This window comes from Varroa destructor, unplaced genomic scaffold (assembly GCF_002443255.2).
Source record: "Varroa destructor unplaced genomic scaffold, Vdes_3.0 BEIS01000005.1, whole genome shotgun sequence".
NCBI lineage: Eukaryota > Metazoa > Arthropoda > Arachnida > Mesostigmata > Varroidae > Varroa > Varroa destructor.
In genome coordinates, this window is record NW_019211458.1 from 19,278,586 (window position 1) to 19,350,674 (window position 72,089).

At 44.6% G+C, this 72,089-nt stretch overlaps 1 long non-coding RNA gene across 1 annotated transcript; it reads right to left on the minus strand.

The window, feature by feature from the left end:
• Positions 1–1,808: 1,808 nt before the first annotated feature.
• LOC111251839 (uncharacterized) lies at positions 1,809–52,253 on the minus strand. Its single transcript, XR_002673987.2, has 2 exons — positions 52,081–52,253; positions 1,809–3,848 (listed from the first exon to the last, which is right to left on the minus strand). It is a non-coding gene; the product is annotated as an uncharacterized LOC111251839 (long non-coding RNA).
• Between the last annotated feature and the right edge of the window lie 19,836 nt (positions 52,254–72,089).

Below are 72,089 nucleotides of genomic sequence, written 5' to 3' on the forward strand. Positions count from 1 at the left end.
CACAAATCTCTACTCGGTTACAGTCCGACAATAGCTTAAGCCACAAGACTTATGCAGTTTGGTGTCCAATGTAGAGGGCGCAGAGCGGCAAGGTTGGAATGAAGGGGTTTTGGACGAGGATCGTGAAATACGGGAGAAGCGACGACGGCGGAAGGGTAGGGTTATCATTGTTGGGGAACCCACACACGTTGTGCCGCGCCTCTGGATCACCTTTCAACAAATTCACCACGCTCGGCGGCACTTATTACAACTAAGCGTCTAGACTAACGGGTGCCGTTTAATCCCCCATATCAGATAGCAGTAGTGAGTGGCTGAGCGATGTGCGTGCTAGCTGGGTGATCCATGCAGGTGCCCAGGCGACGCCCGCTGGCTGCCTGCAGGATACGTTACGTAGACGAATCCTTGCAGACGCAGACGAAGGGGAAATACCCTTATGAAGCTATACAGCGATATATAGTAGAGTTACACGCGAACGTACAGACACATATACCTATACACACATATATATGTAAACGGCCACCAAGCACATGGGGGTGCTGCTGCTGGTGTCAGAGGCCACTGGTATCGCTGACTGGTTGAAATGGGTTATGGTCAAGGGGTGCGAGAGAGTGCTCTCTGCGGCGATCTTTAGGCAGCTAATTCTACTGCGCCCGGCACGAAACACTAATTACACTGAGGTATCGTCGCCGTTTCCCGTAGGCGTGCTCTGACAGGATAGCGGGACATCGACCAACGGACGAAGCAAGTAGTCGGACCTAGCCGCTAGTGATTACGTGAGTATGGGCCTATATAGCTGTGGACCACTGCAGCTAAAGTGGGTACAACAATGGTCATGAGCTAGGTATGTGCCGTCATACAGACCTGAGTCGACTATCCGCAGCATTGTTGTTGTTATATGAAGATTATCACGTCGGATTGGCCACCAGACGACCGCTTACCAATGTATGCGTGTGTTGACATATGCGCCTAGTATATAACTTTTACGAAATGGTCTTACGCGGTTATACTCAGCTATACTGATGTTCCGATGAACGAACAAGAGGAATTCCGATCCTACAATTGTATGTATGCTCGTACTATAGACTGTCCACGTCTGAATTAGAAATTAGCGTAGGTACTGCCTAGTTTTTGATTAACATTCAGCTAGTTCCATCTATAATATCTGCCATAATTTCATATCTTCGTTGATTCGATAAAACAAACTTGAATCATATATCTGAGTCAAGAGACGCCTGTAAAACTTCACTATCGTTTTGTTAAATCACAGACACTCCATTTCCCGATCCATTTTTGCAGAACCAAAGTGGCGAACTACCTAAGGTGGCTTTGTGCCGTAACTTGGGTGTGGTTATTATCATAAACTCCGCCTTGCTGTATGTCACAGCCGTTATTATGAATATTATGTCAGTACGTGTATATGGAAAATACAACACTGGTAGAGATCAGAAAATGCCCAACGCAAATACCGCCAATAACACAAACCATGTTTCCAAAGGCCACTTGTTTAAAGGGTGTTTGGGCAGAGAATGATAATACCATTGTTTCAAGCTACGGACATATTGGCCTTTTGAAGGCACTTCTTGTTGCACATTGTCTTTTAATACGTTTCTATTATTGTTCACAAATCTTATGGTAAAGTCGAGAACGTCTATCAAGTGTAACAAAGGTATTATAATTCCATTCATATACCGTCATTTCTATACTATTGAATATTTGTAGAAGGTGGGTCAGGATTATCTAGAGCGCCGCGCTGTCGAGACACACCCTGAGAAAGCCCAGTGCCAGCTTGTTTTATTGAAGACATAATGAACGTTTGTCTGACATTTATTATACTAGACTTTTTTGAAAGTTCAAATAATCTTCAAACCAAGAATTACACTCGATGTAACACTAGTGCAGCCATGCATAAACCAGCCATATATCGGGCTTTTGCATTGCCGCATCGGCAATCAATGTCAAATAACGTTAACCCTTCCTTTTTCCGCTGGTGTTCCTTGGCTCGGTCTGAAGCGCGGTTTGTCCTACAGTTTTCGCCTCAACGCCACCATCGTCCGGACCTCCTTCCTCTGGCCTTATATCGGAGCCCTCACACAACAGGCATCGATCTTGCCATTAGAGTTGGCTTTCTCTACGGCAAAAGAGGCGAATTCGATAGTGGTTGCTGTTATATCTATCGTTGCTGCTTTCCAGACGTCGTCATCTCGTTGTTGTGTTTTTCGAAACAACACGCCAAGTAAGAGGCCATAGACGGCTGCTAGAATCTTGCTGAAAGCCTTTTCGGCATTTCGTCGTAATACGCAGGACTTCGTAGTCCTGTTCAGGAAAGCTGATTTTATCGCTGCCGTTAGCTACATACGCTTGGCGCTTATTTTGAGTGGTTCTACATACATAATCGCCAATAGCAGCACAAACGGTTGCAGTTGCTAGCGGCAACACGAATGCTGCTTCCCCTGACCCAGCTGCCTCGTTCTCCAGTTATTTATTAACATTAATGGAGGTACAAACAAGTTTTGTAATATGTAATGAATCAGTGCGGCGGCGGCGTGTCCTTTTCGCATACATGTGTCTTCGAGCGCTGAAGCTGGGGCGTGAACTGCGGACGGATAGTGACCCAGCGATCCACGTGGAGCCAACGGACCGGCCAAACATCCGATGCTGGCTAGAACTCACGAAGCCAGAGCGGTTTGGCATCTACGCTACCTTAGCGAAGCTATGCCACTGATGACGAAGCTGCTCGAATATTGAAGTACTTGCCGAAAGAGCCTTGTGAGCATACCCTTCGGGCGCACGGGGGTAAGGGAAACTGGATCAGAACGAGTCCACGACCCTAAAATGCCTGTATTTGATCACTAAGTGACACGCACACGGAGCTTATGGGTAACAACCGAGTTTCAGGTCTAGGGCTGGCTAGCAAGCTGGTGCTCAGTTACTTGACAGCACACTTAGCGTGGGATGAGAGGCAAGTAGGTGCCATACAGGTCCGTTAGCGCAGGCCTGGGTCACTAGGTACGCCGAAACTGAGTAGAATAGCGTAGCGAGGTGAACCCACTGATAAGCTGAAATTTCACTCGAAGCGCCTTTTGCGGATGAGAGAAAGCCTGAGACCAAAACCACTCCGCCCTGATATTGTCGCTCACAATGAAAGCTAGCACACAGACGTGTACTAGATGAATGCGTGAAGCATCATAGACTGTCTGCGGGTGGTACTGTTATGCTAGTCATGTTTAAGGCAACAGCGAGTTATACAAGAGAGATACTACTATTCGTTTTCTTTGTCATATTAACTAAGGTTTGAAAGAGAAACAAAAATAGAGGGAAACATCGTACGGAGATATTTCGAAACACAGACAACAAGGCGACGCAACAACGACAGCAGCGCACTGGCCACCACAGTGGTGGGGAGCAAAGCTTGAAGCTCTGCCGCCGAGGAGTCAGACAACGGTCAAACATACAGACTAGCTGAAGCTAAGCTATCCAGTCGTAATGGTTCGTCTACAACGGGCCCAATCCACCTATCAAAGTGTACCTCAGAGAAGCGTCAACAGATACAAAGCTACTTACAGATAATAAGAGCCCTCAAAACCTGTTCTCTGTATTACGTGGGCCATTCTACGACATGTGTATATACACAAACCACAACCTTTGCCGCTCAGGGGGCACGAGTTAGGTATCGTCTGCCACAATGTACAAAGTGTAGCTCGTGCATTCAGAAAAAGAGCAGTCTAGGGAAGCGCCTCATCTCGAACAGCCTGTGGCCGGGTGACGCCGCTTAAGTGATTACGGGTTTCAGGGGTCCGACAAAACACAGTAGTAACGTGGCCATCCAAAGATGGCACCACCAGCGTTACCTATGGCAAAACACAACAAAGTAAGGTTAGATTTATGTACCAAAAGGACCGATCATAAGCTCGAAAAGTTATCAAAGTGAAGAGTCTTCTTGACCATCTTCCACGTAATTGCTTCAATAAGTATTTGTTAAATGTGCTTGTAAAATTTAATTCCAGACGAATTCAGCATGTTCAGAGCTTGTATGCATAATGCTTGAAAAAGCATTAAAATAGTAGTTTTTTTTTGTTTCCAAATATTCTAGGCCTATTATTGCCAATTGTGCTGAAAAATGTCTATAGTAAACCCATTGGTTCAGACGAGTCACCAGGCGTTTATAAGTAGTACTCAGGTAGAGTACTATTTAGAGTACAAAAATACTGCACAGTATTTTGCATGCTCGTTACTCGAATTCGAGCGGTGAATGTTAGACTTGGCATGTGGAACGCGCAGTACCAGCTGAAGCCAGCAGAGCCAAATCCTGTCTGTCTTATATATCGCCCTATTCTGAACCATCTGCATGGGGTCATACCGATCGATCAATGGACTGAACGACATATCGATCTCATCATCATACATTGGTGAAACTAACTTTGCCTAATAGAATCCGGTCCTACCAAAGCTTCAAGTCCTCGAAATGTCTGTCGGCTGATTTGCTAACACGTATTTGTCTCCGATTTGTGACCATTCCTTTAATAACAGTATTTAAATCTTTTTGTCACGTGTTCTACAGTGGTTATCTAAGAGACTGCTGCCGCCGCCGAAATCGCCATCGACTCGTTTGAAGAGCCAATAAAAGCGACGACTCAGTCTGGCAGCATAAAGGCTTTACAGACGATTCATATATGCAATAGCCAACAGGGTGCTGACTAATTTAATTAAAGAAATTATCTATATACATCCAAGCGCATGTAGATCTGCGTATGTAGATCTATGTGTTCAACTGAGGAAGACAATCAGCTACTATCGTTAAGCAAACCGTCCGTCCGGCTACGGATTCTTAGCGGAACACGTTTTACACACACGCTACAATAGAGCATGAAAGAAGAGAGACGGCCGTGATTATTCGTGGTCACTTTAATTCCGCTGCCCTTATTTTTAGTAGTTCATTGGCTGGGTAGCAAATAAGTGAGACACTTTTGCAAACAAAGTTGACAAAGCCCTTATCAACGAACGTATTCAATTTGCTAAAGATGTATATATAGCTTCATATAAACTGTCAATTTTCAATTACGAGTCAACTTACAATAAAGGTAAGACAAAGTTGGAAAAAATATGACGATAATGAGCAGAAAAAAATGTACGCAGTTACTTGCGAAGACAATATCAACGAAGAGCACGAAAATACATTATGAAAATCACAAGTAATAGGTCGATAGAATTTGATTATTTGATCGCTTTTAAGTCCGTTATGGATATCTAAAGATATACCTCTGTACGCGTGCTAAAATGGCGTGTGCTCACATTAGATCCTTTCTTTCCCAGTATATGTCTGTGGTGCACTGTCCCGCATTCAAACGCGACTTTTCTCTCTCCTGCACTCTTTCAATTGACATTTCCTGCCTCACTGTCACCTAGACGACCGGCCGGCGAGCAGCAGGGCGACTTATATTCTCATTCGTCTACAACGCAACGGGATGCCCCGTAATTATTAGCCAATGAAGCCTTGTTAAGTCAGAGACGAGAAGATTATTTCTAGTCGTCCTGCTACCAGCTGTTCTACTGTACCTCTATGTCTTTCTACTATATATGTGGTTACTAGTTAGGCAGGCAGGACAGCAAAGCCTTCAATCCTTTGTCGGTCCGTCTTTGGTTCTTAGCAGTCCTGTCATTACGTGCTTACGTTCTCCTATTGCTGCTTGCTTGCTTATAGTCTTTTCTCGTGCTGACCTCTGGGTGGGCATGTGCGTGCGAGTATCCTTGCATTTAGCAGTGTCATCTCTCCCCAAGCCTATCGGTTTTCTCAGCCGTCCTAGAGCACCTCGCTGCTGCTGTAGCTGATCCTGTTCGAGCTTGCTGCATTATAGGCTTCCTGGCATCGCCTTTGTACCTGTTTACTTACTTGCTTAGGTGATAGCTTCCTGCGTACCTCCTAACTTGAACCTAGTTGGATTCTTTCCTAGTCCGCTAATTTTCTCTCACATTTTTTCATCCAATCCCTTGTCTTTCGTTCGCACCCTACTTTGTCCAGCTTTGAGCGATTCTGCTGCTCTTAATATGTGGCCAGGTGTGTCCACCGGCCGTTCCACTGGTTTTCTTCCAGCTCCAGCTTTCAACTCGGAAGCGGTCTTTCCGCCAGCTGCCGTCGCCATGCTGTATTTCTGACGCAAGGAAATCTAGAGCGGAGTCAGATCCAAATAAGATAGCAATGGGAACGAAATGCCAGCGAACGGCCGGAAGCGGGACTGAGCCAGCTTCTGGAAGAGCGAACAACAGCCAGACAGGCAGACCATAAAGGTTCGCTGCCTATGTGAGTTCGTGTTCGTAAGCGTATGTGTCGGCTTTCAGGGCGGCTTGACAGGGAAGGAGCGGAGCCATGGGGGAAACGCAGCGGCCCAGCCAAAGGCCTCGTTAGATAAGGAACCAAGCGAAGGCTGGTAGTGATGGTAGTAGTGCTGCTACTGCCTACGCTGCCACTTAGCACGAACGGCCCTCGTGGGGCTCGTCAAGTCAGACCGGCGTAGGTAGCCAGTCACTCCTTGGTTATTTACAATTGCACATATTATTGGTATTAACAACACCGGGCTAACAGGAACCTAAAGCAGCAAAAGCAATCGCGGTAGCGGCCAGCAAAAGCAACGCTGAACAAAACGTAGTGTAGCATGAAAGACACATGGAGAAAAAGCGAGAGGGAAAGAGGAGGGGCTAGCAGGAAACTGGCAGGCTGCTGCCGTTGCCGCTGGCGTCTAATCGGCAGTCCTGCCTGGGAGCAAGAGACGATCGACGTGAACGGATGGCTGTCCAGCCAGTCGCTTCGAATGGCACTAAGTAAAGACAATGTGAGATATAAGCGTAAAGTACTACCGTGGGCCTGCTTGGTTCCTCGGGGAACCAAAGACGTACAACCAGAGAGACACCGTGCAAAGGAAGAATGGGCGTCGTATAAGGAATAGGCAGCTAGCAGCGGACGCACTGGCGCGCTCATGGGTTTCGCGCGAATACAAGATTTCCTCACAGGACACAGATCGGGCGTGAACGCAGTTACTTCTTACAGCGGCGGCTGCCTGCTGCCACCGCAGGCACCGAAGGGCCATAACGTAGCTCCCCGTCACTACGATTTGGGTCGAGTTTGGGCGTTTCGTTTGATGCTTCGTATCTTCCTAACCCAGAGATGGTGAAAACAAAAATAAAGGACCTGTGCGACAGTGGGGTCACTGACAAAACTAAAGGCCGAGTCTTTTTCCTCACATTTCGGTTTTGCCTTCACTTTTGCTTTGCTAAAAGGCAACAGGAGCTGAAATGCTCTCCAGATCGCTCCTGAGCTCATCAAAGCCTCACGTTGATGTAAAACTTGTTCCGAATCGCTATGTGGTGCAATTCTATAATGTTTCGTTTCGGAAATGTACTAAGCATGTCGCTCGCTAGAAATCTAACATCCCAAATCGAAGCTGAAGTGCTCTAGGATGACTGTCCAAAACTGTTCAAGCGTCTGAATGTGACAGATATCCGCCTGATGTTTATTTTTGTTCCAATTTCGACTCAGCTCCTGTAACAGCCGTTGCCTTCTGTTTAATTCCGTTTAGGCTATTATAAGCGGTGTTTCCCATTCCAGGCGTGTCTTCAGCTCCCACAAGTGTGTCCGTTTTTCTAGTAAGACCCCATTATCACACCCGTTACCTACGCACGCTCCGCCCAGTAGCAGTTTAGATGTTGAGTCGAGCTGCATCGTTCGTGGAAATTTGCTATGGTTCACCACACCTTTTCGGTTCAATTTCGTTCCTTGCCGGAGTAGGCACTGCCGAGAGGTGATTGGCCGACAGTGTTAGCATATATGCACAAGCGCTTTGATTCGACGGCAAGGACAAAAAATATACGAAAGCCGATAACGATGCAGGCGAATAGTGAAGCGGGATGATTTTGTCACTTACACTCTGTCCTGCCATACGTTATTCCCCTCCCGCCGTGCCTTGTTATTTACGCAAGAAAACCGTTTAGCTGAATGATTTATTGCACGCATAGGGCCTACCGTAATCAAAACAATGGCGGCCAAACGCCAAGTCGTAGTGAAGACGTCTCGTTTTATCACTAAAGCGCATGAAATCGTCATGCACAGGCAAGTTGTTTTAGGAAAGGAAATACGTTACTTGATCTAGCTGACTTGTTTTTATTGTAGCTGACTTGTTGTTCTTCTGTATACTTCAAAGCTAACACCGGGGTGGTTGGTATAGGCCGCAAGCTCGTTGTGCCGGTGGAATCATGCGTAGATGTCTATTTAGTTCTGCTTGGAAGCCTTTCCTAGTTAAGCCTCATCGTAATCCTCGTGCGTCGCCAGTTTTTGAAGGCTACTTTTCGAGCTCAAATTGCTATCGTATATTTTTGTCCCCTATCTGTCCAAGTTGTCAATCACACGGCTAGCTTCTCTAGTGGTTGGCTCAGTGGTGGTCAAACACCCACTGAATATGCCAGCCTCAAGAAGGCTTACACACAGATGATACACAGCAATAAACAGTACCCCAGGACATGACGCAAGGGATGTTAATTCGGACGTGACAGAGCTAATCATATCCTGCCTAACCAATAGAGCTAGCATACTTTCAGCTTTCTCAACGTTAGTAACTTCATCTGTTTTATGATGCCACTTCAGCTTAGATCGATGCCTTGATAGTCAATTTCTGAGATTCGTTACTTAGCAAAGATGTCACTTAAGTTAGCAGCCGTTTCTTGCGTGAACAGGTCATAGTCGACCAATAACTCTTAGCATAAAAAAAAACCACGAACTTATAGAAATTTTTATTACAGTCAAAGTGCACTCTATGTACTTTATATAGCTTACTATCTCACCATTTTATAGTATAAGATAGCACTATTAAATTGTGCAACAACATGAATATACTATTTTTCGGGTCATATGTGCTTAATTACTTTTTGGTCGTATGCACTCATTAGACAGTCGTCAGAGAGTAATATATACCGATCCGAAACACCTGGGAGCTTTGCCATTTAAGGGCAGACGAGCACAATGATCTAGCTATATTGTAGCGATTATGATAATTATGATCTTATCAGGTAATGTTATTATTGTTATTCGTTTATAATTAGCTGGCTGCTGTTCCGCTGTGCTAGAGGGGATTATCTTATCGAAGTCGGTGGCTATCAGTTGGTGCAGGCCCACCTGATCTTCGCAAAGGGGGGTCACGCACAGCCTGCTATATCCGCACGAGTACTTCAAGCTTATATTCCTAATGTTGCGCCTTTCGATTTCCTCGAAACGGTCGACGTAGCGTTTCTGCTTACACAGCTGCACCAATAGCTATAATGATCTCATCATTGTAATGAGCGCAATAACGGTGTCATTAAACGCACCCAGCGTTCAGAAATGTCCATGTATTACGTATTGACAACTCTGCGATAACATACGTCGTAGTTTTGATTGGAACCAATTAAATTGGACGTATAGTCTCTCTTTAAAGTGAACCACCAGCCCTATGTTCAAGGTAAATCTTTCAGACTAATTCTACACATTTGGTCAACTTTCGTTCATATTTGAATGAAAATGTATAGGTATAATAAATCACTGTTCTAACTATTCCCAGTAAAAGGGAAGCGTTGTGGGAGATACGGAAAGGTTACAAGCACACGTTCGTGTGTACTTATTGAAATAGTTCGTAGGCGTCATGACAAAGGCAGGCTATTCGTAGCTCGCGGTTAATGCTATAAACTAACGATTTGCGACTATGACCATATCAGTTGTATTCACTAGAGACACGTAACCCGTTATTTGCTTGGTGTCCTTTCTTCCAAGCTTTTCATCATCGACAAGCTACTGACGAAACTTTCCTACAAGTTGAAGCTACGGGCAGCTGCGTACTGGCAGCAGGTATCATTGATCCGATTATGACTGACCCGATTTTCGTATTAGTCGATCAGAGAGTTTATCAAATTTCTCAGTGCACACGAAGTTCGACGAAGGCCAAGCGAAGTGATTGCCTCTACAATTGCTGTGACTGGAGCTTGAACTTTCTTTATCGGGATTTTTTTCTCTCTATTTGCAATCCTCAGCACCGCGCCCCACTTCTGTCAGTTTCGTTCTACCCCCGATGAGTCTATCCACCTGTATTAGCTAACTTTTGCTTTCGCGGACCCTGTCCCTTAACACGCAGGTGTCCCTCACACGGCAAATCGAGAGACCGCCATCAGCAACTGGGTCCGGGTGGCTTTGCTGTGTGCTATTAATGCTTCCAAACTAGCTCATAAAGGTGCAATCTGTCCACCTTTTTCTAAGTTCTCAATATATCCCTTTCAAAACCTTGAAGGTACTTCTTTGGTCTTGCTCCATCTTTCCTACATCTGTCTCAATCCTAAACCTATTTCCTGGTCGACGGATCACTCCAGCTACTGTTTCATAGTTTACTATAGACGTCCTTTTCATGTCTTCTGAACTCACTCTTTCCAGATAGGTGCTTTGATTGACGCAGAAAGAAGCTTCTATTTTGAGCGTCTACGGATCTAAGGGTTCCCTGGAGCCTTCAAAGAGGCTTTACTTAGGGGTCTCCGCGACGTAAAGCGGCAGATTCGCGTATGTTTCTGCCGGGAAGCGAATAAATGGTAAAAATTACAGGTGGACCTCGACATGATCATCGTCTGACTGTGCTCCTTACCGGCATAGAGGATAAACAGAGAGGCAATTTAGTTTTACCACTGATTTACTATTTCTCTCTCTCTCTCTCTCTCTCCTTTTTCCCTTTTTTTAGAGCTGAGGTCCCATAGAGTAACAAGGAGAAACCGAGATGAGGCACGAAAGAAAATTAAATTAAATTTTGCGCAGTCCAGTTTACCGTGACCGACGCTTCTGGCTAGACGCGTTTAGCCTGCGTGGGTCTTCAGCTATGAAACTTGCTCTTCCGCCTACTTCGTTGCCAGGTACGCAGGGAGCCGAGCGTCTCGATTTCGACTTCGTGGAAGTCCATTTGAACGGGGTTTGAAAGGGGTAACGATTGAAGAATCTAGCTTAAACGCTTCCTGATCAGATATTTTGAGCACGGTGAACCTAGCCCCAAATATATCCCGCCTCACCTTCGTATCATTCAGTATACCCTTCGATGACGAGGACGAAATGGGGTTCATTGATAAAGGTCTCATGTGTTCTTTTGCCGAACGGATATGAAGACGCCAACGGTGCGGCTACTTGAATTGCTTAGTTCGCCCTCTCATTGAAGTCTCAGCACGATTAAAGGACTTCGGTATTCTCGAGAGCGGTCATCGTTTTCGTTAGCCTCGAAATTGAATTTACCATTGAATCGTTAGTATAGGGTATTGGTATAAATTCGTTATCTATCCAAAGATGCAGCTTTTGAAGAGCCTGAAACCTTATCAGCTATATTCGTTACCATCTATTGCGAAGTAGAGCACGTTTTAGGTAAATATCATTTGATCGGTACATGAGAAAAACTATACAATCTAGAAAAGATCCCACAAAGAACAGCCTATTAGGTTAAACAACGGCGACCTATTAATTATTTAATAAGGAAAGCTAAATACGTTCGAAGCTTGTATTCGTTTCCCTTAAATTCAAACGTTTAAAACGCATCAAATCTTATTCATCAGCGTGAGTTACTCCACTGGAACAGCATGCAGTGGACAGTGCAAACCATAAAAAATATCACCTGTTTTTGTTACAAATAAAAATATATACCTGTTTGCCTTTTACGCGTTGGTTTTCGTTCGTTAGAAAAATAACTGTGTTGCCACCCATTTACCGCAATGGACACGCAGATGTACAAAACGATACTTACATTATTAATAAATCCAGTAGTTTCTTTAAAACGATCCTAGCGCCATACTAAAGCTTTTTTAAAAATTATTTTTTCTCTAAAATACGGATTTGAACCCTCTTACTCTAAAGTGGGCCGGACTTCATAGATGTAACGACACAAAATCGGCGAGAGAGAAGAGTCAAATAGAAGTTTGCTATCTAATCTGAATGTTGTATCGCAGCTTTACACTGTAACAAACAATATTAGGCGTTACGCTACTATATGAATCAATATTATTGAATATAACATTATTTTTCTGTTCGTGTGCTCTCGGTATGAACGATGAGGAGTTGAGCCTGTAATGCGGAAGCGTTTTCCTGTGCCTGTGTAGTATTAGCTTGCAATTTTTCTAACAACAGCCATTTGGCTTGATTTATAATTCAAACATATGTCTTTTAGTGTTTACTTTTTGTTCTTATCGTAGAAGATGATCATTGAATGGCAAGGAGTCCTGATTATACGGTATTCCCGCTTAATAGTGAACGCTTATCGTATCGACGTTAGTGTATATATCTTTTATACTTAATCTAACTGTATCCTCACACCCAGAAATGCTTGTACTACACCTATCGCTAAACTGTAAGTGAATATTCTCTCGACCACTCGTACCCTTTCACGCTCATTAACGCGACGCGCCCCTATGTACTCTTATAAAAAAGAATGCATGACGTTGTTCGTTTCGGTAAAGCATAATATGATTTGCATTATTTTATAGCTTCTACGTTACACCATTTTCCTGCGCCCCCGCCCTCCTCTTGGACAGCTAGCTTTACTACAAACCGATCAGCTCGTTATTGTCCTCTTTAAAGGTCCCGCAAGGGAAGGATAGATCTCCAACATCCGCTAACTATCACAACTATTTTCCCGCATTCCTACTTCGCACTGCAGCAGACAATATACGCGCATGACTAATCAAAGTAAGCATCGATGCCTTCATAATCCGCATCAGACTGACGCGTCAGCGGGGCTTCCACCTGCGGATGGCCCTTTTGAGCACACGGGTCAACCGACGCCCGGGCACCTTTTTTCATGCGTGATGCCTTTGTGAAGTGCATTTCTCGATCAACTACCTTTTCTCTCTTCGCCTCTCTTGATCACCCCCCTATTAAAACCCCCTCAGCCTCTCATCAGCGCTTGCTTTATCAGAGTCTTTCGCAATCCACTGTACATCATAGGCAATGTCTGTCGGTGGCCCGCTATGTCTCGTTCGCTACAATCGACCACTCCAGTCAGACCCGATTCGTCCACGCCCTACCTAACTCAGCTTGAAAGGAAATAGCAGTATCCACGTTCGGCTAAAAGTAAGTGCCAATGAGACAACAGAGGATAGAGAAAATAAAGAGGTTGCAAGGGACACATCGACCAGTGGGGCGGAACTCCTTAGTCGCAGGGCAGGCGCAGGACAAACAATATCTTTGGGATGACTAGGATGGAGACGAGAATGATGACGCTTTAACGGCCACGCGTTCAGAGGGGATATCACAGAGTTGGGTTTGATTGGGCCGGATAATGTCTGTCGGTGGTACCGGGTCCTCTTCTTACCAGCTCTCCTGCAGGGGTAGAGTGGGTCAGGCTAGGAGAAGGTGCCTGCGCTGGGTTCTTGCAGGGTCAAAGGGACCGATATGCCTGAGTATTATTAGCATGCTATTGTGCAATCAAATTAATCGCAGCAGGACTCGGCTGGTTATGCCGGATAGCCGAGCTGCACGTCAAGTCGCAGCAGCAGTAGCAATACCAGAAGCAACCGGGTGAGTTCCAGATTACAATGATGATGCTTCCATCGGTGGCTGCTGCCGGCTTCTGGTTGCTGGGGTGTATGAGCGAAACCGAGCAAAGGACAGACGGCAGGACTTTCTACACAACCGGTGAGTGAAGCAGTTAGGGAAGAGCAACCTTGAAGGGAATTATCATGACAAAGTCGAGGACTTGATCTGTATGCATGTCCATTTGTTCAGTGGTGGGCGAAGTAGAAAATGGTCGAGAAACGAAAGAAAAAGGCCAAAACGACAGCGTCCCGCAGGCTAATGATGGTGTGTTCACGAGCTCGCACTGGTAGTATATAGCCAATTAAGGGGAGGTCGAAAACAAAAAATTCCAAGAATGTGTTGTGCAATGCAGCTTAAGCAGCATATGCGCGTGGAAAAGAGCAGAAGATGACAAAAGATAATCAAATAGATAGATCTTGGCCTACTCTTGTGTCCTAGTAATGGCTATAATGTGCAGTGCATTCTGAACAGATCTGACTGCTGTATGCCCAAGACTGCTGTTGTCTACTCCTGAGATTAGTGGGTTTATATAGATAGAGGGTTTATTTTGAACTGAAAAAAATGAAGTCGCGACACCTGCACTGTTCGAAAGGTACTTAAGAAACTCAGAAAATTTGCTTCGCGTATATTGAGAAATCTGTGACTAAGAAATATAAGGTCATTCAATAACTATTTATCTCTAAAGACGACTCAAGAAACTCTCCCTTGTCAAACTCAACAAATCAAGTGAAAACTGTTCTTTAGGTCGAGAAAGCGATCTTTTTTTGCTACCGTCTTTACTGTAGACGCCACAGTTATTTTCGATTGTTTTAGCACCGTCTTGACCTCAGTCATAAATAAGAGATATCGCGAAGTATAGCCTTCGCTGCTTGGCATGCTGATATATAGAGTCCAAATTTACGGCAAAATATGATCAAATAGAACAGCAACAACAAAATTTCTCTGACGGTATTACTGGTTAGCACTGGAGAAATTAGAAAAGTTCTCGATAAGCAAAAATTAGCATGTCCTTTTTGAAGACCTAATTTAACTTATATCAGTGTTGGGAACGTAACTAAATACTAACTGAATATAGATCATATGAGACAAAAATATGGCTAAATTTAGATAATAGAAGTTCCAAATTGAGTTTTTGTTAATAAATATGACTTTTATATGAATAAAACGAAAACAAGGACTGGTAAGTGATCCGTTTATAAGTTACCGCATATACCGCAACGTATATGGCCTTGTATATGTTCAGCAAACGTAAGTTCGTTATATATATATATATATGTCTTAGATTCGCTCGCTAGAAATGACAACACTAAATTTCTAATAATTGGAACATTAAATTTATATTTATAAAGTAAATTTCAAAGCAAAACACCTTTTCAGCAGATTGAAAGGCCCCAGGAACGTTATTCAATGCAAATTTCACAGGCAATGCTGTCTAGTTCGCCACCGGGTCAGTTTTGGCTAATACAAGAAAGATTTCTTGAGGTAACTTTTGGATTAGATCAGTGACAAAAAATATTGTGCTGCCTAAATAACAACAATACGATTCAGATGTTCGCTACCTTGTACCTGATTGTTGCAGAACTTAATTTATTAACCTCTTCATAAATAGTCAGCAAATTTTTTTCAGAAGCTTGAAACCCATCAGTAGTACTTGCCTAGTTTCCGTAGCATGATCGAGTAAATGAAATTTTTCATGTTTATTTTCCTTGTTTAATTTAAAAAAAGTACTTTTTTTCTTATTTCGTCTACCATTATATGTAATACTTCGCTGCCAAAATGGAGGCCCTATAATTCCGCTTATATTTCAGACTATTTCAGAAAAAAGACCCTGTCTTTTTTCACCTTTCTCAAATTTTTTCAAAAAAAATCACTAGACTGATTTTCTAAGACGTAGCTCGCATCTGGAGGAATGAATCGTCTTTTTTCAAACGAAGCAGCTTGAAAATTTCTAATGACTGATTTCGATCATCTTAAATATGTAATTTTTTAGAGCCAGCAGCTATTATGTCTAATATTACATAGCTAAGTATAGGCGACACTGAACGAGTGCAGCTGACTGAAATACTTTCGCTCTCTCATAAAGAAGGGCCTAACGCATTTATTCCACTGAATGAAATACGCTGGTAACCCTAAAAAAATACAAACCATATACGTTTCTTTACGAAGTGCCCTTGCATGCTCTCGACCGTTGAGTGTGATATTCTATAGGGCTACTGTTGTTTGAGCCTCTTGTTTCTATGTATAGCATGTGTTTGCGTAGGCGTGTCTCTCGTAAATGTTGCAGGCTTTTTGGGTTCTGCTCTGTGTCTCCTTCTATCTGCAAGTGAACCTTTTTTCCTTAACTTTGCCGTTACCCCAATTCAGGCCACCCTTAGTGTATCCTTTCCTTACACCAGCGTTCGGTTGGCCTCTGTTTCAAGATTTCCTCTTTTCACCATGTATCCTTTGCGATATACAAGGGCCGCACAGACCAAGAGGCAAATCAAACCCACGGCGTGGCCATACGTGAAGATCTCCTTGAGTGAATAGTCTTTCGGGGAGCCAGCCGGGCTAGGAGAATTCAGGAACAACCGGCGAGGCAGTCAGCCTCATGCGCTCCTTATTTCTGCCGTCTCTCTTTTTCTTTGCCTACTCGATAGACGTACGTCTCTCGGGATGCAGAGGGAGCAGCAGCAGGGACGTCTTGTGCAGACCTCTTGCAGTAAATGGCATCCGTCCATCTGTGGACTAAAAGGAATCAGTCGCACCGGCTTCGGCGTCATACGATGCTGGCTTTCTTAGCAATAGTAGCAGCTCCGGATGCTGCTGCCTCTGCTTCTCGTCCGGTTGCTACTTCAGTGGCCTCGCCCCACCAGTAAGAAGCTGGGCTTTCACTCTTCCTCTCGCGCTATTTCGCTCTCCCTGGAGTGGTCCAGAACGTTCGTTGCCCGCCTTCGCTTGAAGTGCTGGAGCTGCTGCTTCCCTGCGCCTAAGGGGCCATTCGGCTGTATCCGTGCGGGCTTGAGGTTGTAAGGCAAGCGGGCAGAGCGCCTTCCTCGGCCCAGCCTGGCAGTCGCCTAATGGACTGAGAGGAGCAAAGGAACGGAAGGCAGGAAAGTCCCCAATCTAAATTTCGACCTCTATTGCGACTCATTTGAAGTGAGAGATCTGGCCAAGCATCGCAAGGCAAGCAGATAGTAAGCTGCGTCGTGGCAAAGATAGAACCGAACAGGACCTTCAAGGCTCCATCCTCAGTCACAATGACGGTAGTGATGGTGGTGGTGAACCAGAAAAGACCCTACCGGCGTCTCAACCGTGAACCCAGTCAGTCCCGATCTGGGTCGACACCTCTCCACACACGATGGGGGATGAGCGACCAGGCAAAAGCGGGTAAGAGAGAAAGAGACAAGACAGGCAAGACGGAAGCAAAAGGAGCGTGCAGGCTTGACCCGTCACCGACACCTCACATCGAAATCATTGTTTATGGATCGGACCTTCAACGCCTTCGCAATGGGATCGAAAAGTACTTGGCTGTTTCGTCCCATCAGTAAGCTTCTCAGACAGAGTAGTAGCAAAAAAAGGAGAAACCCACTGGTAGAGTTTCATGAACTGTTGGACGAGTGGCTAGTTTTTTGTGTCCTTTTTGGCGCCTGCTGCCGTGGCCTTCCTTGACTTTTTAACAATTTTTTCTTCTATGGTTATACGATGTCTCTACACTTCTCCAGTGTAGACCCTATCAATAAACGCTGATCGGTGACTGGTTCGTTTGATTCGTTCAGTTTTAAAGTTTTTCCAAGGCACAGTATCCATATCATTACCCATAGTATCCATATCATTTGTTTGCATAAAATGTAGCTTCCGTTTTCTAAGGTAATGGCAGCACCGAAAGTGGCAGCGTTCTTTTGGCACTTAGCCATCTGTCTATATCTGTGCAGAGTCAAAATACAGGGTGTGAGTACGATCGAAAATGAGTGGCTCCGCCTCCATTCAGTCCTGTTTTATATTACAGATAGCCAAAGCCGGTTCTGCAAAAATGAACGACCAAGCATTTCTTGTCTTAGTGAGCGTCGGCACTTGCCGGTTTAGACGTTGCTGGTCAAGCCCTGCTACCGCCCGCATCCTTAATATCATTAACACACTGCGCCATTGCTCATGCTGTCTGGTCCTCCTGCTTCGCACTACCTATCATCAGAGCGTCTGAGCAATTAAGATGTTTGATGGTTTGCAGAACTAGTCCACCAACGACCAAGACGCGAGGGAGGCGCTAGAAGGTCGGAAAGAAGAGAAAAAAGGGGTGATCGTGGGAAGAACTGCTCTTGCAAGGACTGGGAGTGTCTGTCGGAGCTGACGGACCAGCGAGCTAGCCGGCGGGCATCGAAGTGGGCATATGTCTTTTTTTATGTTCGTCCATCTAAGAGGAGGTCCACCCTCTCGTTCAACCTCGCTTTACTTCGCTTGCGATCAACTCAACGACGAGACGAATAGAAGTGACTGGGATAGAAGCGATGGAACCGTGTTATCAGCTAGCAGCAGTTCTACAGCAGTCGTGCCGGACTCTAACATAAACGGGGGCCTGCCCAACGCGTCCGCTCGCGATAGGTCCTTTAGTGGTGTTATTAGATTCGGTTTAATTGAGCCTTTTCTGCCTATACTAGATTTCAGATGATCTCGCGAATGATTTTATCTGAAGAGATGGCTGTTCCTTGACACGGATAGAGTTAGAAGGTACGTGAAGAGAAAGGTGGGGAAAAGCCAGGTTGTGGCGCTGAATAGAACGAACAGCAATTAAATCGAATCTCGGCCCTGTGCTTTCGGCCTCTATTCAAAATCCGTCATCACAATCACCAACTCAACGAAATCTCTATCTTCGGTGCCAGACGCATTAATATTAGGGCAGAAACCTATAGTTGAACATCATATATCTTTTTAAAGGAAAAAGCTTGAGCAAGCTTCGTTTTTAATGTAGTACAAATATCAGCAGTAGCATATGTTACATGCACAGCTGCACTTTTAAGGTTAACCGAAATGTACCTGGTGTTTAAAGTTCCAAAGGTTAGTTGACGCTGCCACAGCTGAATATACCTTTCATCAATCGATTTTACTGTCTATTTCAATTCGAACACTAGAAAAAACGACATAAATTCACTGTTTTAATCGCACTCGTATTAGTGCAAATGTGGTTTTCATATGAGACCGAAGATGTACTCTCGCAAAACAATTTCCATTACTCTGCTTTCTAGTCGTGAAGCGTAAAAAAACTCAACTTCCTCCTTTTGTTAGTGCAAAGATAAGTGGGTCTATCTATTCCCTATAGACAGGTAGCAAAAGGAACGGAATAGTGTCTTGATGCCTGATTATATCACAGATATGTCTAGTTGGTTCTGGGCACCAACCTGAACCTACCCACAATAGAATGACCGCTATGAGCGACCTACTGTGTCTTTCGAGCATCTGCTTGACGTCGAGCATTCATAACGCTGCGAGGAAAATTCATAACACTGTAGATAGATAAAAGAGATGCTATCGATTATAGGCGATCAGGTCAATCTAAGGTTCCTTAGCCTTTTGGCTCGAACCTGGCTTTGTTTTGCGTATGCAACGCCTACGCGGTTCTGGCGAACGCTCATTCTCCTAAGCTCTTTTCCTGAGGCTAGCACTTCAGCACACGATCAATCCAGAGCTTCGCGCCTATCCGGCTGGTATTCTGAGCCTTGGGCGAATGGGGTTTCGGGCCTAAGCTAAACGGGAGATGGGTAGCGAACAAGCACGTAACGAGGAGACCCCCAGGCTATAGTTGTCATTAGGGCTGGGCAGCATAGAGAAGGGGGTGATGGAGGGAGCAAACGACTGGCGACTCGAGGGATCCGAGAACGGCTCAGATGGAATATCCCCCAGTGGCACCAGTGGAGCAAGGACAGGCAACAAAGAAGGCGCTGCCACGTCCTCCTTTGTTAAACACGAATTTGCCACTACCGACTAGGCAGGCGTCCAGCAGAAGCACCGGCGGCAGTGCAGGGGGTATCAACCTCGCTGTCGTTAACTGAGGCAACTTCGCTGTTTGGGTTTCTTTGGTGGCCGGCTGTCGCACAGCGAACACTCTCTCTCCGCCGACTCACGCCAAGATGAAACATTCGCCCCTGGGCTCATCGAAATCATATAGCAGCAACAATAGTAACACCTAACCTTGAATGAAGCAGCAGAACGATCGCGCACGTACTCCGTTCCTCTCACTCCCCCGCAAAGTCCTGTTCACACCTAACCCTCAGTTACCTTACATGTCATTAAATGCAGTTTCTCCCCAGGCTGGTTCTTCCCTTTTTAGCTAGCAAAGCAGGCATCCAGCCACGCGCCCACACGGCGCCAATTGTTGAGGCAGCGAAAGCGAGCGACGCAGTTACCGAACCAAATTCCTACAGAGTTACTCTCCGCTTCGTCCGAAGCATAGGCGCCGCGGCGTTTACCGTGGCCCAGCACAACCCCTACGTCTAACTAGTTAGCCTGCCCTGGTCAGACGCTGTCGCTACCGGCCGACTAAAATCAAAGACAACGCGCAATAAACGTAAGCACGCGTTTCGCCTCCGCCTGTTTTTGCCTAGTGTATGCAGATCACAGCTATGAGTAGGCCTGTCCACCCACGCGCATTAACGCAGGTTGGACGTACGACACATATTTTGCGTTCATGACCTGTGCTTGTGTAGGCTTCTGCGCAATAACCTTAACGAAGATGACAAAGAGGAAAACATTCGGTTCTTCTGTAACTCCTCTCTTTTCTACCCTTCTTGTTGCCGTTAAGGAATAGATCGCTCTTGATGTGGTGTAGTAGAGGTGGAAGGGGAACGCTACTATGATACCCGAAATAGCTGGCTGGCGTAGATCAACAATAAGCCCATCTCACGATCCTCTTTTCCGGATATCAGTCGATGCCTGCGGCTTAAAAACTCGAACAAAAAGGTCGGGGTCGAGCCACGAAATTTGTCGCTGTTCTATCAGTAGCCAGCTGGCGTTGGGATGACGTCCAGTGATGGGCTGGGCAATGGTGATGGTACTAGCGGCGAGGAAAAAGGAAGTCAGGCTTTGCCTCGAGAAGGGGTTACTTGTTTCAGCAGGGAGAAGTCCAAAAGAGAAAGGGAAATAGCCTGGCGTCTATAGCGAACAGTTCCAACAGCGGTAGCAGCTTCGCAGCTTCTAGCTGAATGATGCGTCTAAGGGGACACGGGCATAGAGGTCACTCATAGCCGCGGGACATGGATCAACGCAGCAAATGAGCCTCAACCCCACAGACAACGAAAGATGACATAGAGCCGATGCCGGCACAAGGCCTCTACAAGAAGTGAGTGCACTCGAGTCCTTTTGACTTTGCCGACCTTTGCTGAAACACTGTCAAAGCCAGCAAGCTTGGCCTCTGTGTTCATTCGACTACTACTGAAGCACAAAGCTTTGGGCTGTTCCCGGCAAAACGATGGCATAGTTCATGGCTAGGGTATTGGCTGTCGCCGGCCTCGATTTTTCGTCCCAATCTCATTACAGAGTCATCTTTTGGGTCTTAGACTTCGGAGAAGTTCGGCTGCTCGGGAGAAACAACGGCAAAATAGCAAGAATACAGCTTTCCTTTCACTCCCCGTTTCATAGCTCATGTAGCTTGCTTCTAGTAGGATGCGACGTAACGGAAGCATACTTCTTTCCATTGAGCTGCTATCTTTAGCTAATAGTAATACATGGTATATAATTAATTGGCACGCTCCTGGCCGGTGTAGCTAGCAAATTCAGATTACCCAGGATTCGCCATCATGCTTTGCCTGCCGTTGTTCATAAAAAAAAAAACAAGCACATGCTATCTGCCTATCTTTCTATATTCCTTGTTAACACTGACTAGCCGATTCACGTTGCCACTAATCACCAAAAGTCAAGTAAGCCGATCTGTTAGCTATACACAATGGGGCAAACTAAATAGATACAGCAGTTAGAATTGTGCCATTATCAACTTATATGCTGAGACGTATGAAAATCGATAGTAAAAAGAAAAGCGACTCAACCAAGAGTATCTTTCTAAACAGCGTTCAGTCAAGCTTATTTAATTGTGGGAGCTTCACGAACATACATAACTGCACAACCTTACGGTAGCGAGGTCCAAATATCAAGCAAAATCGCAATTTTACCCGCAAGGCCATTCGCAGCGTGCGTATACACTTGACAGACTGATCTTTTTTTTTCGTAAAGCATATCCAACGAGTAGCGGTTATAGCAGGGAACTAGATCCATGTTGTGACTTCTTGCAATTTACATAACGTTTGCGGCAATAGCAGCACGAACGCCGCGCGGTTTCGGTACGGCGGAAACTGTTGGCCTTTTTTTTTTCAACAACAAGAAAGGGAGCAACATAGCGGAAAACTCTAGAGAGACGCTGTTCGTAGATTGGGCGCGATAATGCCGTACTCTGGATCTTTAGTTCAGTTAGCTAGACGATGCAGTGTCGAAATATTCCAGAAGCAAAAATACATGGCCTCGTTTCCGTTCCGGTTCGTGCCCTAGCATATATTTACATAGTTAATCATTTACTAATCTACAGAAGTGATGAGGAAGCCGGTCTGGAATAAAAGGGTATTGTATGGGTGACACATGAAGAAATTTTCAGGAGGACCGACGCTAGACCCTATTCTACCCCAAGAAGACGCGCATTTTTCGATAGCTTTTCGATGAAATAACGTACAAAGAATGGACGAGATGAACAATGCGGATAAGCTATAATCCGCTGGTAAGTAGTGCGACGCGAAGGCCCGTTATTCGGTTTAGTCCGTGTGAAAATTCGAGGCAAAATGTGATTAGAAAGAAAGGACGTTCAATGATGCTCCTCCGTGGAAGGAGGAGGCAGTTGATTTTTCTGCGACGCAGACAGAAAAAGTAACAGAAATTTAAGGCTTGCTAGGCATAGCCTATCAGTGAGTTCTAATTTTGCTTATATAGATCTTGTGCTTCCTTTGAGAGTTTAAAGAATTTAGGTAAGAAATAAATCAGAATTTCCCATTCACTGCCTAATAGAACCAGAGTTTCGATGAAAGAGAGCCAGATGCGTCGCTTAGCAAAAACGTGCTAAATAAGGCCCCATGATTTGGACCTCGGTTTAAAAATAGGGTCCAGTACAACCACCTGGGACCATGCAGTTTAGAAGATCGCACGTTTTAGCATTTTCAAGGACGACGTGAGACGTACAACATGAGAAGACGCTACGCGTCTCAACATGAGAGTTGACGGTCCCCTTGCTCATCTGCTGACGCCTACATTGCCTGACAAGTAAATACATCACGTAGTACTAAAGCATTCGCTGGTCTTTCTTGCGTTTGAACGAATTCTATGTCTCCTATCTTTTTCCATGTCTCTGAAGAGACACAAGCAAGCACACTTGCGACTATACGCGCCTACGGGCACAATCAGATGGGATAACACATGTCATACTTTAACGTAGCCATCTCCATTTTTCCTAGCGCAGGTTTTCTTCTCTCTCTCTTGCTTTTCTAACTAGCAGTTTGCCTACCCGAGCTTCGATTTTCGTGCTAAAGACGGGGCCGCTTCTGGGATCGGGGCAAACCGAACTGCAACTTTTGCCGATCTATCTGTTTGTCTGTCTGCTACTTCTCTAATATAGCGTATTACTGTGATTTTTACACGCCCGTTGTATTATGTGCGCAAAGTGACTTCCAAAAAAGCTTCGTCTTCTTCTTCCTCTTTTATATGCCATCGCCCGCTTTCTCTGCTTATGCATCCCGCAGACAGTGACGAAGTTACCGATCGTGTACAGTCGCTAGAATGCACTATGTCCAGTCATCCAACAGCTACGTACTGCTACAAGTGCTGCGCGTGACAATCGAACCAAAATACTGATGCATCACGCCCAAAGCCGATGTGGGTGTAGTTAGCCTGTAATGTCCCGAGCTCTGCTTTGATTTTCATCAAAAAGGATTCAAATGGAAAGCATGCTCCACGCAATTTGGATACGAAAGAAATGCATACGTATTATAGTAATAATAGTAGAAGTCGTTTGTTCAGTCAGCCAGGTGACGCAGTAAAACTGACAGTCGTTATATACGCGTTAGACTTGCGTGAGTAAGACTTCTAGGGGGCTTTCCTTGTTCTTCGCCAGTTCCTTCAGCTTCGGCCCGCTTGGCTTTTAGCAACTCTACAATATCCGTTGTTAGATAGAATAGGAAAGAAACAATAACGGAACAGCGGGTAAACAACAAGCCTACCAGTTGAAGGAGGGGATTATGAAAAGTGGTAACATGGCTTGCCGTACGATTTAGTAGGCACGGTTACTGTTAGGCTGTTTTTCTATTCCGCAAACGTGGCGTACAAGCCTTTTGCTTCACCGTTTTCGGCTGATGGAGGGACCTGATAAATGAATGTATTGTTTTCCCTATTCTCTCGCTCTTTCTCGGTCGCTGGGCTGGGCTGGGCTGAGCACTCAGTAGTTCTTTTATGGTGGCGTTTTGCTGCTGCTGCCACCGCTACGCTGCAAATCACTGTGGATCGCTGCCGCTGCTACTGCTGCAGTTCGCCGGCACCGCTCTCTTCTGTCGGCGAACAGCAGAACCCCTGGGATGTGGAAGCGGATGCAGGAGGGGGCACGGCCTGTTTCAATTTCGGGGGAAAGGGACTTGGCATCGAAGCTCGCTCTCTCACCAACTTCATTGCGGTCCGACAGAAGAGAACATGCTGGCATTCTCCGCCATGCTTTTACATTGCATGGTGGTCGTAGTTTTAGTGGTAGTAGTGGCTGGTGCGATCACGCGAAATAAAACGCATTCAAAGTTGCGCGTTGCCGTTTCAACGTCGGCTCGCTTTGCCGCAGCCCGCTTTTCTCTACGCTGTTCCTAGTTGTATGTTCCGCCTTCGAATGGCGTGAGCATTTGACAGAGTCGATAGAGCTTCCTCCCGGCCTCCGGGGCGGCGGTGCATGGATCTTGCCGGTTTTCAAGCCGCGACCGGGAGTTGGCATGCCCCTGCTTGCTCTAGATGTTAGACGAAGAACGAAAACGCTAAAGAGAATCGCAGCTAAGAAGAGGGGCATGGAGAACGACGGGGAGCGGAAGACGGTCCAATATGTTGTCTTTATTTTTCCTACTCATTTCGGTGTTCGTTTCCTCAAGTGCACAGCAAACTCTACTGGGTAAGCGTCGCACGCATAGTGGCCACCGCATGACTCTTGCCGAGATGTTCGCCTTCCGCTTTCTATGGTTGCATTCATTCGGCGTCACAATGTCGAAAGGACACGGAGTCAGACGAACCCAAGTCTACGGTTCACTCGGTTTCCAGTTCCATGGACCCAAACATACAGAATCAAGTTTCCTATAAAGGCGTAAGGAAAGTATAGCTTTTATTTTATGTACGCCTTATTTGTATAGGGCGACACACATATAATGCACCCACGCTTTTCCGCAAAGTACTTCCCTGGGCATTTTCTACGCATATATTCCACTTAATAGGGTTCTTTAAATGGTCAGTTTTCAGTATGGGCCGTTTATAGTTTAGGTTCGGCCTTTCACAATGAGGCGAGCAGGATCGAAAGCTAATAGTAAATTCCGATTCGTTGCATTTAGTCGATTCGATCGTGACCGAGGTCGCTGGCGAGGAAGGCCTTTCATATCGTCAGGCTAAATTCTAATTTCAGCTGCATTCTGAACAAATTAACCCAACCTTGACAAAAATAATTAACTAACAGTAGCACTTAAAATTTGTACAGTGTAGACGTTCGTGGCGGTCACTTTTCATCGTCGTTTAGAGAACAACGGAGATCAAACTGAATATCAATTTATTAACATTTCTAGCGACTAGTATCTACTGCGCGTGAAATAGGAAAACTTAAAAAAAAATCCACGACAAAATTGAGTGCAGATGTAGAATGGAACATCAGTAAAGTCTGCCATTCCTGCCGGAGCTTCAAGCGTTGAGTGTTTCCGTCGAACGGTGCGAGCGAATAAGCTCCATTGTTGACCAGGCTGTCCACAAGCCTTATAGCGGTTCGTCAGGCAAAAATTGTTGAAGGTGCGCCGTGTCTACGTGAGGCCGTAAGCTGATCTGAGGCCTGGAACCGAGAAGCCGAAGTAGAGTCGAAAGCCGGCGTACAGGGCAGAATTAATGAGGCTCTTAGCCGAGCTGTGCGAATAGACAAGCATGCCGTTGCAAACAGCCAGAGAGCATTGGTGCTGGTTCTTGCCTTATGGGTCTCGCAGAACGCCGAAAGGGCGCTCGCTTTTGAACTCACGTAGCTTTCGTACGTCAGCCGTTTTGCGCCAACGCGCGGAGCTTTATGCAATCTCGTCGGGAGAACCGGGAGAAGGAAGCTGGGAGAAGGGAGCAGGCCGGGCGGCCAGTTTCGTTGCCGAACCTGCTGCAAGCGGCTATATTGATTGACTATTGACATTGTGCTGAGGGACCCGTGTATGCAACTGTCGTGAACGGGGATCTAAGCCTTGAAGACTGCCGGGTTTCATTTCCGCAACAGGTCAATAGAATGACATTGACGCGAATGACCAAACTCAGAGAGGACAACTAAGGTTCCAAGCTAACCTATACATTTAGCTACAATGTAAGTCTTGTCGGGAAAAAATCTCGAGGAGCTGTTTAACCATACTTCCGCTGTTCGTGTGTTTGTTTGTATGTATATCTGCACAGGGATGAAAATGTCCAGCGTTTGTCACCCTTGACTTGTCTATGTGCGCTTATATATTATTTGGTCCCTGACCTTCTGAATAGGTTTTAGATCCGAAGTTGTTTCTCGCGATCTTGACACTACCGTTAAGCTAGCGTTTCTGTAGTGATTTGTTATCTCTAAAATCGAACTATTTTCACTTGCGTTTTACCACGGATATATTCAGCCAATCATATTACTAATTGCTTTATATAATTTACAAATTTAACAACCATACTTCCTTTGTTTAGCGGCAATCTTGGCCATAAACAACAATTCCTAAAGTTTTAGATCACCTTTCGCTAGAATCAGCTGACCGTGGACGGCTGCCCAAATTAAATCCTTTCGATCGTTTACTAGACGATGTATTTACGAGCGAATTGCCTATTGAAATTCACGTATGACTTTACGGAACACGCTGAATTGACTGTCAGTACTATACTGCATACAAATAGCCTCAATTCGACCGGCTGTGAATGCAATTTATTTTCTGAAGGCAAATGTAGCATGATCTACTCAGGCAGGCAATCTTCAGGAGCGAACGTGTTAGCCCCAACGGACGTCAAGTTTCAGACGTTTAGGATACAGTCTATTCTCCTATTCAAGCAGCGCAATAGGCAGCACCATGATTATCACAGTTTTTCCAGTCACCAGCGAACTTTGTTACGAATTAGATGTAGCTGGATGCCGGCGGATTATTGGTGAGTTTTAGACTTAGAAATTTTTAGCATTAACCGCGTTTCTTTGCTCTGGGTACATGGTGCACACGATTCTGGTACGTGCGACACGACATATTTTTTGTTAGAGTGGAGTTTGACTGATGCGTCTTCTAGTGACAGTATTGCCTCAGACCCGGTTATCCACCTCGGATATTGGGTCAGTCACAGAAATCCGGCTATGTCGGCCTACAGCTCGTCACCAGATGAAAAATGCAGCGCTAGAGATTCATCCACACATAGGTACTGGTTGACAATTATGTATCTTGAAATAGGCATTATCTGTCGATTTAGAGTATCGACTTTGTTTATACTGCGCATCCTTCGGGAAGCTTTAGGGTGATACTGTGCCCAGTGCTTTATCAAGGAAGGGTTCTGGGGCTCACAATTCCCGGCGGAACAGTGCCTCTTGTTCACTTCAGTATTCTCTCTATATGGTGACCATATTTCCATTGTAGACATTTCAAATGCAAATCATTATTAAATTTGCTCAGCTAACCATTTTCGCCTTTGATTGTACCAAGATTGCATTACGATTTCTTCAAACCCCTATTTTCAAGCAAAGCACAATCATATAAAACTCGCCAGCAAGGTAAGAGGTATTCCGCCGCACAGATCCATCTAACAAAGACGCTCTTAAACTGGCATTCATTCAGTAACGTACGATTTCGCGCGAACTTCATTTCCGGGTGTTTTATAGAGCACGAATTATCTCATGCTACAAATGCTATCTCGACTCGATCTGGCTGTCCGCTATGATCTTCTGACGTATGAGACTCTTGAGAGGAGCTCGTTTTTACGAAGTTGAAATGCGCGGGGGAAGACATACCGCCAATTTACACTGACGATTTGAAATACACAAAGATAAGGAGTATAGGAATGCAATTCTGTCACAAGTTAAAGGTGGCCATACCATAGCATACTGTGCTACACCTGTTGAAAGCCTGCTTAATGGCCTTCCCTTGGTATAACGTGATGCGGCGGCCTGAAATATCAGCCAGTGCGAGCGTTAATAGAGCATATTCATAAGAAGCATTTTCAATTCTTTTACCGTATCCAGTTCTTACGGTTGCAACAGCTCTTATAGGCTTTCTGGGCGATTCTGCGCAGGAATCATCTGTGTACTTTCTGCGATGCGCATGGAAATGTATAATCTACTATTATTTTGTTGCGGGGTAGTATAAACTATTAAGCCGGGTAATCCGTGTCGATTCTTGCAGTTAAACGATTTTTTCGTTTTACACCATACGTATGACTAATGCTCCGAATGAGTTCGCGCGCCAGGCTTGACTTCTATAATGTGGGGCTAACGTGTTTGTCGAATAATTTCGCTGTAGGGCTTGTTCGACCTGTAAAGTTTATTATCCAATGGACAATTTACGTTTGTGTGTATGTCTGCTTTTAGAGTTCGCAAAGGTGAGACCTTTACTTGTTCCTTTTTGTTTCTTTTTTATTGTTTGGCGAATGGCCAGGTTGCCAAGTAACTGGCACCGAAAGGGCGAGATTGCGTGACAGCAAGGTGAAGCAGTCGTTCCTTCATCCGCGTTTTTATGCCATTCCCGGTAACCCATCCCACTTTTCATCGTGTCACACCCCCTCGATAAGCGACTCTGTCATCTTGTGTGTCACTGTTTTGCTACTCAGCCGTCCTTTGCATAACAATGACGAACACAATGAGGCAAGTCAGCCTTGGACTCATTCTGCCGGACAGTGTCGGTGCTGCTCGCTACGAGATGACTACCAAGTTTTGTCGGCCCTGAAGGTACCTCAGAAAAATCACTTCACATTAGAATTCGAGGCTAACCCGAACGAATGGAAGAGCGTAAGCCTTCCAACGAAAAAGCCTTCCTCAACGAAAAGCGCACACAGAAACTGGGGAATGAAGGGCAAGACAGAACCTTGATTCACGTGATAGAATTAACACCCAGTGAGCTGAAGAATAAAAGGCGTGACGCGAGGTTCTCGGTGAGAAGCTTGGTCTAACATGCGTCGATTGAGCCTGCACTGTGCTCCAACAAACGGGCTGTAAGTCACCGAGAGTCGAACATGTGGCTTACTGCTATCGTATGTATAACGCAACCGTAGAAACGTCACGGCAGCGTACAGGCCCACTGGCTACCGCTTGTAGACTTTTATTGTAGCGATCACAGCTACGGTGGTGGCAGTGCTAAATGTGCGTCTTTTGTTTCTCTTTGTAGTACGTCGGACGGTGCTCGTCGACGAATAGGAGCTGGCAGACGAATAAATCACCCTACGAATTAGCGCCGGTCCATAGCTAAGGGATGACAACAACGGCGACCCTTCCCTAGCAATGCCCTTAGCAGTAGGGTTGACGCCACCAGTGACGGAAAAGCAGCGGCCAACCAACGCAATCTTCTTCTTTGCAGTAAGAAGGCTTGCGTAAGACTAGGGCCGAGAACACTGGAAAGAGAGGACTAAGAACTGAGAACGGAGTTCTGCCGGAACCGCCTTACGAGGCCTTTCTTTTGTCAGCCCTTCATAGATGAACGGAACGAACCTTCAACAGAAACAGCACACGCCGACAGGAGGGATGATAGCTGGGGGTCGGTTCGAGCAACGAGTGAGTCTAGTACTTTCTATGTGCCCGCTCTGACCACCAGGTCAGTCCTGCTCTTCCAACGCACCACCGGACAGGAGAATGAAGCCACTGGCGCGAGAAATGGAGGTTCTCTCCTTCTGCACTTACTGCTGTACCTGCTCCTCTTTAGTGCTTGCAGGTCCTCAAGACTGAAGACATCGTAGAGAAGTCGGGCCCTGGGGGCGCCGGTTATGGGAGGTTCGATCACTGAAAAGGATAGGGTTATGAGCTGACAGGGACAGCGGCGTTCGAGAGGGTCCGGAAGGCCAATCCCGAGCCAGCTAGCACTCACTACAACACCGTCTTGCGCGCTCCTCATCGACAACCTACTGCCGTTGCTTCTGCTGCTACCTCTACCGAGTGGACGACTGGGTAGATACGCTGACGTTCTGAAATGCCTTCCTCAAGCTGGACGACCCTGGGAGGCAACTGGTCTGACCGCAGAGCATTACGAAGTGCAACCAGCTTTTCAGTCTCTGCGGAGAATGGTGGAGATTGGTGATATCGGTAGCTTAGGTGTTTTTCGTAACGTTAGCGTTGCCTATATCGCTATTTCCAGTTCTCATTCTCCTTTCCGAACAAAGGCAGCGAATAGCCGTGCACGCTTGAGCACTCAAAAGAGAGAGCAGGACAGCAACGCGATTTTTGAGTCCAATTTTCCTTGTCCCCGTCCACCCACCTCCTTCACTTTCGGCAAGAGCAGAAGATAGAAGAGTGTCCCCGAGAAGCTGTGCTGTCTCGGTTGCTTTTGGATGGATGAGGGCCGGTCAGTGAGGCAAAAGTGTTAGTTCCTTTCCGAGTCCCGATGGGTGCAGCCGTGCGATTCATGCGGACTCACTCAGATCTACTACAACTAAGCAGGCCGACTTCGTGAGTATCTTGCGTTCGCCGCGCACAGGAAAGCGTCGACTGGTCACTGTCGAGCAGCGAATCGAACGAACACTCTACCACCGCCACGCTGCGTTGCGCACTTTGTACGCGGAGATACTTCAGTTTTCTTACTGTTTCCAGTTTTCTTCTTATTATTTCGCTGCAGCTTTGCCTCGCCACTACCCCTGCAATGGTGGCAGACTAGCGAAGGGTGGTGCTGCTTCTAAATGGGAAAAGTTTGTTGTTGCGGTTTCTCATTTCGGGCCTTCCCTACAGCTTCCTCCAAAATCGAGAGTACGACCGTGCGCAGCAGAGTAGAATAGAATCGAGCTGGCCGCAATCCACCTTCTCCAGCCCCAATTTTTCCTCTCATTGGAAGTGCCAAAAAACAGTCAGCCCATCGGTTTCGTGGAGTTAACAAGGAGCTGGCCTTATAGAGACTACGTTGGCTGGTACAAAGCCAAATCTTCACACACAAAGATTGAACTCATTCGACTCGATCAGGCAAGGAAGCTTTTTCCCTTTCTTTTTTTCCTTCCTTCTCATTAAGTTTGACCGAACGACTCTTTAGGCAGCAGTTAGTAGTAATGGACACACACTATTTCTGAGTGCATGAACGTCCCTGGGGGGCGCAGCTCCAAAGAGCTAAAAATAAAATAAAAAAATTATGAACTTTGAGTAAAAAATTACTTTTTTGAATGATCTGTTATTTACAATACTGTTAACAGATAAAATCTTGAGACGATATAGCATACTAATACAGATAATCTATATTTCTATCTTTGAAAGGCCAGCACGTGCTTGAGTATCTATCAGGTAATCTCAATAGAGGCTTGACGTATTCTCTAAAAGACACAGTAAGTTCAATTAGCGAATGTGAAATTTAACGTTAGGACAAGCAAGCGAAGTTGTTCCAAATTATACTGCCGCGAAGGGTATTAGCAGCATCGAATGCCAAGAGAGACTTTCTAGCATAATATTAAGCAGCTGGAAGCAGGCTATTTGACTTTACCACCATGTTAGAAAGAAGGTGTATAGCTATTGAATCTAGTAAATGACCCAACAGCTGGGAAGCGACAAAGCAAAAACGCGAGATCTAAAAAACCTCTATTAAAACCATATCGGTACCGTTTCGGTGATATATTTAGACAGAAATAACCTCGAACGGCAAACGGTATCAGTGACTAGAGAAAGATCGACAACAGAGACCAGTTCAGCTCCGACAAGTACGAAGGTTGCGGTCTCTAAGGGAGTATATATCGTCTCATTTTGAAAACTCTTGAACGGTGTTATAAATGCAAATGGGAAACTACTAGTAGGCCAAAATACAATTTCTTTGACTCCATTTGTCGATGTGGATGCACTGCATGAAGCGACTGAAAAAAACAATAATCCTAGCTGAACGTTACACCATAAAAGAGTATATATTGAATTATATCTACAATACCCATATAATTTTAGTCATAATGACACTCGTTATTAAAAGTTTACTTGGCTATGCGTACCTCCGTGTTAAAAGTTCCCTATCGGATGCTAAATATATACATATGATATATAATATGGGTAGAAACATACTCGGTCTATGTTATATACGTATGAAGATTGTTGACCACGCTGTTGTTGGCATTCTAGTCCAGCTCACTATAAATAAATGCTTTACGTTAACTACGATATCACGAACAAGCCGACGTAACTTTGTTCCCACTCTTAAGATCTAAGAGATGTCTTAGATTCTTACCGTGTCCTTAAGATAATAACCTTCGCATTCAACAATGATTAACTATTTCTAGTATATATAACAAATTGTAGTTTAGATAAATTAGTTAGAAAACTGACAGTAAAACAAGTGAAGCTGGCTTTCGTGAAAACCATAAATTGACGGGAAAATTGTATATATATATATACATAGAAACAACCTTAGAAAGATGATTATTATTAAAGCAAACCGATCAATGTTAAATTGAATTCTGTTACATTGTGTATGTGGTTTTTAAGCGATTTGTTTATGCAGCGGGACGTGTGCGTCAGGCAGCATAACGCCTACGAATATAACACAAGCAGATCAGGTAGTTTGTTTCTAGCTAACGACAGTCGTCTTGAAAGCAAAAACCACAGAAGAGAGAAGTGCAAGCTTGTCAAAAATGGCAGGACAAGGCGGGTTGAAGTAGAAAGCGCGTATGATATAAAAAAACACGTCAGATAAGGGTCAGGAGTGTTCTTGGAGTCGGCGCAATAATTTAAAAAAATTCAAATTCGGTAAAGGTTACCAAACGGTTTATCACGGTGAATGCCTTTGTTATCGTCATTGTGCAATAAACGCTGCAATGAATTGTTTATATCTAATCAGGAGTAACACAGGATAAGTGCATGACTTTTCTAATTCAATGGCAAATTTATATAAGTATTGTTTAATTCACACAAAATAATCTAGGGTTTATCAAACTAGCTTAATATAATTAAATTAACTGTGTATAAGCAATATACACCCAAAATGCTTCATTTCTATTTATGTATGGCATTAAACCTAATGCGTCGGTCTGGCAGTGACCTCGTCATCGCGATGTCGTCTCCAAACTAAAACGCTTTTTTCTTGAAAAATAACGTATTATTGGTTCTGTTTACTTTGTGAAATTAAATAATGTTTCTATTAATCTACCCAGCTAGATTACGTTACCCGAAAATGCCTCATGAAACGTAAAAGGTTGATTTGGATTCTTTACAACGTAGGGGTCTTTTGTTCAGTGATTCAAAACATGCAGTTCAGCTTTGGGTCGCCTGCAGCTGGGCATTACAGATCTTCACATATTTGGAGGGGTACACTGCAAACTTAAGTGCTGCCCAGTTCGACTGGCCAGACTACAGGCGTAAACACTGAAGTAGTCACACTACAAATGAAGAGATTGAAATCAATGATTATAGTTTGATCTTACTAAATAGGAAGGTATCACCCTTTTCTCCAAACTTATATGAATACTCCATTTGATACTCTCTTTGCTTTATGATCGTTGATGCCTCGACAAGCCAACTGAACACAGGGTAATACTTAAAATGGTTCAACTGTGTTCGGGTTACTGTCCTACAGTGACAGCTTTGCTACTTTCATTCAAAATATAACTTCTATGTTAGCCGTAAGCATAAAACGTTATCTAATTCAGAAGGAACTTGCTGGAAGGCTAGCATCTGTTCGCTCAATTTAAATAAATCAGCGAAATCTTACGTAAGGTCATGGCATAGCTGACCAGGAAGAAATGACGTACATTGAAATCCTTTCCTTTATCGATCTTGAAGACTGAGCTTCAATAGCGAGCAGGTTGCTTTATATTCTCTGAAGTTATACACTGATATATGTGTTAATTTTCTAACGATACGAATAGAATCTTGACGCTTTACTCAACTGATTACACAACCGGTATTTGTTTCTGTCTCGCCTGCCTGTGCCATTGCGAAAATTATACGTGCAAATGACCAGATCTGTTCTGGAAATAGGCCTGTGCCAATAGCCGAAGAGGAGCGAAGGAGGTTTCTGCCATACCTAAGGAAGCGGCTGCTCCCTTTCTACCCTTCATATCGTTATAGGCGGGTTTCCCAAGAAAATTTTTCGTCGTGAGTAGCGACTGTATACCATGGCGAAGTTTGCGAATGGGTGTCTTCTACTCAGTTGTTAGGAACAAGTTGGAATCGAAAAGGCCATCTAAGAAAATCCAAGATGGCAGGAGGGGCGTGGCTACTGATGTAATTTTAAAACACGCCCAAACCATATTTGTATTCGATATATTAATTAACAGCGATTTTCGGTAACACGATATGACGTGTCGAAGTTTTTTATTCTCCATTCGCTAATTAGTTAATGACTACGCAACGTGCGCCGTGATCTTTCTTACGAATCAAGTTGGCTCTCACAACTTTTCGAATTACGTATTTTAAAATGAACTTAACTGAACATGAATATCAAACTTCGATTTACATATGACGGCTGTAGAAGGTAATTGCAGACTGCTAACAGCGTTTTACGCGACATTCCGTGACCCTCAACTATAATAGGTTCCCGTAAGCAAGTTTATTTCTCGGAGGCTAGCATTTAGCTGGAAGTTGAATTAGATAATTGCCGAAAAGTTTCGGCGAGGGCGGCAAGAGTGAAATGGCCTTTTGCGCCTGCTCAACTCAGATTACGCAAGCAAATTGTCGCTCACGATTTGCCAAGCTCATTTTATGATGCTCCTGTGTTTCTTGTTATTGTCGTATATCTCAAAATAATAATTTCCGTAGTTGATTAACCTGTGACTATTGAACTTGTGGAGTTTTATTCCATTAATATTATTTTGCCGTATGCCGTTAGACTAGAAAGCATGAAATGACGACCTTAATTGGCCTATGCCGGGTCGGAAGCCCTAATTAGTTTCCCATCAGTCTGCTACTGCACAACCCATTTTAATTGATTTTGACTCCCTTGCCATTAAATAGTCTCAATTCAATAGTCTCAATCTTTAGCGACCGGCCAAGCCGAGTCGCTAAGGATACCTTGACTCAACTCAGTTTGACTGGGTCAGACTGGAAGTTTAGAGAGGAAATTACGTAGCCAGTAACTGATACTTTGTCAAATGATTAGTAAGTGCTCTTAGTTGACTGAGAGTTTCTTCATTTTCTGGTTCCCCAAAAAGGCCTTCCATTCCACGAGCTTTTCAGTTGCATCGTCGCAGCGTTGCCGTTTGGGTTACCACCCGGGCAGACAGTAACCCAAGAAAGTACGTGAGCAAAGCACGTTTGAGATACCTTACTTCTACAACCCGCATACTATCTACAGTACAATTATTAGGTTACCACTGAAAATCTGTTTGTTGATTCCATTTTTGCGAACCATTAAAATGGCTATTGCGAAACGCTATAGAACGTGACAAAATGGAGAAGGTCAGCATTTCATGGTCAATGGTTTGCTTTTCGACTATAATTCAAGTTCAATGCGCTCTCCCAGCCTATTTACTGTGACGGTTATCGCTTTAGAAGCTTTACAAGCTATTTTGTCTCACTGCGAGACAACTAAATAATGCTGATTGATCAAAAATACATACACGTCAAGCAAACGTAATCGATCCTATTCCAGTTGAAATTTCCCGATGCATCATTTGCTAACGTTTCGTATCGAAACAAGACAACGTGGAGAAATCACTGGTTGTGACATGGAAGCATTGATTGACTTACAATTAGAGACTCAATGGCAGTAAAGCCAACTCTTAATTGGCATGCCGGTCTTCAATCATCCAAGCAAAACACATTAAATCCTTTGCGCTTTTTCAAGCTCAACGGCCATCGTAATATTGAGCTTGCTAAGTAGAAGAGCAGATAAGTACCTTTGTTTGTTATTCAAGTCTGCATATAACGTTCAACTAACCACCAGGTTTTCTAATTAAACGCAGGCCAGTGTTCCTTGCTAAGGGTATCCAAAACCTTGTCCACGCCTAATGAATCAATCGTCTCTTCCGTGGTTTCCCCGGAATAGTACTCCACATCTCAAGCAATTTTGGCTCCATGCAGAGAGAGTTTTTTTCCAATACATTCACAGTACGTAACCGCTACTGCACGGTAGCCTGCACGAGATCGTACGTCATTTATGCGCTGGGCTAATAATAAAATCGTTTCAACTTCCATTCATTTGTAGCACCCGGCTGATGCTCTGCATTCGACAAAGGTTGGATTTAAGTTGTACAAGTGAGTTAAACAGCGTTTAACGTACTCAACTGAAGGAACTTATGCTAGCAAGGAGGATATTTTCAAAACTGCCAAATAATTTACAGTCATTATCATTCAGTAAGTGCAGCAGTTAATAATTGCGAACTGGCTATTTGTAATCGAAATTATACGGCTCATTTTTTCCTGTACCTTCAATGTCTAATCTTTAGGATAAACTAGACAGATCAATATTCTACTCTTTTTCACATGATTATTTACAATTACGAGTGAGTATTGATAGTCCTTTGAACTCGATATTTATAAAGGGTCTGCGAATCGATCATGGATAGAATAGACACTTACGTACATGTGTTCAAAGATAGGTTGCATTCAATTGTGGAATAGTTCTTAAGACCAGCTAAAAATGGCAACGACAGAAAGCCTTCAACATCGTTCTTCATGCAATAAGCTCAAAACGAATAGAATACCTTTACCCTGTGAGACCATCCGTGTCCTTTTCTAGAACTTTTAAGGGCCTACCAATCGACGAACAGTTTGTATGCAATAACGAAACATCTAATCGGTATAGCTCAGTAGTCATCTTTACTAATTCAAAGGCATGCATTCCGATAAACCCAACGAGTTCTATCGATCTGTTCAGCCATATGTGTTTATATCGTATCATTGTGGTCGCTCTAGTAATTCGGCGAGTGGCACACAAGCAATTTTCGTTCACAGAGTTTTCGTTCCTTTCCACGACATACGATTAGTGCCGTCTGTGCTTAATGAGAAATATGTGGAATAAATGGTTCTTTTCTTTGTGCATAGCGTCAGAACCTTTGCACAGCTGGAGCTAGCAAAGAGTGATTCGAAGTTACATCTTTTAGTCACTATATCTCACAGGGCAACGCTGGCGGCGCGGCCATCGTTGCCATTGCCATCGATGATGACGGAGGCAGTAAGGTGGACCCGTGGGAAAGGACGGGAATTGGCAGCCGCCTGCTACTGCCATCTCGTCCTGGGAACAGGCACCATGGCTGCGACGGCTAGTGCTTCTACCAACGACGCTGCAAGTTCGACTTCTAGCTCCTGCTCACCAACTCGATGTCGTGTAATTCAGTAACCAGCGATAACCCGTTGGTTGGTTTTGACCGAGATGTGTTGCCGTGTCGGTCGCCCGCTTGCTGCGAAAGATGTAGATGTGTGTCTCTCTTCTGTGTCTCTATTCCTGCACGTATATATCTGTGTCTGCTTACCTCGATCGTGACCGAACTGTTCTTTTGCCTGGCGTGCCGTTGCTACTACTACCTACTGGCTGATAGCTCAAGCAGTCGCGTACTGTCGTCACTGGTTTGTTGACTGTCGGTTGTCGTCGGTAATCCCCGAATGGCTCCCCTGAGTGCCATGAGTTGCCCCGCACCTAGAAAAAGAGTGGTGAAACGTTTCCATGCGAACGGTAGTAGTAGCGGCAAGCAAGCAAGCAAACAGCCGACCACACCGACTCGACTTGTTTCCCCCGCCGTTGCGGCTGTGCCGCCGCCATCCACACCGACGCTACAGGAGATTGGCTACGAAAGAAGAAAGGAGCGCGCAGCAAACGGGGGTACTAGTCCTGTTTAGTTGTCCTCTTACTACCACGTAGCATTGCACGTTGTAAATGGTTACATTATATACATACAAACACATGCGAACGTATGAGCCGTCCAACACTTTTTGGCTGTGTCGTACGTTTGTTTTCCCATTCCCGTTTGGAAACACTTGGATTCTTCCGTTGAAAGTGGAAGCCAGCGATGACGCGTCGGCACGGATGGCAGAATCGACTGGGCGATGACTCTAGAAGTGGCAGAAGCAGACAGAGGTATTCGAACTCCCGATCCGCCCGTGTTGTGCCTCCACAGCACCCACTAACCTGACTCCTCGGGGGATAGTCTAGGAGAGGGAAGCGTGGTCCGAAAGCCGGGGACTTCAAGGCTTGGGACGCTGGACAGAAAAGGAGAGAAGTATCAAGGGCCGAGCTTTGCGCTGGTACTCGAAGTCGGTGGCAGCGGCAGCGGTTAGGGCTCCAGCCGGCAGAAGGTGATTTACTGCTCTACCTTGGCCGTCCGTTTCCACTATGCTAGCGCTAGGGTAAGCACGAATAGACAGACAGGGCCTTTGCGGCAGCACTGGTGAGACACCTGCTACTGAACAAGGGGTAAACTGCAGGAGCTGAGCCGATAACAGCTAAAGCTGAAGTTCAGCGAGCAGGACACATGGGAGCTAGCTAACATGCTTACGGCTAGAGCTGCCGGGCTAGTTAACATGCCCATGTCAGGTGAATAAAGGTGTTTAGCGACCTAAACGCCACAAGCAGTAAGGAAATGTCGTTTTACTGCATGCGAGATATGTAGGTGGCGATAAAATAACGAGCTCACACCAAGCTCTCAACTTTTAGGTTGCTACAGTCCGGCAACACAACGGCCCGAAGACGTAGGGACCAAAACTAGACGCCTGTCTTTATACCGAATACATAATACAGAACAATGACATAGTGTATAGCGTGAGTGATGATAAAGGTAGAAATTTCTGTCTGCGAAAATTGCAATTTGTGAGCGGAGTAGCGATCCAGGATATTTCTTAGTTTTATCAATCCACTCCTTTTCAATGATGTGCAAACTACAACAGGTGCAAGTGTAGAGTTCTGCTACGCAGTTCGCCTATGACTATCATTTATTTTTTAAGGTGCACAAGATTTTTCCATGCGTATGCTCGTACTTTACATGTTAGAGTTGCTATGGCTCGGTACCTTACTGCCATACTGAAATACCGAGTATCGTTAGTGTAGCCGAGTTGTCCTCGAATTGATTATACGGCAGAGCTAATCGCGCGCGTATTAGCGTTCAGATGTTCTAGACTTGATAAAAACTTGCCATGCCAACTTATAGGTCTAATATTATATCATAATGTGCTTTTATAGTATTAGACAATGATTGTACGTAGACTTTATATAAGTATAACGCCTTAGGATTCGTTAAATGAAACCCGTTTCGAATACATCGCTAGTGTACCAGGCTAGACTTCGCTATATTCCGGTCCTTGAAAAACCATGAAGCAAACAGTACCAGAGATACAACCTTCGATATTTTAAACAAAATCTGCTAAGAGAAGATTCGTTAAAACTGTGCCATTCCGTAGGCTCACACATTCGTTTCATGCATGCGGTGATTCGCTAGTTCCCATCGTCCTGCTTCAGTTTCGTCCTACCCACTTCGTCTGCAGGAACCTAATTTGATCGAATATTCACACCATGTCACCGGTATTCCACGTGCTGGGCTGAGATTCGTAACGAAGTTCTCTCGGGAAGAAGCGGCCTATTGTAGACAAGACTAGTACAAAATAAAATCACCAATATATTATGTGTATATAATACATCGAATATGCACAATACTGCTGCTGCCGCCGCCACAGCTTCGGTGGTCATTGACCCATGTCTAAAACAGGAGACTAAACCTGGTGAGTTAACGTCAACCAGTGGGAGTTGCGAACCACTTTCCGGAACAAATGATGGGTAAAAAAACATTTAGAAAATAACCATGTTCACTTGATCAGCTGTACTGGGACATCTGGTAGAACCGACAGCTGTATAGTATTTCTATTGTATGCATTAGCCGACTCCAAAATATTCACCTTAGCATTGAAATGGACGTTTTACGCTGTTCGAGCCTCGTTTCCCTACTCACTGTCCTGCGGACTTCGTTATTCCGGTACCGTCTTACGTGTGCGGCAGACACGCTTCTGCAAGCCAATCTGAGGGTCCACTCTACTCAGACCTGCTGTGCCCCGACGTCAGTAGGAAGCGGACCCGCTGTGCCAGTACAATTTGGAGCTCTGCAGGAGTTCGTCTATGGATAAGACGTATAGGATAGGAACTGAATTTGAAGTTTGCCTTCATGTTGTTTCGGTAGCGCCGACAACCTCACGTATATACTTCGCTACGCACAACCATACATATAGCGCACAAATTTCTGTACTCCGTTGCTTTATCCTCTTCTCGCCGTGCTCTTTTTGTCTCGTGCGATGAACAACCTTCTAGATGCTCCCAAGACGAGGAAGCTCTCGGATGCAACGAGCGAGTGGCTTCAGTGGGCTAAAACTCGACCAAATTAAATAGAAACAAGCGTCTCTACTATTCGGCAGTCGTGTCGCGAACAAGCGCTCATTCGCTCTAAGGCAATTACAGCGTTACAAGCGCCTGTCCAACCTAAGGACGACTGGCTGATCGACACTGCTACGAAGTAATGTGCGATCGAGCGGGTACGAATAGGTATGCGTGAGGGCTTCGAAACACAAGCACTGCCTTCGGTGGTTTTCGGTTCGCGCAGTTTGCGGGTTGTCTCGGTTAGTTCGATCGCCTACCACTCCCCAGTTTGCGGTTGTGTTTGGTGTGTATCCTTGCTTATTTTGATTGGCCCTAGCCACCGTTGTTGCCCTCGGAGGTTTCCTTGCAGGACAGAAACTGAGCGAGAGAGAACATGAGGTTGTGCAAAGCAGAGCTGGTACAAGATGCCAGAGGAAATAGGGCCGGAATTGCAAGACTTAAGGGTCTGCGAGCCCGAGTGAACCGAGACTTCGATTCACCGACGGCTTCGGTGGGACATTTTTTGTCTCGCTGACGTGATCTGTATACATGATATGTTTTAGCCATCAGATCTTCCCCCATCCTGCTCTGCCATCCGCTTCCCTCACTTCTATCCATCCTTCTGTCGCGCCGTCTCGTACCCCCTTATGCTGCTCTCTACATTACCTTAGAATGTTGTTTCTTGCGTACCGTACTTGCGCCACTGCTTTGTATACTTTTGGCACTGTCGGAACGAGTGTCCGTTGATACTTCGACCAGCCGATCGTCGAGACGACCAAGCCAGACAGCGACCAGAATAGACAATTCCTACTAGCAAATCTAGTATGAAAGTACGAAGATAGTAGCCGTATATATAGTCTTACAAAAACATGTATCGAACAGTAGCGAGCTTCTATTCTAAACAATACCGCTGGCCTGCTTCCGCACTCCGTACTACTCCATAGAAATGCGTACTAATGGCATTAAGACCATTCATATACAAGCGGCAGCTCGAACAGGGGAAATAGTGCGAGATCCATGTTTCACGGCTGTTGCAACTGCTGTACGTCGCTACAACCGTTAGCACGGCCGCCTGCACACCTACTGCTGACGTCTACAAGCTATTCGTTCTCTTTTTCTGTTTTCACCTCCTGTACAGATTCCTGCTTCTGCAACTTTCCTCAGCATTAGCCACTTATCCGTAAGCAGCCCAGTTTCTAGTGGTTGTAGCACAGTAGGAGCAGAACTACTAGTAGTAGCGATAGATTTCAGTTGCGGTGTACTTCAGCAAGTCCTCGTAGTGAAAGCTCGGCAAAATGAATTCAGCCGTGTTGTCAGCCGTGCGAATAACGGAAATACCCGTATGCATAGTGGAAGGCGATAAAAGTGGTGCAAACTACAGTTACACTAGTAGAGTAGAAAATTACGGGTTCTTATCCTACTGATGCCACCGTTGCATACTCGCCGCACATCGGCGCCGTTGTCGTCTGGAACGTCTCTCTGTTCGACTCCCGCTTCGCGATTTACCGTGTTCTGTTACCCCCCCCCCCCCCCCAAACCCGTATTTCCAACCGTCGTGATCGGGTGTTGATGATAATTTTAATAATGAAATTCATCCATTTGTACGCCGATACGGTGGGAACATTGCAAAAGAGAGCCAGAAAGGGAGTTCTAGGGAAGGAGTCGAGGACAAATGAAATGCAAGGTGAAAACTTCAGAAGTGTCCCTTGTCTGCACCATGTGAACTACATTTTGCAAGATCGCTAGAGTCGAGTGGAAAAATAAGTAAGAGAACATTAGCTAACCCTTTTATATAGCTTTGCTGGCTTTGCCGACCCCATTGTCCTTATTTCCAAGTTGGCATCGACAAAGAGGCGTACCGCGTGCACGGCTTGCAGTCCGAGTGGAATCACAGAGGTGTGTAAAGGATTGTTGGTTTGTTCATTCGTCGCGTTTGCTCACATACCTTTCCGCGACGGCTACAAGTAACGTTACTGCAGCTCTGGCGACCTGTACAGCGACAGGATGCACTCTTCATTCATTAACTTGTCCCCCCCCCCCCCCGAACAATTTCCTAAGCATCTTTTCATTCCCTTTATTCCGCGCGGCTCTTCTTCTCCAGCCCCTTAAAGAGAAGCTATGACTTGCTCACGGTTACCCTATATAGCTTCCCATTTTCTTTTTACTCAAGGCTGCTCATGGAGTGTTGCGCCGCCGGCGCCAGACTTGCACACAGACGTTCGTGTCCCTACTGCTTGCACAGGTACAACCACTTCACATTACCAACTGATACTATCATTTAGTTTGCAGCAGCGCAGGCCGCGCAACTGGGCCTATCGTCCGCTTATCGTTACGGTAGCTCCAGAGAAAAGAAGAAGCTTCAATTCTCGAAGCTAAAGCAGCAGGTGTGACGGCGATAGGTGACGGCGATAGCGGCCGTAGCAGCAAACACAGAAGGGGAGAGAGATACTGGGAAAGGACAGGAGTGAGAAACAACACAAAAGCTTCCGATTACTTTCTGCCTCAAGAAAGGCACGCCATTGGCACCTACCTTCTGACATAGTCACACACACACACACACATATACGCAAATGGTTGCATGCAGTCAGGCACATACGTACATGCTAGGGCAACTTCCTGCGCTACAACGACCAACCATTACAAAGAGAGACCAGCGATTACTGGTACTGCAGCCACTACCGTTGCTAAGAGTGTACAAGCCCAGACTTACGACGGAAACCCTCAGCACTGGGGGCAGCAGCAGAAGTGGTGATAGCCATAAGGAGATTGTTTCTTTTACACTGAAATAGCACCTTAGCTAAAAGCCGTTGAGAGCCAATGCACGCGGAACGTGAGGAGAGCAAAATCGAGCTGCGTGCTGCGAACCGCCTACGATCGCTAGCTAGCTTAACCAAGAAGGCAGCCGGCCAATACAACCTTACAGACAGCAGCTACAGATTTTATCGGTGCATGCACTATACTACTATTTGTAATAGGGGTATAAAAGCCAAAGCTGAAGTAGCAACAGCAGTAACAGCAACCTTGTACACAGTAGCATCAGCCTTCAGTAGTGGTGAAGGAAAGCTGTGCCTAGGCCAGCGAAGTGGATGCCTGCATGTCGTGCCCTTCTGTCCCTGCTTTAATAGCTCTCCTAGTCACTAATTTTTCTCTTGAACCTGCACTCCTCCGTTGTTCTGCTCCATATTGCACGCACTGCTCTGCTCCGGCTGTTCGTACCTAGTCAGTACGAAAGTGCTGTCTAGTTGAGCGAGAGGCCGAAATACTAACCGACCGATTATTTTATTTGACGCTTGTTCTTTCTCCTTTGCGTCGTTTGCCCATACGGCAAACGCAGTATCACTGGAGGTAGCTGCACCAACTTTCCTATAAGCATTGCCCGTTGCGAAGGAGCTAGCGAATAAGAAGCAAACCAGTGGCAACGGGAAACGAGCAACGTGTCCACGAGTCTCCACTAAGAGTCTATGGGTCCAGGACTCCACGAGTGAGTGCAAGACAGCCAGGGTGAAAATATGGAGCAATTAGGGAAAACCTGGAAGGACTTGGTCTTGCTGTTGTTAAAGGAAGAGAACGACGAGAAGCTATCGAGTTACTGTTTAGGAGTAGCGTCCTCCCACCGCCTTTGCTGCCGGCTCTGACCAGGACGCAATGAACAGATTGTTCTCAAATGAACAATAAATCTTTATGATAAACATGCGATAGCGCAGGAAGAATAGAGAGGGTAGGAGTGGCGGATTACCGACATTGCCCCACTCACTATGTTCGCCCCCCTGAGCGCAGAGATGCGCATATACAGCGTCTGCTATAGCTATCGGTACAGCTATGCGGAGTCATGCGGCCAGCTTGTGCTGAGCCTTGTACGGGCAAATAGCGTAATCTATGATATCTCTTTACGATTGCGCATTCCCCTCTTCTTTATGAAAGAGTTCAGGATGTTCACGTGGTAATGTCAGACTAAAGGCATCAAACTAAACGTTCTCATCCACCTTCCCACTCCCATATGCTGGAACAGCTGCGTTAAGCAGTGCGCTATAATAAAGCGAACCGATCTGAGGTATCTATACTTAAACAAGGAAATTTTATCATTTAACTGTTTTGAAACTTCAGATTAGCAGAATGCATCCAGTGAAATTGTTTGTAAAAAAAAGGTGTTGCTATACAGCCAGTTTTGATACAAACATATCGAAACAGAGATGAGCGGAAAAGTAAACACAAAACTGTAGAATTTACGGCACGAATAGGTTTAGATAGGAAACAATTGAAGCTAATACTAGAAGAGATGTAGTACATTAATGTTCACTCAACTACAAACTTGCTTTTGTCCCGACTGGCTCTTCTTTCTATCTGAATATCGAGTTGCTAGCGACTGCTATGTGGAAAATATAGAAGCAAGTTTTGCAAGACGAACTAATAAGTTCCTCCGATACAAACTTCCATCTGAATGTGTTTTTTGGATTTTAGATAGCCGATAATTCGACTGTTTTAGAGGGTAGTTGCATCAACAATTCAAATTCTTCGCGGAATACTAATTGTCAGAGTGTCATCAGGGGATTAACTCTCATGTATTCGTTGAGCAGAAAGTGACTGAACTCTCTACAAAAATTGTGTATTTTGTCAAGGGTTATTAACTGATATGAATAACAGATTTTTTTCAATAATTTTTCGAATTTCACCATAAAGTTGCTCAGCGTGGCTTAGTTCAAACTGAGAGATAGGGCCGTGGCGTTCCCTGACAGCAAAGACTTGTGGATTTACAGCGGGAGAATATAAGAATAGTCGCTAGCCTGTGCTCCTATACGGAAATTTAGGCATCACAAGATGTTCCCACACTAGATGTCCCACATGTTGAACTACCGTAGCTAGTATTAGAATAGTATGCAGCTAGGGATATGTCAGTATGTTTTGTGCAACACCAGCACCAGTCTTCGAGGAGCAGAGTATCAGGATTCTAATTTCTCCTTCTCAACTTGCTATTTGAGTGCCTGAATCCGTGTTTTTTCACCCACGCGAGCGATACAACTGAACTCTCTCAGAACTCAGCTAAAACAAGTGTTGACAGACGACAAGAACAGCTCAAGTGTCGACCCTCAAAGCGTATCTCGGCTCGTGCATGGCATGGTGGGTTAATTACAGCATTTTACTCTCTTTGTATGCGTATGCCTCTTCCTATAGAAGGTCAAATCCTACATGTCGTTCCCGAAGCTTGTGTCAGCGGCTGGTATGGGGCAAACTGAAGTCAGCACCCATATGCGAGCGACAGCTGGAGCAAAATGCGCCTATTCCTGCTGCTTTTGTTAAATGTTGTCACCGCGTCTGATTACAGTCCTTCAGTGTGATAAACGCACGGCGAAAGACAATCGTTCTTTGCCACCAGTTTGCGACAAGGGACAGATCGGGGTCATTGTCTTATCTTCTGTACTCCGAGTAGTTTGTTAGACAGAGATCACTGCAACAACATCATCGGCTTAAGTTTGAAAAATTATGGGGTACAACGTCTCCGTGCATCCAGCTTGCTTGCGTTATGTACGTTTCGTGCCCCAGCGCACAGTTTAATGATGAACGTCAAAATGATTTGCAAGGAAACCGCTGCTGCTCTGCGATTCGTGCCGAACTGCATGTGTATGTATGCATAAGCCCACCCTTCATGCGCATCGTTTCGCACAGAGCAAGCTTTGTCCTTCTCAGTGTTTTGCTAGAGGGCTTACGTTTTGTGTTCAGGCCAAGCGTTGGCCGTCCCAGACGTTGTTCTGTTCTTGCCCTCTTATCCATCTTGACTAATGGAGAGTTCTGGTGGTGGAGTGGTGGTCTTTGACGAAATCGGACCTTAGCCCTGCGGCGATCTGACAGCTTCGCAAGCATGCAGCTTCATCAAGAAACTGAATCGTAAATAGTCTTTGGGCGGTTGGTAGTAGCTCTTTTCTCCTCTCTAATCTCACCGACTTCTCTGAAGCGTCAATGCGTGCCCAATGACAGGAGTTGCCAAATTTCGTATTGGACAATGCGACAGGCTGGACGTATAGCCCCGAAGGGGAAACGAGGCCACTGTTGTTTCATACGACTGCTCTCCTGCTTTGTGTGTCTATCTGTACCGGTACTCAGATAACACAAATACAGCGAACAACGACGGCAAGCTACACCACTAGCGCTTTTCTTGTCGTGGCGCACTGATACTAACTTATGGTCTAGCAAATACGCATGACCAATTGACACTAATACGCACTGACAACGATGCTGCTACTTTTGATGTTAATACTGCGACGGGGAAAATATGTCTTTCTGGCACAATAATTCCCGATGTACTGTGCTGATCATTGAGTAAACGGAAAGAGCGTATTATTTCTGCAAGTGTTTACTGTTACCTCATTGGCTATATATTTTTAATATATCTGAGTAACCCACTATGACTGACTCCGTTGAAATTATCGGACCGCAATAGGATGACGAGGCCAATTCTTTGCGTTTCCTCTTCGCGATCTCTTCTGTGTCAGAACTCTTTTCGATGCGGTTGATCCAGCTTAAGTGACACCTAATGAGGGTTTAACGTGGCTGTCACAAGGCGGCTACGAACAGCCCATCCCTGCAGCGAGATCGGAGACAGACTAAGATACCATCAGTGTAGGACGGTGACTGTGTGCACAGCTACTCAAGCCGTTCGCCAACACTAGTGCTCGCTTAAAATGCAAATTTCGCCCTGTAAGAATCCTGGCTAGTTGGTCTTCCTGAGCTATACCACGCTTTGATTCAGCAAGCTTAAGCCGAATGGGAATCCTGCTCAGCGGCAACTGCCTATACACGGATTACCCTTACACACTGACTTACACGCATTGGCACACATATATATGTATTGTGTGTATACATTCATTACATTTTCACAATGGAGATTGCCAGTCATCCGGTAAGAGATGCTAAAGTAGACACATAGCTAAGAAAGATAATAAGAGACATAATAAGAGACCTAACTAATAGGTAGGTGACTTTCGAGTAGGTGCTTGACAACCAACGGAACGAACTACAACACCAGGGCACTCTAGTCCACATAGTAGCAGTCTAGGAGTGGCGAAAGGCAAGCCAGTAGGCTGGCTGAAGGCCTGTCTCTTGGTGCCTCGATTCCTTGTTCCGCGTCCAACTCCTCATCGTCAGGGGCCTCGCCTTCTTGATCGAGGTCGCCACCTAGTTCAAGTATCTCACGCAACATGAACAAGCACTTCAAGTTCTATTTGTTTTCCTCCAAAGCTTATTCCTCATCAACCCTGTGCGGATGACAAGAGGTCCTTGTCGTTCACTATCCTCATTGCTGCGATAACTGAATTCAACGACAGTTCGAAAACGTGCTGCACGGAAAGTTCGTTCACCAATTTATTTTTCGGCCGTATCCCTTGATGCTTGCGCTTTTCTTTCTGCAAATTTTTACCGATCACTATTAATCGTGTAGCATCTTGTTTTTCAATACTCTATATGGATAACTCAATCGTCGCCGTCCGTCGGGTCTTTTCATCGTTACCTTACGAATGCAGATTATTGCAGAACATCACCACCCTTTTTCTGCTGAAGACTTGCCTGTGGCGCATACCTTTCCTCCGATGCTTATCACTACTGCGGGCAAGTTATGGGCAATGTTAGACAGTGCCTTTCCCTGGCCTCTGCTATGTCTAGCGACAAGTCGTTCAGTTTCGACCGTACGTCGTAGCGCTGAATAGCGAGTACTCTGTTCATGAAACGATCAGCGGATGACGACGAACCAGGATGAGAAGAACTGTAGAAGGGCTGCATGCAAATGACTCTTATTTCCCTTCTCTTGACACCTTGTGTCTTGTTCCTTATGCTCTCTTCCTGTTTCGCTTTTTCTTTTATTCTTGTCCGTCCGTCTTTCTGAATGCCTACTTGCTTCGGTCGAAGGCCGAGAGTTGCCGAGGTTTCCGTTGGCTCACTGGGCACGGAAGTTAATTCTGGTCGTGGTAAGCGTGCGAGTGACTCCGGGGAAGTCTCGATGTGCGGTACGGCCGGAAGCCTTCCGCTTGGATGCGAGCCTCGGTGCCAAATCCCTGTCGCTTCCGCGTATAATTTGTGCGTGACACATCTCTTCCGCCCAGTGTATATAATAGCGTGGCTGCCCCATTTGGGGTGTACCCCATTCGTTGTGCGTGTGAGTACGAGTGGACGAGTGCCTGCCTCGCACATGTTTGCATGCGAACATAGCTTTTGAAACCGGCGGCCGCAGCGCTTGGCCGGTGTCAGCCACGATGACCTTCGCGTACTGGTCCAGAATACTGCGAGACTGGATGATTGTCACATCCTGTTATGTCATGCCATTATTATATTATAATAAATAAAAGAGATATCCGTGTGAACTAATTTATAAAACTGTGCAATAGTATTAGAATTTTCTTAGATAACTGCGTCAAGCATTTTTGAGATGTCTTGCAGTAAAACGACTGCATAATATGTTATAAGTAAACGTTAGTATTAAATTGATTGCTAAGAAAGGATATTGGCTAAGAAAAGTAGACTGAAGTTTCTATAAAAATACTAAAAGAAAGCGGCGCCTAATTACCAGCTTCATTCATCGGCTATCCGCCATGCAACAATACTATTCGATTGCCTGTGCTTCGCAGTCATTTTGCGTTCAAAAAGATAACTTTAAATAAGCTCATTTAAATATGAGAAGTCTACGCGTATATTTTTTTCTTACATTCAAATAAGTCATAGACCGACTCATTACTTCCACTTCGAAACGAAATTTTAACTAAAGATCCCATAATGACATTACAGACACCAGACTATTTACGTTCAATGTATATGCACAAATTAGTTGAAACGTTATAGGTATTTCTAAGGGATCATCTATTGTCTGGCGATTTGTTAAGCATAATCATTTCACTCGCCTCATCGCCCACGTATAGGGACTACTCGTACTTCTTTATGTATATAAAAATAAAAGTATTTCTGTGCTGGTCTGGCTCCTTAGCCTTCGTCATCTGGCGGTCGAATGGAGCGCCGGGGGGCGCGGATGCTGGTGACGGCAGAGGATTTTTTCCGAAGTTCGACCCTTGTTCCAATTTCGTATTCTCCTGTTTCTATCTTTTACTGGCGGTTTGTCGCATGGGACAACGCAGCATCACACAGATAGAGAGGGAATACACTCATCGACAAAGACGAGGCAAAGAGGGCGAAAAAGCCAAGAAAGCAGCCGGAGAAGGGGACGTCGTGGACGTGCAGGGGCGCCGAACAGCAATAGCAACGTCCGCCAGCACGATCAACGCAGAGCCTCTATGGGGCGCTGGCCGCGAACCGTCACCAGCCGCCTGGAATTCGTTGGCTGCTCTCATTAAAGTGGAATCTGACTTCATCAAGAAAGCTTTGCAGCGGTTGAAACCTCTGTAGCAGTACGAGTTTAGTAATGGAAACGGGACAACGACAAGAGAGAAGGACCCTCGTTGTGGCGTAGCATGAGACTTGAAGGGAAAGCTGCACGGAGACAGGGATAACCCGACATTGCGGAAAATGCGGACCAAGTTACATGGTATGCTCGGCAGCGTATCGGCGTTAGCCCCAGAAGCGGCTTCTATGACTCTACACTGCTGTCTTGTGGTTGGGAAGATCTTGCTAAATTTATAGTATCGCTGAGAAGGCCAGCGAGCGATCATTCTCCAACCCGGTGGGCAAACCTAATGCTTGCTGTTTTCAAAGCTAACGAACGGAGAAGTAAGGGAGATGGAAGGAGAAAGTCTGGTCGCCCGCAAATAGCATGCCAGGACTACTAACCTTCCCCTCACCCCCGATCTCTCCCCTCATATCTTCGCCATCTGACGTCGAATTCCAATGTCTATCTAGTGCTCTACCCAAAAGCGTATATTACACACGTTATTACATTATTACTCGCGTATTAATGCAATAGATGTGCAGGGTCCAGGCTATCGAAGTGAAGACTTAGTTTTAGCTTTTAGGAAATCGTTATTAAATAGATTTTGGTCGTTTGTATGGTATGGTCAGGATGTCTTACTAGAATTAGATAACAATTACTTGAAAGAGAAACCTGCATATTTTAAGTATGACTCATCTGATCAGATCGTGGCTTACAGCCAAACCGCTAGTAAGGTTAACTGCTTACCAAAAAGTCACGAATGGTGCAGATGTATTGTGACCGACGTTATTTCTCACCTTTTTCTCCTACGGTAATACTGGTAAAGTTAAGGCTAATCAAAGTCTGTGCACTTCTTGTAAGGACCACCTGCATATACAATCAATTAGTTCAGTGCGAAAAACACATTTCGACAAGTAAATTCTCTAGGTCTGCTGTGTATATATAAAAAATTGCAATAAGAAAAGGCTCAAATACCGTCGCTCGTTCTGACCTTCGATGCAGCGTGAGCTACTTGCTAGATAACTAATAATAAAGTACGTGACAAAGCGGCGCATTTAATACGCTCCCACAGTAAGCCTGCTTAAAAATGTTTCTAATGTATAGAAATAACAATTTTGTTTTCAACGAGCGACCAAATGTTACCCTTTGTAGGTAATTTTTTTCGCTGGGATTAAAACTGTTAATTGAACTCGGGTGAAAATAGTCGAAATATGAAGGATTTCTGATGGCTAACGTATAGTCACTAGCTTTACTGTTTAGTCTATCCGAGTGCGCAGCGTGGATTGGGGAAATAAAGAAGGATATCGGGATGATGCCAGTGGCGCAAAAAAACTGGAAGCTTACTTTATTCATTAGGCTATCGAAAACGTTTGGCTACAAAGTGATTCGTATGTAAGCACAGCACATTGTCACAATATGTGGAAAACGACGAAACGAGCCGATATATATGGTACGTATCATAATTCAGTTTAAAGCACACATTATTGATTGATGTCACTACAACGTAGGTTAATTCTGATTGAATACTGATTGCTGATAGAGTCTGATTAATCTGCCGTTTGTTCAGACGATCGATTCTGCACCATGTACACATGTCGAAAGGTAGAAATTCCTTTCATAAATTGTTCTCCCATCGATGCTGCCAGATATATATGTATACATACACTATAGACAATGAATTTGATAAAAATCTAAGTTTATTTCCTATGCAATGCAAACACTCCACGTAAACATGAGAGAATGTATATAAATAGACGCGTATATTAAAGGCTTTCTAAATATGAACATATTAGCTTAGAGGGTAAGTTACAGTTAGCTGGGTGACAGCACAACGAGCCAGTGGTCGAATTTTCAGGTAACGTGTACTTAATGCTCACTTCACATGTGCTTGAAGTTACCAGATCTGATAGTTGGTCCGGCGCACGTCTGTTTCCTGACTGTTGATCATCGGAGAACACGGCCATGTACTAGAGGCTGCGTCGCTGACACGGCCTGCACGTTCCCTCATGTTGTATTAAAGAAAATAAATGCTAAAACTGAACGTGGTGTCAACGAATTTGGGGTGGAATGAAGTTTGGGGCTGGTATTACAACGAGCGGAATAATTGAACTTCACACTTTCTATGCTTGGTGGAAAAACTCTTCTAAACACCAATTAGTCACATGATAGTAATAACGGTGGCTGATTATACATATATTATATCATTATCTCCTCTATTTCGTCATTGGCTCATTTCTACGTCAGTGTACGGTCCGATCACTTGGAGTAGACTTATAAATAGTATCGATTATTTATTTAGGGAACCTATTCTGTCACTATACGCATACCCATTTCAGCGTGATTTGAAACACCAGATAGTTATCTCTAAACAATTACATACATATATATAGCTAGTTAATTTTTTAGAGCTACTATCTGATGTAAGTATACGTATAGGGACGGAATCTGTGAGTAAACGATAGCAGATACGACGAAAACAAAAATTATTATATACTATTATACCGTAAATGAAATGTTTGCTTACTGCTTACCATTAGGCTGCGATGTATAGGAGCATACTGTATTGAATGACACTGACGTCAGATACAGAATATACGTTATATGACAACATAGCTTTTAAGATCGTTCCGCACTCAAGCGTGAGCTCGTTTAAAATGTCCAAAAATTATGGATATTTAGATATATAGCTACAACAAAACAGACGTATATAATATCTAAATGAATGAATCATCTGATAAAGCTAGCTATCGTCACGAGGGAAACGCTGTTATTTTGGAATTCGCTAGAAAAACATTCGCGGTCGAAGCAAACGCTTCAGCATCGCCCACAAAACAATGAAGTTAATTCCACCAAGCGCTAGACAGTTCATCATGCGACATAAGTGTGCTCATCGTAATATTGGAATTGTAGCAGCAGGTGCAATAATCGTGCTTGTAGGAACATTCTATTGGTGGTGCAACAAGAAGAAACCCAGGGACTCCGCAAGACGACCCAAAGAATCGCCCGTAAGCAAGTAGTGGGACATCCATCATGATTTACCGGCCTAGAGGAGATCTTAGCTCTTAATCAGAACATGCATGTTCTGACTATCAACTGAAAATAACGTTGGGCATATTAAGCCGTTACGTCGATTTGATTCTCGAAATAAAACGAAATATATTTTACGTATGACTGACGGCGGAATATGAGCTTAAATGGACCGCTTCGACGTTATGTCAGAGATGTAGAGTTTGTCGAAAGTTTGGAGTACCGAAGTTGTGCTACCGATTGCCTATTCGTACGCTAACGTGTTCGGGGTTGCTAGCAAGTACGGCCAAGATTTGGCGGTGGAAGTAGCTTACGTAATGGCTAAGTTCTTGTGTACGGCATAAGCTCTACCACAGCTAGTAGTAATAAACACAAACGCAATCCAAAGTTCTTTCCTTTTTTTTGCTGTAGAAGCATGTGCATAGCGCAGAAGCCAAAGGTGTTTGTGATTCTTAAACAGTTTATAGTTCACAAAGAGTTAGGTTACGTAGTCGACCAAAGCAGTGAAGTACGTTTCTGTAGCAGTAAAATCCTGTAAGACTCTGTAGCGCTCTAATAATCGCCATATGCAAAATAGTTAACATATTACATTTTAAAATTGTACAGATCACAGGGGAATTCCAGTATGTTTAAATAGAAACGTATCACCTAACAAAGTTAAGGGTCAATGCGCGTTGTCTGACAACCCACTGACAGTTTCTGGTATGAAATTCTCTCGGGGACATTCATTAGTCCACCAAAAGCTAATTTTGTCAATCACTATGTGGTTGTGATTGCCCGATCCCTCATAACTTCAAATTATTGGTGAACCGTTTATCCACGGCTGAATGTGGTGTTGAATCAGGATTACGCCACGTGGGCACTCGTTGATTTTAGGACTACAGGCAGCGTTAACCGAGATATGGCTCAGCGTGAATCGATCACTGGTAGGAAAGCCACGAGTCTTCCGTCTTCCGACCAATCCTAACTATTAAAACTCTATTAAATTGCCCTCCGCTACCCACAAAGGAAGTCTACCACAGCCGATCTCACCGGTGAAAGGTCGTGCCGTTGACCCAGATTACTGCGGTGCTAAATTGCTTTGCTTCGCGTTGATGACGGAGTCAGGAGCAGGGAAGGGCGCTTAACTTCAAAGAGACTAAATGCTTTGAGGTTTATTCGGGCCAGAGCTTTAGTTGTGACCGTGAGACCCTAAAGTAGCCTCAAGTGAAACCGATCGCTAAACATGCGACATAGAAACCGCTTAGCTTCGTGGCGTACCTAAACGTAGATTGCATTGAAGCGAGAGCGCGCACATCGCGATTTCCGCAGATCCGAGGTCTAAAATCAGCTCTGTTTAGATGTAGGGAAATCGAGAAAGGGCAGAAGTCAGGAACTCAAAGGATGAACGAAAGCGTTTGTGGTTAGAAAGTCGAGAGGCGGCCCCGTGTAGGAATCCCGATGTAGCCAAAATGCTAAGTAAGGTTGGCAGCAAGGAAGATTGCCAAAGCCGAACCACGAAAGAAATGACAGGATCTAGAGATGAGATCAGGTTGTAGGAGACCAAAAGCAGATCATTTCCCGAAGAAAAGGAGCATTTAGGTCTAGACCCTATGTTGAGTTACGGGCAAAAGAACAGTTTGCTTGGTTGGTTAGAAGTGATTACGAGGCCGGCGCGTAAGTTTGCAGATAAGAAAAGAGACGGCAGTGTGGAACAGGCGGACGGTTACAGGGATGATCGGGACTTCGCAACGGAGGCGTACGCTGAAGGCGAGTGATGGGACGAGTGCGGAGACATCGTTCATTTCACGGATCATCGCCGAACGTCTTTCCTTCATACGGCCGGTTTGCCATTCCTATAGGATGACAGCACTGCAGCTAACACAAGTCTAACCTACATCCAAAAAGACAGACTATACTAACGCCCCATAACGGCTCGCAATTCTTCAAGGGCTGTTAGACATCGTATCCAATGGGTGTAATGGGAATTACGATTGGGCGTTGCGACAAAAGCAAATGTTTCGTCCTATGGAGATAATAGGCGAAGACGATTAAGACATGGATTTGATTGTTAGTGTTACTTCTAAAAGTTGCTTCTCCGCAGGGTAAGTCGTCACAGTGTTCCCATACGTATACTTCTTTCCGAAGTACCTAAAATATATAACGATCGTGTGGATGATAGATGCTCGTTATAGAATCGCTAATTAAACCTATCTTTCGATAAAAAAAAATATCCCCGCTATACTGTGATTTTTTACTATAACACACATGAAGCAGGTCGACGATTTAGGCAGTTAGATATAGTTATGTAGAGCTAAGCTGAGTCGCCAACTCAGCGTTACTTAGTAGAATATTATTATTATTTATTCCATTGATTACTATTTTTTACGGATTTAGCAAGGTAATATACGAGTTTCATAATTTAGGATGTCGCCTACGGCTGAGTTACTGTGTAATTACCGTTACACATTTGATCAACTCATACGGACTTCATATAAAAGGTGTTCACAAATTTTTCGATACTTTGAACGCACTTGCCCTATTAAATTAAAGTCTGTTTACGATGTTGTTTCGTTAGGCATACCGGTAACATCTCTGTTAGATGTTCGTATGTTAGATATTTAAACGCTGTAGCCAATCAGCCAATGGGTTTCCCCTGCGCTGTTCGCAGGTTTTTTTTTCTTATTTTTCCATTCCTTTTCCTGTTTTCCTCGCTTTTTTTTACCGGAAAACGAATCCCTTGGCGTCGGGTTTCGGCTCAGACGACCTGTCATACTCTCCCTTTTGCCTGCTGACTCTTTCCCTGTATATGACTCACAACGTCGTTTTTCTGCGTTCGATTCCGTATTTGGGATTCTTTCGTCTTCCCGCCTCTTGATTTCTCTTCAGGGGAAACGACAAAAGCGGCAGAAGAAAAACGAAACGTAGTAAGGGAAAAACTCGTAGGAATTCAGTGCGAGAAAAACGGGCTACCAGCAGCATTGGATCGAGGGCACCAGTCCACCGGACCCTACCCTGCCTCAGCCGGTCAGACCGAGCGCAGCGATGCTTTTATCAGATGAATTTGCTGTTGAACATTGGTTGATTCTGGGCTGCCATGGTACAACCGTGCTTCCCTGCCCCTCTCCCTCCGCTGAGCTGCCACCCTGGCCTGTTGGGAAGGCCTTTGAGTTTTCATTTGCACTTACTCGTTATACTAGATGTGCTGCTCTTCTTCACTCGCTAGATCGTACCGTTAGCAGCATTGGTTCACGTCACCAGGAAGAGGCATAAGATGTAGGAGAGCCTGTCCTTCGTTGATCTCCAAGCCAAATGACGGCTCAATTGAGCATACGCTGATGCACTGGACGCTCGGGCCTTGCTCTAAAATTTACCTCAAAACCTTGTTTAACCTCTCCAGTTGGCTTCTACACTTCTATATTCTACTAACGCTATATTGTATTAACGCTACAATAGAGGAAATGAAACATGGACCTACTTTTTGACTTCCTGGTTGACCCGTAGATCTCTTGGTTTGGTGCACTTCATTAGCAAGAGGTGTAACAGTTAAGCTGTGGTAGCTTCTTGTTGGTATAGGGCATGTCTTGTCTGACCAAAGAAAAAAATGAAAATAATTAGATGCGTCATGGTCAAGACCTTTCCTTTGGGATTTGGTTATCTTTCCATCATTGATTGTTGTTCGTTCAACAAAGTTGAAAGATGCATCAGTTGTGCCGTCGTCTCTCCAGCTGCCTGAACACTGACAGTATGATTGCTGGAGAAAGTCCGTCAGGTGAGTATCCAGCCGCGGGATGTCATAGGCAATAATCGAAGTTGAGCTGTTACGTGTGAAAACGGCCATTTTCGTACGGACTTCTCTTCCGACCTTAGGTCGCGAAGCCATCGGTTGCTGGATTACCGAGTCAGCCTGTCTTTCCGTCTCTCCATTTCTATATATTAATATGTTCCGTATGTCAGTCTTAGCAACAGTTATTACCTAGCAATGTGTTGGAAGGTGAAAATGGAAAGTTAATAATGTCGATAATAGTAATATCTGTTGCTGACCAGTTGTCACCTGAATCGCCGCTAAGTTGTGCTTCGGAGTTCGTACGCGATAGTTCGTAGAGAGGTGGATGCCTGCTGTGTACGTGTGCTAAAAGCAACAGCCTGACTTTATTCGCTCTGATGGCCATGCGTGATCTTAAAGCGTTTTCGTAGTTGCTATTCAGACTGAAAATAGATGAAAGATCATTTCCAAAGCAATTTTTGGACACAGCGAAATGGTTCGAGTTAGAGTCTATGCTTTGAAATACTTTCTTCGCTGGCCTTATTTTAGTGGCTTAAGGAACAGTCGATAATCTTGTAACATGGCGTTTCTAAATTAAACGATCAATTTGTCGTGACTCAGTGTATACATTTCCACTTTTTCGGAAGATGAGTTCACCTTAAGTGTGGTTCAATAGAAGTAATATTATATGATTTTAACATGCATAACTTAGAACTGTTTCATAGTAAGGATGGACCATTTGACGCTTAAAACGTATACACTTGCATCCGAACCTCAAGTAGTTCCGGGTAGGGCTTTCTTTCCGAAACTTTCACTTACACACGTTGTCCTTTTTATATGACATCAGGCAGACAATAGAAAAGTTCTTATCGGCTAAACAAGCGATCATGTGCACCGTTATAATTTTAGGTCATGCTTACACAGCGACAACGCCTTGCACATATAGTAATGTTTTAGTATGAATAGGTTAAATAGGCCAAAGATAAGACTTTCGCCATTGAAAGGAAATCGCCTAGTTTTATAGGACTACTGGAACACTACGTGATCGCCGCTGACGTGCTATTTAGAAGCACTTTGGATGGCAGTCTTCGAGTTGCCGGCTACAAAAACCTAGTCACCTAATAGTTTATCAAAACCTAGCGAGACTATTTGCTCCGCTCTGCTCTTTCCTTCATAAACTAAGGAGTAGGATCAAAAAAGGGAGACGTTCTGCTTGCGGCGATAGGACATCAGTAGAGTGGCTAATGTGAAGAAGACCCTCACTTTTATATTGGCTGGCATAAACCTTGAACGAGAAAAGAAGCTTTCTGTAAGTTTAGTAGAAGTTTTATAATAGGTGACTGTGGCAAGGTGGGCTTGGTTGCGGCAACATGCGCCTTCCGAAGTCTGTGACCGACCAGGGTTGTCGCTTGCGGGCAGTCAGCTAGCAAGAAAAGTCGCTCGTCGCAAACTTAGAAACCATCGCAGCGATGCAGCTGCCGTCGACGCCACCGCCGCTTCGGAAGCCACCACAGTCCTCATACAAGCGGCGAAAACCGAGCTTTCGTACAATCTCCTCCCGAACCTACATTACACAACCACAAACTCGAGTTCGTCACATAGAGACGGCCACCGCTGCGTGATTTATGTTTATATGTTGCGGTACCCCAAGATTGCGACTCCTAGCAGCTTCACGTCCTTCCATCTCCTTATTTCCCCCTATTCAGTCCAGCCCCCCGACACTCTGCTGTATATAGCCACAACCTGACTGACGAGCCGTTACCGAGATGCTGAGCTTGGCTAGGCGGGAGAGGTCTACTAGACAGCGAAGGGAATAGACCAATAGCGAGGGATTGGCCCGAGCCGCTGGAAGCTCACCCTCATAGGCCAAACGAAACAGCATGGACCAAACGACGACGAAGATTGGGAACAAAGGGGGAGACAAACGTTGTTCATGCCAACTTAAGGGGTGCATTTAAATTGCCCGCTACCGCTACTGAGGCGAATTTCAAACAGCACGCGGTGATGATGCAACCAGGCCAGCTCGCCCCCCAACCAACCAACCAACCCCATGCCAGCCTGGACCGAGTAACGAGTAAGAGGTAAGCGCCCGCCATGTATATTTATGTCGTCTATATATAGAGGTGAAATAGGAGGGATGGAGCGGAATAAAAATGGAGAGCGGCGAAGAGATAGAGAATGAGGCATGAACGACGATGGGAAACTGGGCGGAGTTAGGGGAAAAATTGCGTGAGCAAAAATCATGCCGGCCTCAAATCCTCGATGAGTTGAACAAGAGAAACGCATGTAAAAAGGTTGTCTATTTTGACGCAGCGACGACAGCGTCGTCACGTCGTTAGTAACTTAATATGCTCCGAACTGGAGAATCTATATTTAAAGTCGGGACTCACGACACAGAACAATACCGTTTTTGCGTGGCATATCATCGATACTATTGCTATTATTAATATCATCAATAGATGTATTCGTGAGAACGTTTCTCTATCGACCCGTATACCTGACCTATAAGTAGTTGTGACTTTACTACGTTGTACGTACGTGACTTTACTATGGTGTGATGTTAATGCTCATAAAAATGAAACGTATTTGTTACTACCTATAATTGTTGCTTTAATATGGTTTCTTCATCGGCAATTACGTAACAATTCTGAAGTGATAATAATCAAGTTCTTGGTATTGTCATACAAGTCGTGGGTTGTTTCGACTCGTCTGTCAAGTTCGCTCAGGCATCAACTTAGTTTGTCTTCGTTTTCGCCATCTCTGTTCCTAATATAAACAACAATTTTTAGCATTAAATAATAGTAGTAGTGCTTTGAGCGTAAGTGGCGACCAAAACAGAATTCGTTCTTCTAAAGCCATTGATTTCTTATACGTTTGGCCAAGTGCGACATCGGAAGTTCCTTTGTGCCCTTTGTGGTGACTTAATCGTACTGCGTTAGCTATTTCCTTAAATCTCCGTTCCATAGACTCCGTTAACTCGCTGACATTCGGCAGAAATCCACTAGAGAGTCCCTGTTATTCGTTCGCTACACGACCCGGCTCTGTTTATAGATGCACACCCGATATATACATATATATATGTACATAAGAAACGTAATGCTTGGTCAATCGAAAAGTTTTACCCCGTTGCAAACGCTAGAATTTGGCATCAACTACCTAAAATTTTAGGAGCTGCGGCTCTGTTCAAAAATATGTCCTAAGCAGCAAATAAGTTTCGTCTCGTACTGGGATAAATTTTTTTTATTCACCTCAGAGCTGACATTATGAACGATTGAATGAAGAATACCTTTTAAGAACGGGGTAGTATTTCTACGACTTGGAATAGTCTGCTGCGATCACGGTTCTATTGATGCGACATCAAGACATCTTAAGTTTACTTAAAATATTGGTACGTGTCCTAAATGTCTTTTTCGAACAGTTTACTTATTGATATTGGTTTTATTCTAATTGGGAAACAAGAGCAAACAGCGTTTTATTATAATATTCTAGTCAGCAAGCACACGAGTACCTTAAGTGTAATGTCATGCGTCATCGCAGCGTCTTAAGTTTATCGGGCGTATTGCATTTAACTTTCAAAGATGCATAGTTCTCAACCTAAAAAATTACGGCGGGAGGCGCATTGCCCATAGCGTGACACGCAGTCTCTTGTGTGCGTTACTTACGGCACTTGCTGCTTCTGTTGTCGTCTCCTTTACGATGCTGCTTGGCCTATAAAAATGTGACAACGCCCTTCCAACATTAGAATGGTATGTGAGAAAGAGAGAGAGAGAGAGAGAGAGATTTTACCTCCGTCTTAGACTAACATCCCAGATCCTGCCCCTCGTTCTATTCCTCTCTAACCTGTTTCCCTTCTACGATACGGTAAGCTTAAGCACAAGCCCCTGTTCTTGTTGCCACTGCTACTGCACTTGCTGTTGCTGCTAACGAAAATTAGCAATAAATCTTTATAGCCCACTGGAGTGATCTATAAAACGGCTAATTTCACGACGTACACACAAGTTCGCACCTCAAGAAGGACCCACAGAACATCTAGGGAGGTTTGGAGACGGAACGGCTTACAAGAAGGGGTTTAGAAGGCGAGCAGGATGCAAAGCGTATTGGTGATACTTTGGCGACTAGAAAATGACGATTGCTAGCTCGGCCTGGAAAAAACAATATGGTGGGTGTACGTTTTTTTCACACTCTAACCGTTTGTCTCTATTAATTGCGTTATTTAAATATGCGTACGGCTTTTGCCTCTTCTCAGCTAGTTGATTAAGGAATCAGCACAGAGGCAGACCAGCAATACCATTCTACAATGTTTGTTACTGCGGCAGCTGTCTTTTACCCGGCCTTCAAAAGGCTGGTCAAATTTTAAGTTTCAAAGCGACCAGCAACAAGAAGCGGTCAATAGTTCAGTGGTCTTCCGGAAGGAAAACTAAATTGTGTTAATGCCCTGGGGCACATCTATCTAGCATCCAAGGCTAGTGGCGCCTGTTTGGGCGGCGATCCTGATTTGTAGTCGACGTGTGACGTTAACGCTGCCGCCGGCGGACACAACATCGGTAGTTCAAATAATCGCTGTCAGCAGATTTTTCACAGAAAAAGGAATAAGGAGTGAAGTTGCGGCTGAAACTTTTTGTGAGCACTTGCCTTTCCTTTTACTGCTTTTAACTCACTCACAGCAGCCGCCGCCAAGCACCGACTTGCGATACGGCCATTTGGCCAATCGGTAAAAAGGCTGGCGCTATTTGGGAACAATTATAGATGTTCAATTGCTACCACTACTGCGTTTTCCCAGGTACTTCGATCCACCTATCTAACCATTCTTTGGCGTTCTTGGCGAACTCGAAAAACGATGACGGTCGGTGGGTGCAGTCAGATGGGGGTAAAGAACAGAACAGGACTGTACTGTCGAATGTGTGTGCGTGCTCCCGAACTCGTTGGTGGCTCTTATATGATGTGCTTAGCGCAAGGGGTTGCCCAGAGCGTAGAGCAGGAGTCTCTCTATCCTCTGTAGCGTGAAGTGTTTGCCCAGTTTGAGCTTTGCGGTAGAATGCAATCGACTTCAGGGCTTGAGGTTCGGTCCCAAGCTTCAGAGATGTTTTCAGCAAACCCCAGACTTCGTCAAACGCCTGACAGACCCCTCCCTTTATACAACACCGATAAACCTTGCTAGCGGTTCACGACTGAACCCGATCCGACCGCCGATGGACTATAAACGAGTATAGGCTGAATTTCTTGATTCGCTTGGACTCGTTCCTTTGGATGTGGTGCTGTTCGCCTTCTAAAAAGTGCTGCATTTGGATTCGAATTGGGCAGCCGACTCCAGCAGGTTGCTTTGCCGCAGTACGGGCTTTGCAGCAGCGGTCAGGTGTATGCCAAGCTCTCACGTGTTTCTTCTTTCTGTGTGTAAATATGCGAACTCTACTGATCCGGTGTTTAACCGAGAGACGAAGCAGCTTTGACTGCCACTCCCAACAGTATAAGATGGATGAAAAAAGGGTTTGTCAAAAGTAAAGCGTATGCGATAGGAAAGAACTTTACGATAGAGAGTCCAGAATATCGACTCTTTGGAATCAAGTCCTTAGCTTTTCAGCGACGAAGAGCTTCTTCCTTGTGCTTTTGCAATGAGAGAGATCGATATTTCGACTGCTGCGGCTGCTGCCGGTGGCTTAAAATGGGTTCTTGTCGGTGTCCCAATGGGTTCAGAAGCAAAGACAACTTCTTCACTCTTGGCTGAGCACCAGTTCGACGAAGAGCAGAAGCTGCGGTACGCTTTGATCCTCGTCCATGGCCTCTCTCTTCTGAAGCTACTGCTACTGCTTACTGGCTGGCTCGCTGGCCGGCTGGTTGGATTTGCCATGCGTGTTCCTTCGTCCGCCTCTAGGGATCTGGCTACACAGTCCTAACCCACAACTCCACCCCCCTACGAAAGTTGTGTGTACGATTTAGGACGTCTCTGTGTGTACGCTCGTGTGGATATGTGTCTGCTTTTACCGTCTCTTCTTTCCGACTGGCCTCCGCCCTGCCTTTTTCCTGAAGCCCCGTCCTACAAGCTACATGCTCCTGACCGGATTAAATCTTTTCGCGGCATTCCCCCTTTGGAACGACTGCCTTTTCGACTGTCCCTTGACCATTTATGCCGGTAGTAGCAGCAAAAGCAAAGAAACTGTCCTTCTCCGAGCTAGCGTCTGTCACATCGAGTTAGGCCGTGTCCAGCCGTGTTTTGCACTCGATTTAATTCCACGCTGCTGGCTAGCTTCCTTTCCCTCCTCTGACGTTACTGATGGCTGGGTAGTCTCATTTGGGCCGATGGCCAGCACCGTCAGCGCCATTCCCACCACGTTTATTGCATGATGCCGCGTGGTATCCGGTGCGCCGATATTCGTTTTCGTAAATGGTGACTCCGAAAGGGACAAACGGACGTTTAACATAGCTCTGCACTAACAGGGTCCAAATTTCTATGTGCGTCAGCGAAGCGTACATGCAAACTGTAGTAGTGATGATCTAATCATTGTTCTTTATTTGCTAAGTCATGTGGGCACGTACTTAACGTTCGATTCGTATTTACTTAAGAAAAAGAAGTGAATACATTTTATGTTAGTGTATGTCAAGCTTAGGTACCAGTCGTCCTGGTTGGGCGCTATTGCTATAGGATGACCTTGTTAAAGAACGCAATGCTATTGAAAAGTGCACCTTGTCATCTGTTGGTCGCTTGCGGTACGGCTATTTTTGTGTCGCATTAACATTGTACAGCAATGAGACGGAAAAACTTATCCGTACTATGAAAGCAGAACGCTTCGTAGTTTAAAGAAGGATTACATGCCCACCTGTACGAATGCTTGGTTAACAATTGGAAGAGAGATATGTGTATCATTTATATGTGGTAAAACGGTTATCCTAGTGGACTGTTGTTAGAGAAACATAAACGAGAATCTTAAGAAACAACGAATTACCGAATCAAGGGTTTAACATATCGGCGCTTAAAATATTTCACCCTAACATGGGCTAAAAGCAAGCTATTTTTGCTACGAGGCTCTTTTTTCGATCTATTCAATGTATCCGAACACGTCGTATGAGGAAGCTAGGATAACCTGTTTGCCAATGAACATAGATCCTACTACCTATTCGCCGAAACAACGGAATTTCTAGTGTAGGGTATTAAGTCATGCGGATAAACAGACGACTGGGCTTTTCGTTCGAATCACGATTGCAGTTTAGGTTCTGGCAGCTCATTTATCGTTTCAGTATTAACAGATTTTCCCTACTGGAGAAGCTAGGCATGCTTCCGTATAGGGGCGAAGCTGCCTTAAAGCGTACAATTCACTGGAGTGTAAATCGAAGGAGCCAATAAGGAAAGGCGGCGACTACCTACCTTAGCGTGGCACACCTTTTATCGCAGCAGCTTACCGTCTGCTGCGATACCTGCAGATGACGCTGTAAATCCCCGAGAAAAACTATATAAAATACAATCAGCAGGCAAGATTTAAAACAGGCGTTACTCTTGTAGTTCGGCGTCAGGTATTAATGGCCAGTCATGACGTGCGTTCTAGTCATAAACTGCATGAAGGAGCGGTATACGGAAGGTCCCATGGATTCCTTGTCCTGCTTCGAAACTGTCAACACAAGTCTGAGAGTTTGTTTATATATTGCCCCACGTAACGAGAATGCTTCTACTAATTATCAGTACACTTAACAAGTTTGTGTTGCATTTTTTGTCTGATATCAATAAAAACAGCTTGCGCATTCTTAACTCTCTCACTGTAAATATTTATTATTAGTAAGCCTAAGTCTTTTAGGCTCAGACCAAAGTTCTAATAAAGTGCATATTCAGTCTTTTGTTACTTGACTGGTATTATACGTTTGCATGTATTTCACATCTAATACATTGAATATTTCAGCTTCTCAAGGGGCAACAATTTCATATTTAGAGCTCAAATCAAGTTTAGTCATTTCTATCATAACTTATCAACGCTTGTTGTATGTCATATATTTCAGTAATAAACGTTATGTAAAACGTTGTTAGCAAATCTTAATAAGTGCTGGGACAACTTTTTCGTGCAGCTTTATCTTTGGATCGCCTATATATACAACATATAATCAACAATAGACTGCGCGCGCTGCTGTTAAGTACGATGAAGTAAATATGAGCCCCATGCCTCCAACCAAAGCAAGCCACAGTTTCATCATAATAGTTTACTGCCACTGAGTCCTACGGCATCGCTCTGAGTTTCGACACTTGTGATTTTCGATTTATAGAATGCTTATCAGCCTGCCAGACTTCATGGCTAGCTTACCTTTGTGCACTTTGTCGGCGTAAATTGGCCCTCCGACGACATAACCGATTATACACAACATATAGTAGATCTACTCGCACAGGCAAACATTCGTTGCCGCTTCCATCAAATGGAAGCTTTTCGTTGTGGGGTGCGCGCAGCTTCATTCAGTCCCCATAATGAGGGAACCCTGGTTGCAGAATCAAGCTACTTAGTCGGGAAGAAGCAAACCGGCTGATCTGGGCGCGGGAGCAGAAATGTCTGCCACCGCCCAAAATGTTATTGGAATTAGTGCATTGTAGCAGGGGGACAGATGCGTCGTCGTCATCGTAACAGTCGCCATATATGGCTACGTGAATAGATGTGCGTGTTTGAGTAACACCACCATATGACTGTGTCTGCCTAGGGTCCTCGGCATTGACGCAGTTGAGTCAACGCCGTATATATACATATATATATGTGTGTGTGTATATATATAATAGAGAAAAGCGGCGTGCAAAGTCCTCTCATGGGAAACACCTCTGCGCAAGAGGCTGGTTTACTGAGGTGCGCAACGGCAGACACGACTCGTTGTGCCGTTGTACTTGCTCTATTAGTAGTGGTAGCAGTAGTAGCCATTGTTAGGAAACGCGCAGCAGGACACGGGACATGAGGAAAATTGCGGGGGTTATGGTATATTTCAGTTGACGGCAGTAGCTGGCTGAGTGTGCTTGGGCCTGCCAACGGGAAAGACGGGTGTAGAGTGGTACTGAGCTCTGGGTTGACAGAGTCAATATTTGTTGTCCCCCTCTAGAGTCTTTGCTGAACCGACGTGGCATAGCCAACGATGCCGACCTCGCCTTTACATTGCTGCTAGCGCCCTTAGCTCGCACATCACGGGGCGCACACCTTCGCGCCCCTGTGTCCCCTGCGCTTGCCTCTCTAAGGCAATGGTGGTGCTAGCGCTGGCGAGTTGCCGACTGGCCGTTTGACAGCAGGAGCACTGGGGACGGAAAGTAAAAAGGGGAATATGGCCCATAGTTAGAATGGGTGACTGGCTTGAGTAGACTGACCGGCAGAGGAACTGAATGTTGCAATCAACAAGGTTTATAATAGTGGGACTATGAAGTCCGGGGTTTGGATTGGACAAGAACAATAAAAAAAGAGGTCTGGCTGTAGACGACAGTAGCTGTATGAGCTCAATTCTCACGGGCGGTACCTACATTTAAAAAAATCTAGCAAGTTCCATTTCGCAGCCACGGCTAGATTAAGAACTGGCTCTAGAACAATTTTTAATAAAAGTCTTTTGCAAGGTATGACTTGTGCGTTCTGCTTCTACCGTGGAAAAGCTGGGCGAAAAAATCGCTATTTGGGGTTGCTTCGTCATGCTACCTAAGGTTTGTTGTGTCACACATGCTAGCACATGTATTGGTTTGACGATTAGTTGAATTTGTGTGTAGGCCTGCAGTTACTGAACATCAGAAACTGTGTTAGACTATCGTGTTCAACTAAAAATTTGACATTTGTCTTCAGTCATACAACTAGCAAAAAGTGACTGTATTACGGTACTATTGAATGAGGAGAAGGGACACAATGATTACCAATTGCGACCTAGTACGAAAATACTAGTGTAGTACGGGGAAAAAAGGGAATGACGGCTAACTATATTTAGGGCCTCATATTAATGAATTACCTAATTAATCCAATTAATTTCGTCGGACGCGTAGCATCCTTTATGGTGGGCTCAACCGGCACGAGAGCTATGAGCATTCTGTTTTGTAAAATCGCTGCAGGAAAACCGTTCCACGCATAAGTGGGACGGAACGTGCTAAAACCAATGCTTAAAAAGCAATGAACCTTCGCGCGCGCAGAAGATTATTCAAACTAATAGCTATGGTAGCGGATAATCAACCCAAATACTGTACACTTAATAGTGTTTACAGTCGTCAAGATGTGCCATTACGATCTTTGTTAACTTTCAGCGATTACGAGATCAACAAAATTTAATAATCAACATTTGTATTCACTTTTACTTAAAGTGCTTTAGCATAAACTGATAAACTGATAAATAGATAAACTGTATCAGTACTTCATTAAGTTACCTAATAAACTTGGATTTAGCTGGCTAATGGTATGAACGTGACGCTGTTTATAGAAGTTCTATATATGTGTAAGTTCTAAGGTTCTATCTATTTGATAAGAAACTAGCTGTATAGTAAAAGTTTTTTTTCTTTGAACGCTGCTAACACTTCCGATGTAATAACATAGAATCTTATTCCACAGTCCCAATATATTGACGCGCCTAGGAACGATAGGAACAAGGGGTATACTAGGAGAACGACATTATCTGTGAAATCTCTGGGAAACTTTTATAACACTACAGGATTACGTGCCTTTTCGAACGATTCGTATGTGTGTCAGTAAAGCATTTCGTGAAAAAACAACTAGTTTTGAAAATAGAACGTGCTATATATGATCAGTGTTACTTCGAAGTTGCAGACGTCTTAACAGATTTTTACTTCACTCAAAGCTGGCCAAACTGGGACATTTGTAATGCAAATGGCCAGTACCATTTTTTTTTTTGTTGCGTATGTTAAAACTGTATGTATGGTACGACACATCAAGTCGAATAATCGTGTTTTTTTTTAAAGACACTATCTACATATAGCCATGACTACCTGTGAATACACCTAAGAATTATGGGTTGAAATAACTTACTTCCTTAGAATTTTTAAGACTAGCAGGTGCTAACAAGCACTGCTCGAAACCTCAGACTGCTTAGTGTTGCAGTTAAAATTTCTTCGAGCCATAAGAATTTATCTTGCAGCTGATTTTGAAGGTTTTTAACCCGCACGACCAACTCTCAACCTTTACTTCCTGTATTCTGAATCACTTTGGAGCTGGACCGTATAGTATTACTACGGAAATCATCCAGCAGAAGGCCGACTTCATAACTGGTTTCACTTCAGTACCTCGCTGAAACCTGCGAAAAGCAGATCTGCCTTGCGGTGTGTCAGCCCTATGGTCCTGTATGCCACCGTTCTCTCTAACGGTTGCTGGCTGTCCGATCTGTTCCACCAGTAAGACGATGATGGTGCCTCTTTTAGACGAAAGGACGCACAGGACGTATTTGCTGCAATAGTTGCGGCCTCCGCTCTTTATTGGCTTATATGATCCTGTATTACAGTTATGGCCAGGCTACTTGCGTGTCAATGATTTTTTATGCGTGAGAACCAGTACTCCTTGCACACTGTCGCCGCTGCCGTGTCAAGTGGAATAATGAAGAAAATAAATGTTTATACGAAGAATCCTTTTGGACCTCAGCGCGAATGAAGGTCGCACAAGCATCAGGCACGCGATGTGTACAGAGTGCACTACCGATTAAGATATTCCGCTCAGGCATCTGCTTAACCTGTAAAGACACTTTAGGTCTTTCACAGCTAATTAAAGGTGGTGGACGTCTAAATTGAAAGCTAAAGCAATACAAGTGGGATTAAACTTTTACGTCTGTGTTTGAGTAATTCGACTTACCAAGATGTACTCGATCCTATTGAGATTTATCAATTCACTGAATTTGTCGAGGATCGCCGTAAGCTACTTCCAGACTACAATTCCTCGGCCATAGGGATTTCTGCAATATGTAACATAAATATTTTAGGTTACTTTCATTTATTTTCGACACCGAAAAAAAAACAGGGTAGATACCGATACTGCTGTCCTTTTGGAAATGAAAGACTGGTCTTTGAAGTCCGGAATCAATAAAAATACTGTGATTTTATTGGAAAAGGAAGACACATTCTAATACCATGTAACATTTGTTTATATCGAGATAATAGTCATCGTATTTTTTGACGATAGAGGGTGCATTTTAGTAAGTCGTAGCAATAACTGACATAGGCAACCACGTCGTTGTCGTCTGATGTTTTGCGGTTGTTTCTGCAGGGGTATGGGCAGATGTCCTAGCAAACTGCACACGTAGCAGAAAGCGCGATATCCGTAGTGTAATGGATCCTTTTTGAATTTTGGGGAATTCGGTCCAATGATCGGTGTTAGCGTCTCAATGATTTCGAGACAACTATATTAGCATCATACAATTTTTATAACCCATGGACTCATTGAGGTCAAAGGGTTCGACAAACCATGAGAAGCGAAACAGTGCTGGTGCTGCCATTGTCAATAAGTCCTCCTATATATTTATATATCTTAAGTAGAATAGTGGATAGGGGTCGCGGCTCCTGTCAGATCTGGTGAGCCAGGGGATAGTGTGGGAGCCTATTCCGTCGAAGGGGTTAAGCGGAACAAAGCTTGGGGGAAGGACGGAGCGGCAGTTATACCGGCGCAATACATTTCCGGAAGATGAGATCAGACTTCTATGTACGCGTTTTTCCCTCTATGTCTATTTCCATCGCTTGCTATCCGACGGCTCTCGGAGGCTGCCGAGCGGGAACGAGCCTACTCGGAGTCACTTCCCAAGGGATAGCCGATGCGAATGTCGAGCAGCCACCGGAGCAGAATGGCCAGCGGAGGTCGGAGAGTGAACTCTGAGCGAGCGCAAAGACGGGATCTAAGGCAAAAATAGGCAGATACGAAACCGTGCCGAGAAACCTTTCGGCATCAGTGCAACCCGGGCAGGACATCAACCTGACTGTTCTTCTTTATGCGCAATTCCCTACGCGCTGGATCTTCGCGGTACCTTTACTGGATTGCACAGAAAAACAACGAGAGCAAAATCGTTAGAATGAGAAGCAATGAAAGCGGGGGAAAAGAGGATTTCGGGACCTTAGAGCAAGCCGAAGGCTAAAGACCTCGATAGGCTACTAGTGGCTGAACGGAAAGCGAAAACGAATTCCTTGAGGACTTCTCGTGAACAGAAAGGTCGAGATGGAAGAACTAACGCGCTGGGTCGGTCAATGCGATTATGAAGATAGTGCTGTCGTCCGCCGCGTAAATAAATGGACAAGATGGACAAGACAGCTAAGAATCATGGGCTACAGAGAAAGTGGACGAAGCGAATGAAACCTGACAGCATGCAACGGCGTCCCAGTGCTCGGTACAATGTGCAACAGAAATAGAAATACGAAAATCTACATGCACCGCTTACGCCCCGTGGAGTGATTTGCTTGACATAAACAAACAGGGCCGTTAGTCGGTACATAGCGATAAAACTGAAGTCATTGAAATTTTGTCGCGCCGCTTGCATGGTGACTCGTCTATTCACGTTATTTAGGGTACAACAATATAAGATTTTTTTTTTTAATTGGGAATACGTTTTTTTTTTTTGTAACTTCCCTGTTTGTTCCGTGCATCAATTTCCAAACGTTTTCTGTAAAAGGACAGCTGTGCTTATAAGTAGGCAAAGATTGAGTAAAATCAAGAACTTTGGGTAGCCCTACGAACTGTAGGTTAGAGACTCTTTCCAGACAAAATGTTTAAAACATGTATACACCTTACGTTTAAAATTTTAGCTTTATCTAACTCCTGTTACCAAAATATATTTTATCTCAGTTTCAGCATTCATCTCTTGATAGTGCTGCAAGGCGCAATAAGATTAAATACAAATACATTTTTCGTGCATATTTTGAATAGCTATTAATCTACGGAATGAGCCTTTTCCAAAGGATTGGGCACGTTTTTATTCCATCGAATGGCATCTCAGTAGTAGCATTTTAAGATTTAGCTTTCGAAATTAATATGGATGCAATTTTGCTATGCAAAAATATTCATTCTTTTTACAGTGGTAGTATATGCAAAAATCCATTGAAGTGATCAGCAAATCAGCCTGAATATGTGGATATCATCGGCCTGAATATCATTTTTTTTTTGTAGTACACTTTCTTTTATCAGTAGCGATAAATTACTATACACACAAGTCTGTTGCTAGCCAAAACTTTTGATGCAATGTGGGAACTAGAGAAAAAGGCCATGGCCTATGGTGCTTCACCTTTAATCAGTTGGTATCGTAGCACCTGATTGAGGAACGGCCGCAATTGCAGTACACGCCATAGTGTTTGAAATTGGAGGAAATTAGAAACTAACAGATGAAGATGAAAGGAGACATCTGACTCGTCAAAGGTTGTCTTGTCCATTTTTCACAGGGCGGCATATAGAAGCCGACCCAGTTTCTCGATCCTTTATATGTCGTCAGGTCTGGTTGGGTAAAACAGGGTCAAAGAGTTGCATTCCTCCGACAGCCGTTCATAGTAGCAGCAGTATAAAAGATCTGCTAGCACTTATGTTACCTCCCCCTGCAACCCTCCAGATATCTTTTACGCGGCCAACTCTCACGAACAACAAGTAAGTGACCATACTTTGCCGCTAGCCCTTTGTGGAAACGCTAAATATGAGCTCCGGTCGAGTTGAGCTTTAGCAGTAGTAGTGAAAGTAGTTTTTGCTGAAGCTCTACACAGCGGACAAAGACGACGTTAACGGCTATGGAGGTCACAGCAGCAGCGAAACAGGCTAGCGAGCCCAGAGTGAACGAACTAAACCAGTCCAACCTGCCACAGGAAACCAGATAATCAATAACTCCAATTACTATTCGTATCGCCAACAAAAGCAGACGGAAATGGCTGAGCCAAATACACACTGGTTCTGGCGACAGACCGGTAGGCTTGGCTATACGTACAACTAGACATATATACGAGCCTCAAAGAATGGCCAACAGACATTCGTTCAAACAGGCAAAACGAAGCCTACATACGGCCCGTAAACCAGACATTGCGTAACGAGAGATGGGCCCTAACCGACCCGATTCAGCGCGGGGTGGTTCACCAAGCCGAGGGTAACAATCTGGGTGACCAGGAAAGAGCGTGAAGACGCTGAATCGTGGTCGCAGGGTTTGCAATAGTCACAGTAAACCTAACAACTGGAAATGTTAGCAGGTGGTGCTTGGCTGGGGGTGACTGCTATGGGAACTTAGAAGGGTCTAAGAAGAATTGGGAGACAAAGAAAAAAAGTAGTTGGTCAGGAAGTCGATTGACCTCGAGGAAGACAGACTAACAACTCGAGTTCTACGGGTACCAGGTGTCTGTGGTGGCACTATACAGGAGACTATACAGGGGACCACGAGGAACCGATAGCATATGTTACTCGATTGTAGGATGTGCTTTGTGAGGTTCGATGAGGATCACATATTGTCCACACAATACAAAAAAAAGCTCGTGTATTGTACCCTTCTATAAAAAAAAAAAAAAAAAAAAAAAAACTACGTCATAGTTATACGTATAAGAGCGATTGATAGTGACTTTGTCATAGAAATTATTTATATTCACATTCCTCACTGGAGTAGGACCAAACAGGCCTAGAGCAGAACGCGTAAAAAATCACGCATAGACGTCTGATATCATTTCAATTCATATATTATTAAAGATACTTCTAATTTACGCACTGCACGTTGCTGCGTTGATTGTTCTTTTACTTTCACATGATAGTTTACATAGCTGTGCTCTACTCTCCTTTAAAAGTAATTCGCAAAGCTGTTCCGCGTACTGTGTATATTCGATGGGGTGGACACGGTCTCTGCAGCAGATGG